At 47.8% G+C, this 70,698-nt stretch overlaps 3 protein-coding genes and 1 long non-coding RNA gene across 5 annotated transcripts; 1 reads left to right on the top strand and 3 right to left on the bottom strand.

The window, feature by feature from the left end:
- Nucleotides 1–24,613: 24,613 nt before the first annotated feature.
- On the bottom strand, nt 24,614–30,528 carry LOC311526826 (thymosin beta-15A homolog). The gene is made up of 3 exons (XM_084640276.1): nt 30,401–30,528; nt 26,518–26,622; nt 24,614–25,133 (listed from the first exon to the last, which is right to left on the bottom strand). Exons 2-3 carry the CDS (start codon nt 26,615–26,617, stop codon nt 25,096–25,098), a joined length of 138 nt encoding a protein of 45 aa, XP_084496402.1. The 5' UTR covers nt 26,618–26,622; nt 30,401–30,528; the 3' UTR covers nt 24,614–25,095.
- Nucleotides 30,529–30,620: 92 nt separating this feature from the next.
- LOC311526827 lies at nt 30,621–47,390 on the top strand. Its single transcript, XR_014713167.1, has 4 exons — nt 30,621–32,131; nt 44,885–44,978; nt 45,660–46,250; nt 46,812–47,390. It is a non-coding gene; the product is annotated as an uncharacterized lncRNA (long non-coding RNA).
- SLC25A53 (solute carrier family 25 member 53) lies at nt 37,166–43,978 on the bottom strand. Its single transcript, XM_084640275.1, has 2 exons — nt 43,508–43,978; nt 37,166–39,486 (listed from the first exon to the last, which is right to left on the bottom strand). The coding sequence occupies exon 2, from the start codon at nt 39,464–39,466 to the stop codon at nt 38,555–38,557; it is 912 nt and encodes a 303-aa protein (XP_084496401.1). The 5' UTR covers nt 39,467–39,486; nt 43,508–43,978; the 3' UTR covers nt 37,166–38,554.
- A 4,122-nt stretch (nt 47,391–51,512) lies between the features above and the next one.
- On the bottom strand, nt 51,513–69,175 carry PRPS1 (phosphoribosyl pyrophosphate synthetase 1). 2 transcript variants are annotated; one of them, XM_084638516.1, is made up of 8 exons: nt 69,029–69,175; nt 68,558–68,769; nt 63,057–63,240; nt 62,524–62,622; nt 60,707–60,831; nt 56,244–56,417; nt 55,322–55,481; nt 51,513–53,446 (listed from the first exon to the last, which is right to left on the bottom strand). In XM_084638516.1, the coding sequence occupies exons 2-8, from the start codon at nt 68,677–68,679 to the stop codon at nt 53,354–53,356; spliced, it is 957 nt and encodes a 318-aa protein (XP_084494642.1). In that variant the 5' UTR covers nt 68,680–68,769; nt 69,029–69,175; the 3' UTR covers nt 51,513–53,353. The 2 variants fall into 2 exon arrangements, with proteins under 2 accessions (XP_084494642.1, XP_084494641.1); XM_084638515.1 differs by lacking the exon at nt 69,029–69,175 and having other exon boundaries at nt 68,558–68,846.
- Nucleotides 69,176–70,698: the final 1,523 nt, after the last annotated feature.

The raw sequence follows: 70,698 nt of genomic DNA, 5'->3' as shown, positions 1-70,698 counted from the left end.
TTCAGAATGCAACTCTCCATTGCAGAAAAGAGCAGTTATTACTCAGTTTAGATACACCAGCAGCTGCTGAATGGGCCCAGTCTCTGCCACAGAATGGCAAACATTCTAGCATTCCCCAGAGGAATGAAACGGACATGCCCCCGACATTCTGGGAGGGGTATGAAACAGGCTGGAGGAAGCCTAGGCCTAAATAAGCATGAAGGTTGAATTCTCCTCTCACTGCAAGAAACCGTGATCCTTCTAGGACACTTAGGGCCCACAGCTGGAGGAATTTACCATGCTGGAGGGGAAAGGCACCTAAAGGTCCAATTCAGCCTTGCACAAGTAGAAGCAACTCTTCTGAAGTTACTGGAATTACACCTAGTACTTAACATCTTTCTTATCTGTATCTGTCCATCTAGGCTTTTATATTGCATTCGTTACTGGGTTACGTTTTGCCCAGAGTTTCTATTAACATCTTAAGGATCTTCTTACCATCCATGGACATTCAGTAACACACATTTAAGGGCAGGATACCTTTTAATCTCTGTCCACCCCTAAAATCTAGGGGAGCCTTCTGCATTCAGGAGTAGAAAATAGAGACCAGCACCCCATTGCAATCCAGAGGAACCTCCTGCTTCCAAGAATGGAGATTCCCCTCCAGGTTCTGGCATCCCTCTGATTCTGGGAGGAGATATCTCACAATGAAGGGGCTAGCAGAGACTGGAGGGGGAGGTGAGCTCCCACTGCAGTTTCTGCAGCTGGAGAAGGGGGAAAATTCAAGAGCCATTACTGCCTGTGTCAGCCTTAAAGAGACAGAAGCAAGGCAGAGGCTGCATGTTTCCTGCAGCCAAGCATCCTGTTGTCGTTCATACCCTGAGGTTGCTTTAACACTCCTGCTGCCTCCGCTCCATGTTAGAATCCATATTCCCTAGAACGGCCTCCTTCTCTGGGACCATATACACAGGGGCTTGAGCTCAGGAAAGGAAGAGATTTCATTTTCTAAATGGATCAAATAAATGTCCCCATCTTGTGTGGCTTCCTCAGTGAGATCTATTCAGTAGCAGCATAAAGGGATGGGAGTGGTGAGGTCTGAAAGGGACAAAGCATACACAGCTGTCTCCACTCTCCATGACGCTTTCCCAAGATCTAGGAAACAAACCCAAACAACAATGGAAACTAAAAGAAGTCACAGAAAATAACAGCCTGGAAGATTTGGGCAATTTTTCTGCAGAGGCAATACCAGCCCGGTATGGGAGCGGCAGCCACAGTATCCATGCTCGTGCATGATTCAGACCTTGTTTAAAGATCCTTCAGATCCAAAGATCTTCCTTGTTTTAGGATCTAAAGATCCTTCAGTGTGTGTGGGGGGAGAAGAGATGAAATTTTACACTCGTGCAATTCATTTTGATTCCATTACAAGAACAGCACCATGGGAAAAGTCCTATTGTATTCATCCTAACCACCTCTAAAGGACAGCGAAGTCACCAGCTCCCTTGGCAGCTTATTGTTATTAACTAACCTCCCTGGACAATGATCACCCTTTACCTGATATTCAGTTTACTATTTGCTCCCCCTCCTTCAGAGCCTCGCTTATTCCCCAGGAATCCACTGTTTTAGCCAGCTCCTTAAGAACTGCAGTGTGAATTGCATCAGGCCAATCTGTCTGAATTGATCTAAATCCTCTTTTAATCCCGCCAACCCCTTATTGATTATCCCTCATGCTGCCATCGACCAAGCCACAGTCAGATCTGTTGTGCTCAGCTTCCCAGCTCTGCTTCTGTCATCCTTTAGGCTGAACACTGAAGCAAGGTAGTGGGCAGTGATCAGTATTTCCACCTGTTTCATTCCCCTCTGTTATTTCCTTGATAAGTCCTCTTGTGTCCCTCTTACAACACAGCCGCAACACCTTTTCTCTTTGCAGTTACAGCTTTTGCTAACTCCGCTTTGTTTTGCTTTCTTGACCTCACCTCGCTGTGGCTTCATGTCTGTGTCATGTGATTTTTTCCTTTGGTCTTTATCAGATCTCTTAAAGCACCTGCTGTAAATAAAGAAAAACCCCACACACAGCAAACACCTACTGTTCTTTTTAACTGTTTGCCTGAAACAACCCGCCCTGTTAGCAGGGGTGGATTTTGCTGGGAAAGGGAAAAGAGGGGTCTGCTGACTCAGTGAAGCAAGTACCACATTACCCCACCTGGAAATGAGGGAGGGCAGAGGGGCTGCCAGGAAAGAGAGGACCTAGGGGGCAGGTTGAGCAGTCTGGAGGAAGGAACTGTAGGAGCATGTTTGAACTTGATAAACCATGTGGACTGTGCCTGGAGAGCAGGTTGGGAAGACACTTGCACACAGGCTTTTATTCACCTCATTTTTCCAGACCAGGATGTGGAGATGTTTTGGGCTCTACCTTGGTTCTCAGTTCTTCCAGAAACTCCCCGCTCTCCTGTAATCCCTCATTTCGTCTCAGCCCATGAGAGCGTGACCTTTCTTTGGGCTGGCCATGGAAGGTAACCGCAGTGCAAGTGAGCACAGGCGGAGTGAGGTCTCCGTTTTTAGAAAGGAGAAGGTGGACAGAAGCAGCCTGGGGGAGTTGTTAAGGACCAATCCTGTGAGGTGCTGAGCGTCTCCTGCAAGGTGCTAACTGCTCTCGATGCGCTGTGACTTCCCAGGAAGCTGCAGGCACCAATTGCTCAGCACCTTGCAGGATCAAGCTCTACAGACTCCCCCATTCTGCCACTGCTCTCCTTCTGCTTTCTAAAAACTGAGAGCTCTATCAGCTTGTGGTCCCTTGCACTGAGGTTATCCGCAGCTTCCAGGCTCTCCCTCATTTCCTGCCTGCTGTTCGGTTTCCAGACAAAGACACATTTGTTCAACTAGAGCAATGGTTGAGAATAAATATCCATTAACTCAAATATTGCTTTGCTGGAGTAAAACAATTGGACAGCGGGAATTTCTAGTTACGATTCTACAAATTACCTTAACTCTGCCCCATATCCTCTGTGACCAACCCCTCCCTAGAAATACACCTCAACTGCAGCTGTTACAACTCGAGATGTATTTTAGACCACTGACTGCAACGAAAAGGAGAATGCATTCTCCAGACAGATGAACGCTCTTATCTCCACTATGAGGAAGTAGTTGTCCCCCAGGCTGGTGTGATGAAAGGGGGACTGAGAGTTCTGCAATCTGTGTGTGTTGAGGGGATCAGGCAAAGATGGGCTTATGGTCTGTACATGCAGGATGGGGCATGAATTTGGAAGTTATAGCATGATTCTAGCCCCTGTGGGGAGCCTGGATGGGTTCTCTGGCTTGCATAGAACACATATGGAAAACCAGATACAACGCACCATACTAAGAAGCTCTCACAACACCCCGAGAGATGTCCACCACCATTTCACAGGTGAAACTCCCGTACCACCTAACTGAGCCACAAGAGGGCTGCCAAGGGTGTAGGGTGGCAGAGAACCACCTAAAAACTGCATCAGACCCATTGCAAAGCCAGTCTGCAAGTTGGGTGAGAGCGTGCCCACAGCACAAGTCCTGGGAAACAGCTTCATACATCACCAAGGATGTGCATGGTGGGAGAGAGAGAAGCAGTGAAGCCCTGGTAAAGTAGGATCCTAGGTTTGCTGAGAGCAACCTGGCTACAGAGAACGTGTGTGGGCCAGGGAGGAAGGTGGTGCAGATTTTGTGGCCTCAGGGACACATCAGCTGCACAGGAGGTTTATCTGCAGGAGATGTTACAATCTGCAATTTATACAAACCTACAAGTCCCCCCTCCGTGAGCACAAACCCTGGGGAACCACATTCCTCCTCCCGCTCTCCCTCTGGTTTCACCACAGCAGCTTCAGTCCCAACATGCCTTGAGGAATTTGAAGGAGTGCTATTCTGGTCATGTTGCTTTTCAGTCCACTCCAAAGTGCCCGCTTTCCACTAACGGGAGCTGGACTATGCACTCCAGGACTGGTAACTGACCGTAACTGCTTAGTAGCATGACTGGTTTGTGTCCACACACAACATGGCTAATGTTGAGTTAATAGCTGTACAGTTAGTTGTGTGTCAGCCTGCCATCAGCCTACGCTGGCATTTGATTGGCATTTTGCAGCCAAGACAGCACACTGGTTTTTCCCCCCTACTCCATGTATCACTGGTGAGCCAATCCATCTAGTCCCAGCTCTCGGTGGGGCAGGGCATCCTAGACTGCACTACACCACATTCTGCTAGCACCTCTGTGTACACACATCTTATCTCCCACTATGGGATAGCCACCCAGCTTTTCCCAGCATGCACTGAGAGACAGTATGGTAGGTACCGGTTCACAAACATGAATCAGCCACAGCTGTGAGGCAGAGAACTACGCTTTTTTGTAACCAATGTCACAAACTGGTAATTAAAGAACAATGGTATTTGTGTTGTGGACAACACCCATGCCTCTTAGGAGCGTGTGCAATGGCCATGGGCAGAGTGGGTGGAAGCACAGCTCAGCCTGCTCGAGTGGGACAATGAGGGGCAGTATTCTAAATATCCCTGCCCAGCACAGCAGAAAGCTGGAGTTGGATGTGTCTGCTGCAATCACAGATGGGAAAGTCTGCAAGTCTTAGACAGCAAGGGGAATCACAGGGCCTTTTTGATATCCCGGAATAATGAGGAGGGCTTCCCTCGGTCAGCGGCTTAGTGAGCAGCGCCAGGGAGAAGACCATGATCTGATCTCTGTGCCCACCTGTACAGGGTCCAAGAAGGGGGAGACCAATCCAAAGCTAACAGACATGTCCCTTCTACAAAGGGCCTCCAAGCCAGCCCCACCCAGCAGAACCCCTAGCTCACTTACTGCTCTACGGGAGGCAGGCCGATATCAGGTCAAAGAAGGAGCCACTTAACACAGCGCATAAGGTGCTTGAGCCAGACCTTACAATCAGAAAAACAGGCTCTGAGGCCCAAGTCAGGCTAGTGTCTTAGGGCCTGTATCAGCCAGCATAGCTCCCAACCAGCAGGGCTAAGTCCCTACTGAATTTCCTGTTCCTAGTTATATAGCCCAGCCCCAGGGCAGGGCAAGATTCCTTGATAGCCCCCAGGCTGGTTTGCCTGTAAGCACCAGACTGTCCCTTAAAGGGGTAGTACAGACCTTCACACCACCCATCCTGGGCTTTCGGACACAGCCTTTCTTTGCTTCTCTCCACACACACTCAGACACACTCTGTGGCCAGGAGGCCTGCCAGGAATCAGGGGTGAGGTCAAGCTGGGGTCCAAAGTCAAGCTGTAGTAGGATGAGAGTTGAAGCCTAGGGAAGGGTGCTGCGGACTGTTGGCTGGTGGGGATGTAGCTGCTCACCTGCAACACATACAGCCCTTGGGAGGCTGCAGCCCAGAACTGAAGTTCTGAGCCCAGCCTGGGTGGACTCTAGACTCAGTCCCTGAGGAAAAATTACCAAAGTGCCTGGGCTTGCAGATACGAACAGCTCCTCTCTCCAGGATGACAATATCAGTTTCCACCCCACTTAGCCTCCTACCCCTCCTATTGCTCACAGGCTGGGCCTTGCCTGTCTTCCGACAAAGGGAGTGCCCTGGAGACTTATGCCATACAGGGAATCAGGCGCAGCTCCCATTATCCTTCCCCGCAGTCCTTGAGCCTCCCCCCAGGCTGTATCATCCCCCCACTGCCAGAGAACAACACTGGGAAATATAGACACAAGCTTGTCCCTTTGACAATGCCTTATGCCACAGAGACCCATTGGTGCCAATGGGCAAAGGGTTCGCTGTTCTTTACAAGCAACACCTGTCTCAGCCCTGACACACTCAGTATACCTAACACACCACTTTCATTTAGCCATGAAGGGTAGCATGTGAGGGTTGTGCTGAAAGCTTGTAACTTATCAATACTCAATCACTGCGAGATGTGTGTACAGCTGATATTTAAGGAATAATGTAACTATATGGAAAACTATATGGGATTGAAGTTAAAGTAAGTCACCAGGGAATTGTATGTCTCGGTGACGGCCAATTCAAGTGGGAGGGAGTTGTCACCCCTTCCTGGTCGGCGGATGATGTAAGGTTAGTTGTTGTTCAATTGTCCAGCCTTTCCCAAGCCCAGAACAGTCAATGCAAACCATCAAAGAACACAGCAAACAATTGAAGCCACTTGGCTGTAAAAAGGACCAATCCAGCAGATCGCCCTGTCTATGAATAAAGACAAAAGACTGATTCAGTGTAGCACAGGGTGGAGAAGGCCTCTTGCACCCATTCACCGAGGAGACATCTGGCTGAGCGGAGGTGTTCCATGAAAGTTTGGATTCTTGTTCCTGGGAGGTCAGCCAGCTCTGCAACAGACTGAACTTTGGCAGGGTGTGAGGGAACCAACTTTATTAGCCAGGAAAGGGAACTGTTAATAGTGTGGGCCCTAGTTCGCGTTTTATGATTTTGTTTTGTATTGTGACTGTTTGTTTTCCATTATTCTCTCTCTTGTTTATAGAGGAACCGCTGTTCCTTCTTAAATAAACCTTCCTTAGCTCTATTATGAGTGCTCCTCGGCGTTTTGCATTATACAGGAGGGTGATTTAAGGCAAAACTGGTAAACTGGGGTACACTGCTCCCTTACGGGTAGAGGAGTTGGATTTCTGTGAGTAGCCAGTGTCAGGGCTGGTTATCACAGGGGAAATGCTTCAAAATGACTGGAGGACTGGAGTGCACCTGTTGTTAACCTGCAAGGGAAGATGGGGCTGGCATAGCCTGGAGGAGGCTGGCTAACAGGCTGGTGGTGTTGGAGAGCTGACTTTCCTGGCTAATAAAGTTGGTTTCCCCACACCCTGCCAAAGTTCAGTCTGTTGCAGAGCTGGCTGACCTCCCAGGAACAAGAATCCAAACTTTCATGGAACACCTCTGCCTCAGTGAATGGATGCAAGAGGCCTTCTCCACCCTGTGCTACACTGAATCAGTCTTTTGTCTTTATTCATAGACAGGGCGATCTGCTGGATTGGTCCTTTTTACAGCCAAGTGGCTTCAACTGTTTGCTGTTGTCTTTGATGGTTTGCATTGACTGTTCTGGGCTTGGGAAAGGCTGGACAATTGAACAACAACTAACCTTACATCATCCGCCGACCAGGAAGGGGTGACAACTCCCTCCCACTTGAATTGGCCGTCACCGAGACATATGGCTGGGAGGCCAACGGGCAAGTGTAAGTGGAGTCTCAAGGCCTGTCCCAGCTTGTTACAATGGGGGTTCTTAAGAACCATCACCCCCATTGTAACAAGCTGGGACAGGCTTTGAGACTCCACTTACACTTGCCCGTTGGCCTCCCAGCCATCTGTGCCTTTGTCCTTATTTAGCAAAAGAAAAGAAGCCAAGGGCCTTCTCTTCATCTGAATAGCAACAGGCAGAGACCCTGGGCTGGAGGGAGTCGAATCTGGGTTCAGTCAGTGTCAGGATTCCCCACATGCTGCTCCCGGCTCTTCAAGGTGGATCTCCCATCCTGCTGGGAGAAGAGAATCCTTCCCTTCCCCAAAGACCCGCCCTCCTGCACTGGGGGAACCACCTACTAGAGCAGAGTCAGGGCTGGCAGTTCCCATGGGGGCTGGGTTGATGCACTGAGCAGGATAGACAAGAGCTGGTTGGAAGTTCTGAATGAAGAGTCTTTGTTCAAAGCAGGAAAGGCTGGTTTCCCCGGGGATGCTTCAGGAGGATTTTCATTTTGAATCCACATTTTGACTTAAGAACATTTTGTGGCATTTGAAGTCGCATTAAAATGTCCCATGGGAAAACTGACCCTTTTTGTCACACTTGGCATTTTCAAGCTCCAAAATGTTGGTTTAGCTGGAGCTGCCTTTTTCCTTGGGGGACTTTCCAGCTGGAAAACCTCGACCAGCTCTAGCCTTGAGCAGGCCTGAGGATGCTATTTGAATGCAGACCCAGTGCCTAAACTAGAGTGGGCGGGATTCAACCTTGCTGACAAATTGCACTTCCCTGGTCTACTGTACTGATTGGGAGAGAGGAATTTTCCCACTGGGCAACCCAAGGTTCTTTCTACTGCCTGCCTTTGGTGGCTTTCTGTTCAACCACGGGCTCCCTGCTAGCTCCATTGACACAGGCTGCTCTGGAGATGTCCAGAAGAATAAGCAGCACCTCCCCCAGCTGCCCAAGCCATATGCTGTCCCCAGCCACCACTGCCCACTCCTGTGGCTGCTATGGTTGCTGCAGGTGTGTTCCTTCCACCCCACCCCACCCAAGTAAAAGATGCAGCTGCTTTCAACAGCTGCAACCTCCTCCACCCTAGCTGTCCCATGGTCACTAGGAGCCCGCCCCCAGAGTCTGCACCAGCAAAAGCTAGTGGCAGCTGTCTGCTGCTGGCTGCTTTCACTGTGACTGCAGGGGAGTTTTGCAGTGAGATCAGCGGGTCTGGACTCAAATAGCAGTTTCCTCGTAAAAATGGGGCAGGTTTTCAAACTGCACTTCTCCATTCAGTTTGGCTCATGAATTTGCGGTGATTTTCTTTCCTCCTGAGTGCACAGAGGCAGCTCCCAGCATGTCTGGCCTGTAGGTATGTTCCTTCCATGGGCAGCTTCCACCCTGTCTGCACCTCAGAAATTTCAGGCAATGGAATGCTCATGCTTGCACCTGCTTCCCCTTCCTTTCCTCCTGTTTTTATTCTATCTTGGTTCCTCCATCCTTCCCACTCAGCGCAGGACAAATACGCGTCTTCTTCCCTTATTCAGCTCTGGTGCTGCCAAATCGCCTTTCCTCGAAACATGCCCTGAGAAGAAGAAGTGTGCGCATTGCCTAGAGCCTAGGACTGGAGGTCAGGGCTCCTCCTGGGTTCTGCTTCTGGCACCAGCTTGCTGTGTCATGGTGAAAAGGTCATTACCCGCTCTGTGCCTCAGTTTCCCCATCTGTAAAATGGGTCTACCCACTTCTGGGGGGGATGAGTTTCCCTAAAACATCCACAGTGAAGGGTGCTAATTAAGATTATTATTATTATCCGCCATTGTATACAGAAATATAGTGGACAATGGTCACTGCCGGTGTGATTCCCCTAAAGTCAAGTTCATTACACTGGAAGGGACAAGCTGCATTTGAACAGCTGCAAGGCTTTCTGAATTCCCTTCCCCGTTGCTGTTTATCTCAGATATTTGCACATATATAGACACTCTCTTTCTGCCTATGACTCAGCCTCCTCCTTCCCTCTGTCCTTCAGACACCTTATAGTCCAGCCAGAGTTCACCGCATTGGAGCTTCACTGGATGAATCGGCCAGAAAGTAACCTCTGGCAATTTCAGGGGGCTTTGGTCTCCTGTATAACCAGTTGCTGCCTCATGGAGAAGGGAACAATATAAACAAGCCACCATTCCAGATCGAATGTGTAGTGTGTAAGAATCCTCTCTATATACACCTACCTGTGTGACATGGGCTAGGTCCAGTTCTATTGGTCAGGGATCACCATCCCAAAACCTCCTGTCCCAGTGCCCCATGCTGCCATTCTCAGTGGAGGAGCCAAAGCTTGAAAACCGAAGCACACGCTCAGGCAAGAGGAGGCCCCCTGGGTCAGGGTGAAGCACAGGGTGGAGTGGGAGCATTGTACCCAGTCTTCACTGGGCTATCAATCCAGCACCTGGCACTGGCACTGAATTCACTCCCGAAATATTGTAAAATAAAATGAGTAGGACGGCTGCACAGGGAGCCCTGCTAAGGTGGCCTCCCCCTTCTCATCCTTTTCCCCCTCTCTGGCTCAGCTCAGCTCCCCTGTTTGCAGGAGATGCGCATCCTCACCAGGACACAGTCTTGAAGCAGCTTCCTGTGAGACCGTCTTTACTGCTCCTTCTCCACCATGTCCCCTCTGGAGATCTAGCAGCTTCTCCTTCCTTTGGGGCCAGGCATCACTCCCTCCTGAGAAGCACTGGAAGGAGATAAACTTCCTGCAGCAATGCTGATGATCCTGGCTGAACCTGTGCCCTGGGATAATTACCCCGGGATGGGCTTAGGCTGAGCCCCCCAGTTCGGCATGCCGAGCCCCCCCGCAAAGCAGGCAGCCTCCTTTGGGAAAGGCAGGTGCTTCTCCAAAATGGAGGCAGTTGGCTGGAGGGTTAATGTGAGGAAAGTGGGGCTCGGTGAACTTCAGGTATCTGGAAACACGTGTGCTTCCCCAGGCTTTCATTCATTACAATCCAAGGACCTGCAAGTCGCTGGGGATGCTAGTGGAGAGCCTCCGTCTGGTCTAGGCGTCTGGGCTGCGCTCCGGCCTACTGTACAACACAGACACAGCTTCCCATTCTGTACCGCGGGGTCCAGGTGCCATTCTCTGCACTCCCCACCGGCTTATGACCACAGGAGAGTCATCCGCCTTCGCCCTCTTGCCAGAGTGAAAAGGGGAAGAAGGGCCAAGGCAGGGAGAATGCATTGAAATAAATGGCTTTTTTATAATGACTTTCCCCCCAATTGGTCAATAAACCCTCTTCCGGAGCTAGGGACGTTTCAGGGGCTGCATTGCAACATTGGTCTTTCTCTTTGTGCTCTGTTTCTCCGACACTCCTTTCTCTGCTTTTCTCACGCCTACTGCTTGCAGTCACTCTCCCTCTGCTCAGTAAAAATCACAGCCAGTGCCTCAAGAAAGGGATTAGAATGCCATTCACTCCCTAAACAGGCTTAATAAACCTCTCAGGCAGACCTCTCTCCACAATCAGCCATACGATGCAAAGACCATGTGGCCCTACTCCCAAAAGTGCCTAATCCCATCCAGGGGGGTTGGATCAATAGTTGGGTCCAGGTGAAGGAGGGATGAAGGAGGGGAGCAGGGATCCAGGGTGAAGGAGGGGAGCAGATGGGTTTATCACTAACCCTGGGTGTTTCTATGACACGCAGGCCCTTTGGTGGCTCACTCCTTTTTGTCAGCAGCTCTTGTCAGGCCTGACACACTCACTAAACCTAACACACTGTTGGCATAATCAGTATCTAAAAGGTGTCATGTAAGGTATCATACACAAACTGGTAACACGTTGGTCCCCAAAATCAGTGTGTGGTGTACATCCAGGGTGTGTGCTAAGAGTTATAAATTTGAGCTAGAATTATCTTCTGAACGTAACTTGGCAAGAGGTGCCCAAGCCATGGCTGTCACAGACAAAGAACAGGGTTCCACTTGCTTGAATGTGTCTTCGATGTAATGAGGCAAGGGGGATGACCAAAGACAAAGCAAAGCACATTTATATGCAAGGTAAACAAAGCCACCAGGAGAGCCAGACTTAACACGCTCTAGGGAGGGAATGGAGACAGCACCTCCAGGGACACTTCCTGTCTCTTGGAGTAGGGTCAATGAATTTGGGAAGACAGCCTGGCGCCTACCTCTCTCCCCCAGCAGCTTGGGTCTGTACTTACTCTTCAAAAAATACATTGCAAAGATTCACTGGGCCTGCACCTCAAATGATAAGCTACTGAATCAACTGATCGTATACCACATCACTGTGTTATAAAAGAGCATTCATACAGTACAGTGTTTTATAAAAGTTGGTGACACCCCGGTGATTAATGTCCCTGTGAAATGGCTGCATTAACACTATTTGAGGAACTATGGATACTGCCTGATATTATGCTGCAAAGCCTGTGATCAAACACAGGGAGAAAGAGGGTTTTTCCCAGCCAGGAGGAAAAGTTGTTATCTACCTGTCTCCAATGTAAATTAAGCACTATGGAATCGAAACAATGGAAGCCCTATTTACATAGGAATCAGCAGGGGGATGGGAAGTCAACAGAAAGGGAAGAAGAGAGGGAAACCTTCCTGCCGCTTGTAACAGGGTCAATGAATGTTGGGAGATATAAGCAGAAACAGAAAACCATTTTGGTCTCCAACAGTGGGCAGATACGAGAGGCCAGAGCTCTTGCATATCTGAGAAAAGCAGATCCTTCAGCCCAGGGGGTTGAAGTCTCTGGGAACTGAATATTGGTGAGCAACCTGCCTCGGCAAGGAACGTGCTGAAGTTACGTTTTAGCTGCAGAAGCGTATTTTTACTTGTGTGTGTTTGTCCCCCGTCTCCCTTTACTCCTTGCGCTTGGTATCACTTAAACCTCTGACGTTTTGTTTAATAAACTTGTTTTACATTCAATATAAACCACTGTGCTGTGATTACGTTAGTGTGTTTGGTCACCCCAGTTAGCTTAATAAACAGCTGTTACTGGGTCTTTAAAGGAGCAGCAAATGTAGTAACGTCCATGAGCGTTCCAGGAGAGAGCTGGATGCTGCAGGGAGGCACCTCTGGGGAAATTTGGGATTGGGAGGGTGTTGGTGGAAGGGCTGTGAGCCACGGCAGCCCAGTATTTAAGGCACCCCGAACTGCAGGATAGGCAGAGACACACTCCCTTACTTGGGTGACCAGATGTCCCGATTTTATAGGGACAGTCCTGATATTTGGTGCTTTGTCTTATATAGGTGCCAATTACCCCCCATCTCCTGTCCCAATTTTTCACCCTTGCTATCTGATCACACTAGCCCTTACTGCTCTGGATTGAACCCCAGAGTGTCACTGTTCCCCAACCCATGAATTAGCTATGGGGATTTGAGTGACAGGGCCCAAAGTCATAATGTATTGTGGGAAGAGCGCTCCTCAAACTATCTCTTAAGTGGGGGCTCCTACTTTTCTTAAATTCCCAGCTGCAGACGGGGCAGTGGGGGTTGCTGCTCTTCTTCATATCTCCCAAGATCCATATCCTGACCCAGAGCTCTCTTCTCAGATCTCTGAGCAATAGGCAAGACTGGAATAGCAGGGCTGCACTCAGGACTAGATTAAATTTCCCCTCCCTGGTGCAGCTCTATCAGTGCTAGTGCTGATGGGACAGGCTTAGAAAGTCGAGCATAGGAGAGTCTCTAGGAATACATACCTCTTCCATGTAAGCCACGGAGACCACCCCCGTTACCCAGAGCTCAGACTTGAGTTTTGGGAGAACTGGGGCTGCTCCTCACTGCTCCCAGGAACTGCATCCAATGGACACCAAAGCCCAAATTTGCAGACACGTGTGAGCCCCTCCTCTGGAATGTGCAATGCCTATGCATACCTTGGCATCTAATGACCCATGGTCAGAGGTTAGGCAGCCTGAGGAAAACATGCCCCTTTGTCTGTGTAATTCTGCCTGCTGCAGGTAACTAGCTGGGCTCTCAAGAGAGCGAGGACAGCTCTAAGTTCGGGGAGATCGGGCTAGAAGCAGAGTGCTCTGCTGTATGTTCGATTCTGAGGAGTGTCTTTTTCTGGCCAGTTGGCTTCACCCGGCCGTGACCTTCGTCTCTGAGGACTGGGCCAGGCCAGGCAATGCAGCTGCTGCGTGTTTCCATACACAGTCCCTGCTGCTGGAGAGATCTTCTAAAAAAAATGCTTTGAAGAGGAGAATAATTGTAGCAGTCTGTTTCTATTTTGGGTTCCTGGTGGGGAGGGCTCATTCATGGGCCCCAGCCGGGGACATCAGTGCGGGTCACTAGCGGATGAGGCAAAATACTCTGGGCAGTCAGAGGCGAGGATGTGCCCAGCTGGTCTGAGAGGGGCACATCTCCACTGTAGAGAGAACCCAGCTTCCCCAGGACTGGCCAAGGCACACATGGAATTATGACTCCCTGGTTACTGGCCAGAGGGGTCTGCAAACTGGCAGCTGAACCCAGGTTCCTTGGATACTGTCCAGGGAGCTGGTTGACTCAAGATCCCCTATGTTTGCTGTCCGTGCTCTTTAGCAGATAGGCATCTGTCAAGGTTCCTTCCCCACTCTGAACTCTAGGGTACAGATGTGTGGACCTGCATGAAAACCTCCTAAGCTTATTTTTACGAGCTTAGGTTAAAACTTCCCCAAGGTACAAACTATTTTACCTTTTGCCCTTGGACTTATCGCTGCCACCGCCAAATGTCTAACTGGTATTATTAAGAAAGAGTCCGTTTGGAAACGTCTTTCCCCTCAAAATCCTCCCAAACTTTACACCCCCCTTTCCTGGGGAAGGCTTGATAAAAATTCTCACCAATTTGCATAGGTGACCACAGACCCAAAACCTGGGATCTTAAGAACAATGAAAAAGCATTCAGTTTCTTAAAAGAAGAATTTTAATGGAAGAAAAAGTAAAAAGAATCACCCCTGTAAAATCAGGATGGTAAATACCTTACAGGGTAATTAGATTCAAAACATAGAGAATCCCTCTAGGCAAAACCTTAAGTTACAAAAAGACACAAAAACAGGAATATCCATTCCATTCAGCACAGCTTATTTCCTCAGCCATTTAAAGAAATCAGAATCTAACGCATATCTAGCTAGATTACTTACTAAGTTCTAAGACTCCATTCCTGTTCTGTCCCCGGCAAAAGCATCACACAGACAGAGAGAGAGGCTTTGTTTCTCCCTCCCCCCAGCTTTTGAAAGTATCTTGTCTCCTCATTTGTCATTGTGGTCAGGTGCCAGCGAGGTTATCCTAGCTTCTTAACCTTTTACAGGTGAAAGGGTTTTTCCTCTGGCCAGGAGGGATTTTAAAGGTGTTTACCCTTTCCTTTATATTTATGACAGCATCCAGCCAAAACACCCTTTTTGCGATGATCCGGGGCTCTGGCCAGTGACCCAAGGGCCCTGAGTTGTTGTGGGGAGTGTTCTGTCACATGGGGATTGATCTGAGGCCTAGTTGGGACAGATTAAACCTTGGATATTGTCAAGGGAGCTCTACCGCCTGGGCCTGGAACCTGGGTCCCCTGGCTACTGTCTGGGGGCTTTAGCAACCCCTGTCTTGATGAAGGCAGAAGGACTCTGGATAGCAGCTGTAGGTGTCTGCGTTCTTTTTGCTTTTCTTCTCCCGCCTTCCGGTGCAATTCTGTTTACTGTCAATGCAGCTCCATGGTGCTGGGCAGTGCAGCCTGACTCTACGGTCTGTATGAAAGCTTGCACAGTCACGCCCAGCACAGCAGCCACGTTCCCGCCCAGGTTACATGAGGGGTCCGGAAAAGAGCCTACAAACACCTTTATAGCTGCAGGGGGTGGGGTGACTAATTATTATGTGTTAAAGAGGCCAACAGGGGGGTTGTCCAAAAAGGGCTGGGCTTGGCGGAGGGGCAGGGCTGCTTTGTTTTTCCACTGGAAATTCATGTCTTCTCTACCTCGGAAGACCGTAGGGTAGCTAGAGAATTAGTGAATGATGGTCTCAAGAGAGTGAAAGCTGAGCAGCTCAGAGGGAAAGAAATGTGGATTTGATAGCTTCTGTTTAACTCCCACACTCAGCGACCGCCTGGTCAGACGGGCCTCTCGTTTCAAAAGTAGTGCCCCCTGCAGCCAAGTGTGTGAAAACTGACTGTGTACAGCTGAGAAGAAGACTGCCAAGAAAAGCAGAGGAGTCCAGAAATGACGCTCCTGATACTTCCACAGTAAAAAACATGCAGCAGAAAAAAACAGCTTAAAAGAAAAAACAAATCAATCCTTGTTCATGCATCACAGAGAAGGAGGAGATGCCCTAGCCTCCATTTTAAAGAACCCTCCTTTTCTTGTCACCTCGAACATGGCCGAGATGTGTGGGAAGGAATTGGATTGAAGTGGGAAGCATTTGGTGGCAGGCAGGACTCAGCTTTATATGTATTAAATGGACAGCAAGAAAAGGGGAGGGGACTAGTGAGGACTGTGAAACATTACATCCCCCTACAGCCATTCCAAAAGCACATCCCAGGAAGGAAAGCAAAAGCGCTCTCCTTCCTGCTAGAAGCCAGTGTCTAAGCCCCTCAAGAGGTTAGGAAACTCTCTGTAGAGACTGGCAGTGTGAGGCTGCACTAGTACACCGGAGTGTGTGGATCTCACTGGATGCAGTGGCTGGCAGTGTGGCTCCTGGCACTAGCATAATGATGGAGCATGTGGATCTCACTGGATGCAGTGGCTGGCAGTGTGGAGCCTGGCACTAGCGTAATATTGGAGTGTGTGGATCTCACTGGATGCAGTGGCTGGCAGTGTGGAGCCTGGCACTAGCGTAATATTGGAGTGTGTGGATCTCACTGGATGCAGTGGCTGGCAGTGTGGAGCCTGGCACTAGTGTAATATTGGAGTGTGTGGGTTTCACTGGAAGCAGTGGCTGGCAATGTGAATCCTGGCACCAGCATAATGATGGAGGATGTGGATCTCACTGGATGCGGTGGTTGGCAGTGTGGATTCTAGCACCAGTGTAATGATGGCGCGTGTAGGGCACACTGGACACAGTGTGGAGCTTCGCAGTAACGTGAGGGTTCTCCTGCACTCAGAAGTTGGCAGCATGAAACCTGGCATAAGTTCCTGATGTATGTGTGGGTTTGCCCTCACAGGCTGGGCGTGGAGATCCTGGCTCTAGCAGCTGGGTGTGTGGATTTGTCACTAGGGACTGGGCTGATGAGGTGCCATTCCTCTACCAAAGAGGAAATTTTCCCATGTGGAGCTGTCACAGGAACTTGCTGGTGGTGGATGCAACTGTGCCTGTCTGCCCCTTGCCCTTCCTCCTTGGGGCTGTTGACAGGGTGAATGAAGCACTTGCCCAGCCGATTACGGAATGACATCACCTTGCTTTATTGTTGCAGACAGATGGGGCCCTCCCCCTTGGCGGGGTTGGGAGCTGCCTCTCAGCCCTAGAAACATGGCTATGGCCAGGAATCGAGAGGGCCCGGCTGCCTGTGATCTCCACCTGGCCTGCTCCCTGGAGAAGCTGCCAACAGTGCCCACGCTGGTGGGCAGCACCCCGCCACCTGCCTCTCTGTTCAGGCATGCCTCCCAGCTGCATTTACCTCCCCAGCACTAGCTCTGCAATCCCTCCTGCCTCAGCACCACCTGGAGCTGCCCCACACCCCTGGCCCTGTCTGAGCCCACCAGGATGGCTGATCAGCCCTCTGACCCTGTGGTGCAGCCGGCATGTCCCAGTCACCCTGAACGGCAATGAGACACAAAGAGCTCTGGGGGAGCAGACTCTCCAAGGCCCTTCTATTCCCATCCCCCACTCTCTGCGCCCACACCTGTGCTGGGAGGGGCATCGCCCTGGTTCCCAGCACTGCTTGGCAGTGGCATATGGTGCTGCAGGTATGCACTGCAGGCGAGGCTGTGAGGCCGATTCTGCCATGTCACAGGGCTGGCTGTGGGGGAGGGGCTGCACAAAATTCATCACTCTGGGCCTGTGTCACAGCACAGGGGGCTGGCTGCGAGGGTCAGGAAAGGTTCTGTCCCTGTATCAGAGCCAGGAGGCCAGCTCTGCAGGCAGGGTCTTCACGCCTGGGCGGTCAAGTTCATCGTTCTTCCCCTGTGCTTCAGGGCTGGTTTCTCTCCCTGTGACCCAGCTCTGGAGCTGGCTCTGGGTGTGATCAAGCTCTGCAGAGCCTGGCTGGAAGGCTGATTATTCTCTGTGCTGCAGGGCTCTGTGTGGGAGCCTAACCTAGGCACACCTAGGTCATGCAAGTAGAGATGGGTTTAGACATGCCTGCATTCACTCAGCCTTCTGGGAGGTTGCACAGTGAACTTTGGAAAAGAGAGGCCAGAGGGGAGAGAGGAAAGGCAGGGCCAGGTGTGGTGTGTAAGAAGTCAGCCCCATCAGCTGTTGCTCTGGAGTCAGATCCTATTCACGCCTATAAGGATGTCAGATCGGCCTGGAACGCAGCATGGAGCAGGCTTCGGTAGCATTTCAAAGTGATGGGCTCACACATCTATTGTATTGGTTGTGCAGTCGGTGAGGTGAGCAGGGGATGCTAATGCTGGGAAGTGAGCTGGCTCTCAGCACCCAGCTGCTCCCACACAGAACAGCACGCTCTCCTGAGAACCTGGGAACTCAGCTCTGTAGAAAAGCTAGCCCCAATGGGGATGCCGAGCCCCTGAAATCTGGACTGTCCTCTGTGTCTAACGGCCCAGTGCAGATAGAGCGTTCTTTCCCCACACTGCAGGTGTAGCACGGGCAGTGCAAGAGCCCTCCTAACACACCTCAACATGGCCTATACGTCATCTATAGGGGTAGGGGGCGCCCAGTCACCAGCCAGCCAGGGGCGTCTCTGCTTAGCCTGTGAGATCCATTAGTGCCTGTTGTGGGGGTGGGGTTTGCCGACACCCGCTTCGGAGGTGTGGGACTGAGACCACCTGCTCATTTCACCACAGAGCTCCAGGCAGGAAGGAGTCACTGAGTGACTGTCAGCCACTAACAGAGCTGAACATGTGACCTCAAAGGCAAAGGCTTCCTGTCCCATCACGCACCCTCTGCCTCAGCCTATCACCTGGTGAACGAGTTTATCATTAATGAGTGTAGGCTGAATGGAGCTCTGCGCCATAACCTGAGACACATGGCTGTTTCAGGCCCCATCGGCACTGCAATTCTAACTGAGGCAGGGGACTTGCTTACCACACAGTTGTCCCCCGACCCAGCTGAAGCACAGCTACAGATGTTGCTAGTTGAATCCCAGTGATCAGGACAACCCAAGGTTATGGAGACGCAGTTAGTAATCCGTGTTATCACTGGGTCCTCTGACTTGGTAACAAAAGCAGCATAGACGGGGCCTTCATCATAAACGCAGCCCCCTCGTCCTATGGCTGAGGCTGTCTCTGATGCAAGATAAGTGCAGATGTGTGATGTGAGGTAAGATATGGTGCCTCCAGCCCGATCCCAATTCCCCTAACAGAGCTTCGTCACCAGGACTGGAGGCCCTGGGATAACCCCCGTGCTTAGGAACCAATGACCATGGCCTGACTTTGATATGGAATGGACAACCTGCTTCGTTGCTGTGCCTTCAAGAGGATGTGGGTCTCTATGTAAGAGCGGAGAATCAACCTGGAAAATATGCCCCTTGCCCAGCCACGTGGGTGTCCTCCCCTTCTCCCAAGTTGCATTTCACTTTGAGTTGATAGAAAAGAACCAGCAATCTGGCCTCCCCAGAAAGGTAAAGCACAACTCTGACTCACTTGTGCAATGAAGGGTGAGGGGGAAGTTTTATTAAGAGCAGTGGTTACTGGGTCTCATGCTTCACCTTGCTCACTTCCTCTTTTGCGAGGTCTTCCAAGCATGTGCAAAACCTTCGGTGCCTCCAGAGCCGGGTCAGCAGAGGAGGTTTGCACACTAGCAACAGCAAATCCAGAGAGGGTGCGAGTTCCTCTCCTGCATTATATTGGAGCCATTCCACATAGGGGAATTGCTGCGGGAGGAAAGATGGCCTCGTGGTTAGGAAGGTCAGGAGCTCTGCCAGCCTCCCTGTGACCTTGAGCAAGCTCCTTGAAGTTCTCTGCCTATCTCCCCAGCCTTAGAATGGGGATGACACTATTTACAGATCTCACAAAGGTCAGGCTAAAGTCATGGGCCCAGACCCTTGTCTGATATAAACTGGAGTAGCTCCATTGACTTCAACAGGGCTATGCTGATTGAACGCAGCTGAGGATCTGACTCTAGCATGTAAAGGGCTTTGTAATCCTGGGCAGTAAAAAAACACAGTATCATTGCTCTGTTGAGGCATCCACAGGAAGAAGGGTTATATGCACTCCCCTGTGCACTCAGAGATCTGCCTCCCCCTGCCTGGGGGCAGTACTGGGGGTCAAAGTGAAACAATATGGAAGCTCCTGGTGACTCACAGAGACTTAGGGTCAAATTCAGACCATGGTCAAACAGGTGCAGCTTTACTGGAGGCTGCGATCTCTTAACTCAGGTCTGAATTTGGTCCTTACCATTCGAGTACCCCAATGTGGCACGACTAACAGCATCTACTCAGGAGTCGTTCAGTCAGGCTTAAGGGGCATCTCCAGAGCTGTATGTGGAGGCCAGGGCACAAATAAAAAGGGGGGCTGCAGGTCAGGATTGAGGGGCACTGGCGAGCGGTCTGGAGACTGGTAACAAAGTCTTGCTTTCTCTTTAGAATTAGGGAACGTGTTTTTGATAAATATGTATTAACGAGTCAGACAGATGGGGTAGGGGTGCTTTCTGCAAAGCCTCCGTTTGTAGATTTAAGTTCTGAACCAGTAACAACGTTTCTGACCTTTAAGACATAAGAACGGCCAAACTGGATCAGACCAATGGTCTATCTGGCCCAGTATCCTGTCTCCAACAGTGGCCAGTACTAGAGTTTAGTGGAGTTAAAGCTGGGTCTATGATTCTCTTTTCTGATCAGGCTGCACAGCATAGTTCTGTCTGCTTAATGCTTCCTATTTTTGCCAAATCACAGAGCATCTAAATGTGCAGGAGAAAAGCTACACCGTAGAAATGAAGTGAATTGATGCTAATGTGGTAGCTGACAACAATGGAGGTTTACTCTATTTTAAAGCTACGTCTGCAAAAAGGCAAGGGAGTCTGATTTTAAAGCAAGTGTATCTCTTCCTACAGGATCTGCTAACACAGATATGTGACAACCACCCCTGGTTAGTAGCGATCAAAGTCACAGAGAGATCCAGCATCACCAAAAGGAACCCAAACTAACGCCAACGGGAGAGTATTCATGACCCCAACCAGAATGGTCACAGCTACAAAGGAAGATTCCAGCCCAGGTTCAGGCCTTTCTTTGGTGGTCTTCTACTGCAGACGCACCTGGACATCAATGAGGAGCAGAAAAGCCACCACCTTCCTGCTCACCTTCCTAGAAAGGGAAGGTTAAAGTGAATGGTGATTAGCATGCACTTTGGCGTCAGAAGGGGACGACTGGCTTTAAGCAGCCAGGCCACATAGGTTCAGAAACCTAGGACCCCCCCTACTGCCCCAAAAGCACACAGAATTAATACAAGAGAGGCAGTCTGTGGCATCAACAGCAGCTCATAGCTCTCTGCAGTCTCCATGGCCAGGACTGTGTAAAGCTGAGTCTCAATGTACCTGATTTCTACATGGCTGCAATGTGGAGTCGCCACACACTGCGCTGTCCGTGGCTTTGCAAACTGTGCAGGAGTAGACTCAACTCCCAGCCAGCACTGGGCTTCTCTTTGCCCATGGTATCCAAGTGAAATCAAAATGAAGATCATGACCAGCCAAACCTTGCCTGATTGGTGTCTCAGTGTTCAAAAGCAGCCAATCACAGTACTTGATATCACCTATATCACCTACTCTGACTAAAATAACGAGGAGTCCTTGTGGCACCTTAGAGACTAACAAATTTATTTGGGCATAAGCTTTCGTGGGTTAGAATCCACTTCATCAGATGCATGGAGTGAAAACACAGGAGCAGGTATAAATACATGAAAGGATGGGGGATTGCTTTACTAAGTGTGACTACACGCTGTCCTTGATGATACATAGGCAACACCTCCCCCCACTAAGCACATCCTGTCAATGAAATAGCAAATCAAACCTGCAATGGCTATGCATCACACCCCTAATTGTGACTAATGGCCCAGGAGATGCACATTCAATGCATCCCTGACATTGCAATCTTTAACCCTCACTTATTTTAATTCTCTGAAATGTGAAAGTAAAGATTCCAGCAGGGGAGCAAGAACAGATGCAAACATGCAGTTTTTGTGTATATAAGGATTCCTCCCTTCTAAATAAAGTTGCTAAGGAACTACATTGTAGCGGCCTAAGGAAGGGATGGGAAATCCCATTGAGTATTTACCTATTTGTGTTTCCATTGCTGTGTTTCCAGAGATGTTTTTTCAACCCTATCCCCCTGAAATGCTGGCTAACAGAGTTTTTGAGGTTTGTGCATCCTGGCTGGAGCATTTGGGGCATTGCCATTAGGCACATCCCAAGACCTGTTTTACACATCCATCTTGGCAGTGTTTCCAGGACTCGATTTTGTGGTTATTTCTGGTTGGAGTGACTCTAGGGTCACCAAGATCTTTCTGCTATGGAAGCTCCAGTGTCTGTTCGCTGTGCCTGGGATATACACCTGCACTTTTCAGAGGTACAAGCACTTGTGTGAAATGGACATAAGTGGTCTGATTAGCAAGACTAAGTTTCCTGCTAATTAACACCCTTTTGTTGATTTAGAAGCTCGCAGCACCACCAGTTTCTGAACCAGGGCTTATTTCCTGAGCTTGAAAGTTATTTGCCTCTGAGGCCATAGTGGATCATGGACTGTGGGAGTTACTGAGACTGGGGGTAGATCAGGCAAATGATACACTGAAAGGTGCTTGAAGAGGAACCATGCCAGCTCAAGAATCTCTGTGAACCCCTTCCACTCACTCACCTTCAGGTCTTTCAACACTGCTTCTACAGGGTAAGTTTAAAAGCAGCTATGCTGCATCTTTCCTATTTAGAAACATGCTTCATTAGAGTGGGAGTCAGCAACAGGCCAGCGTAGGTAGCAAGTTACTGAACTAGATGGACAAATTGTCCAAGAGCAGCATGGTAACTGCTTTCCCATACAGCTGACTAGGCTTTCTTACAGCCTTAGCCATGATCTGCGGTTGGCAATTAAAAGCATCCTAGAATCTTCTGGTCAGAAGATTCCTACATGGTGAATGGAGGTGCCTCTTTTCACCCACGCCTTGTGTGCACTAGCTTTTCTTTTTCTCCTTAAGTTCACCCATGGGTGGTAGCAACCAGCGGCACAGCTGGGAGCATGGACAGGAACACCAGCATACGCTTGTAGGGTGACCAATAGCGACTGAGTTGTCTTTAAGCACCATAAGAAACCTCAGAATATGGTAGACCTGCTCTGTACTCTCCACCAGGCAACAGTGTACTTGTAGACCTGCTCTGAACTTTCCACCAGGGGACAGCGGCAAAACACCAACCTCCACTCTATGTTATAGCCACAATTGCTGCTGCTGGTTGAGCTGCACCCATGGGAGGTTTGTAAATGCCAGTAGATGCACATCAATTAAACAGTCCTACACATGGGCTGGGAAGAGTCAAACCACCAGCTGACAGGCGATGTCAGAGCCCTGCTAGGGCTTGAGCTTCCCCACCGTCTGGGGACTTAAAACACAAATGTTTTATAAGGGCCTCAGAGTAGCTGCTGGAAGTCTCAGCAAGCGGCTCCCCCTTTCCCCCAGGCAAGCATTAGGGAAGACATTCTAAGACTAAAAGAACAGGAGGACTTGTGGCACCTTAGAGACTAACCCATTTATTTGAGCATAAGCGTTTGTGAGCTACAGCTCACACGATTGGCGCTTATGCTCAAATAAATGGGTTAGTCTCTAAGGTGCCACAAGTCCTCCTTTTCTTTTTGCGAATACAGACTAACACGGCTGCTACTCTGAAACCATTCTAAGACTATTGAATCAGACAGCAAAAGCAGATCAGAAGTTGTCCAGTGCTTATGTCTTACATTGGATGGAAGTGTTCTCTTTTGAGGGAGGCAGTACATTGTTTCTTAGACCCTTATTCCATCAGTTTATAGGTATTAAGATAGGGCAGAGAAAGCTCTTACTGAAAGAGTGCCCTACAGCCCTTTCCCCTCTTCCAGCTCACAGGAAAAGGAGAAGGGCAATTTGCTACACATTCACCCACACCCCCACCTGTGGGCAGCTACTGTCTCGTCTAGTTCTAGTCCAGTGTCAGCATGAATGAGGGGTATTTTACTAGTGTTTTAACCCTGCATCTACACTAGGACACCCAGACTTGGCAGAGCCAGTACTGCTGTGTAAAGGCTCACAAGTGCAGGCCACCGGAGATGGGCCCAAATCTTCCTATTGATTAGCGGTTTCATACAGAAAACAGCTGTAAGGTCACATACTAGGGAACAATTCTAAATCGGATCCACTGTACTGGTGCAGCTCTGAAGAGCCAGTTATGAAAGTCTTTAGAGTACAGATATCAGATACCCAGTCTGTGAGCACCAACCAACTCACTTCAGCAGCTTGGCCTACCTCTAGCTTTGTTAAACACCTATGCTTTTAACTCAAGAGCTTCCAGGCCTGCTACCCACCCCATCAAACAGGGGGAGAAGGAAGCCAATGCAACACTGATTCCCCTATTTGCTGACCCTGAAATACTAACAGCAAAATGTCCCCTGCTCCTTTTGCTGCCAGGGGCGTTTAATCCCTGAGGGCAGATGGTAACATCAGTATTTCATTGTGGCTCACAGGGTTAAGTGAGGGACACAAAGGAAACTGGGAGCTGCTGCAGACAGGAGGGAAAAAAGTAATGACCTAGTGCCATTTCCCTCCTACCTCTGCATCATTTGGTTTGCAGGGTGATCAGTAAGAGCATCCTATTTACATTAAGGCCTTGTACAACTGCATCCACCCCACAGGAGGGGGAGCAAGGATGAGGGCTGGATAGCTACACCAACTCTAGTATTGCATTCCTATGCAAGAGGAGCAGCATGGCAAGGACTTTTATTCTAGTGAAACTACATCCACATTAAGTGATGTGCTGCTATAAGTGGTGGTTAAAGTAATCTGACTCCTAAACAAGTTAGTTAGGCCATTCCACACACTGTTTAGGCCTGTTCTACAAGACTAGTTACTAGATAAAGGTCACATTCTCTTTGAACCTTGTGGAAGCTTCCTATTAACATCAGCAGAATATCCTTATGTTCATCTTAGCCCATGAAAAGGGAGCTCAGCCCTAGCCGGAGGGTGACCAATAGTGACAGTTGTCTTTAAGCACCATAAGAAACCCTCAGAATATGGTTGTAGGCTAGCTTTACAAGTCAAGATCAAGACCAGGGATGGGAACACCAGCATGGAAGTAGAGAGCAGACTTCTTTACTACATCTCCTGTCCAAGCTAGGTTGCAGCACCAACACCTCCTGACAGGTCAACAGCAAAACAAGCTGAAGGGCCAGGAAAGAAGCCTGGAGTTCTTAAGTAGGTCATTATATTTTTTTATTTTTATAATAAACTTTTCACTTTATTTCAAGGAAGACAAAAAAATTGCGAGTGAGGCTGCAGAAACACCATTTGTGAACAAATATGCCAGACAGACCCAGGTCAGTAGGCCAAATCAGAAGAATTTCACACACCATACCCTACCCATAGCAGAAGGGGGTCTGTACCCAGGAGCTCCCATAGCCCTCTGCTCCTCCCTCATTACATTAGAGCAAGATCAGTGCTGTAAACAGGAGGTGGCCAAGCAGAAAAGGTGGGGTTGGGTCAGGCTACTGATGGATTCTGAAAGGACCATGTTTCATCCCTCCACCTGCCAAAGCAGCTGGCTCAGTGGGACAGAGTTAGAAGTTGCAGCATTTCTCTATACAGGTACATGTAATTTAAAAAACAAAACAAAACACAGATGATTTAATTCAAAGCAAAAAAATTAAGTGGTGGCTCTTCCTGCCAGGCCATCTCCCTCTATGATGACTTCACGGATTCCTTCTCCTGCTCGATAGCTGAAAGAGAAGAGAGTTCCATTAGCCTCTCTGCCTTAATGTAGCCCCTTCCTCAAGGGTTGGGGCAATACAGCATAGCTGCTCTGCCTGCAGAGACCGCCCATATTTGGATACCATCTCTACAGTTGCCAAGCCTGGACAGTGGGGTCACTACACTAGCACCTTACAGGTCAGGCTGAGGAGCATCCAAACCCTGGGCAAGCTTTGAGAGGTGTTGCATCAGTTGGTATGTACTAGGTTATATTTTCCCTAGTTTTAGAGATTTGAGTGTCTTTCCCCGATACCTATTTCCCTTCTCTCAACCCCCCCCCCTGCAAAGTCTGTGCTACAACAGAACATGTTTGCAAGAGAACATGAAGGGGACTATTCCTACTGAGAAAACTTTAAGACCCAGTTTTCATGGAGCGTCCATGACAAAGGACTGTTGCTACTGCCCAGGTCAAGTTGGAAAGGAGTCAGTCCTGAGAACTCACTGCTTTTCAGCTAATTCTCAACATAGTGAGATGGACTAGTGCCTGTCTGCAGAATGGAATGGAAGGGGAAGGGGAAGTGACTTGTCTAGACCATTCAGCCACTTCGACTTAGAGCACCAGCTCTTTGCACATAACAGTTAGGCAGCTCCCTACCTCACTATTGTATTTGTCATTTCAAAAGACCCCCATACAGCACAGTATAGTTACCTCAGCAAACATGCCTGAAAGACCTGAAAAGGTAAGCTTAAACAGCAGAGGGCAGTAAGAGCTAAAAACCCTCTTACTACTTAGTACTAAAAATGCATTTTAAAAAGGTACTGACAACTTCCCCCCAGCCAGAGGCATTTGTATCATTCTAGCTCTTGCTGAGGCTCAGATCCTATCTGCAGTATAAAACAAAAAACAGTATTTTTGACTGGAAGAAAAACCAGACCAAAATGCCTCAGTCTGCCAGATTCCTCAGTGATGAGATCAGTACAGGCACATTCGCTCCCACTTGACACTCCTACACAGCCAGAATTGGAAGTCTGTGTCACAACAAAATGCTATTAGGAGAACCATGTTTTGGAGTGCCAGACCAGGCTTTGGGCAGTCCTGCCAGTCCCCTTGCTTTAGAATAATTTCCTCTTCCCTTCTATCTGGATACCAGACCATTTAGACAGAGGCTCACATCACAAAAACTGAACTTCAATTCTGCTTCTTCTGTGAGCCAGAAGTATGGCCTGGCAAGTATAAGACCTTCATGAAGCACTGCCCTAGGCCCCAAGACTTAAAGCCTTCAGGAGAGGACCTGGAATTCATCACATGTTGCTGTAAGGAGTGGCATGGTCATCCATGCATACAAAGATTTAGGAACCACTTAACTGCTCAGCTAGCCCTGCCCCTACAGAAAGAGGGAACTGGATACTTACTCTCCTTTGAAGGGAGTGTGTTCTTCTCCTCCGTGTTGGTCTTTTTCAGCTTCTTCTTGTCAAATTTCTCAACTTCAGAGAGGTCTGGTTTGTCACACATTTTAGCTAAGTGAGTAAAATAAGCAAGTTACAACCCACCCCTGCAAGGGAAATCCCAGGCAGCATGTGCAAGTTACATGGCCAGAACCCTTTGGGGAGAGTGACCAGATGTAAGAGGATGACCTGCCTGGCTGATTGCTAACATACAAGAAACAACAGCTGTGTTAGTCTGTATTTGCAAAAAGAAAAAAGTACTTGTGGCACCTTTGAGACTAACAAATTTGAGCATAAGCTTTTGTGAGCTACAGCTCACTTCATCCACTGGATGCATCTGATGACACAGGGAAGAAAGAGCATCAGAATACGGACCCTGGACTTCAGAAAAGCAGACTGACTCCCTCAGGGAACTGATGGGCAGGATCCCCTGGGAGAACAACATGAGGGGGAAAGGAGTCCAGGAGAGCTGGCTGTATTCTAAAGAATCCTTATTGAAGTTACAGGGACAAACCATCCCGATGTGTAGAAAGAATAGTAAACATGACAGGTGACCAGCTTGGCTTAACACAAAAAAGAAGCTTACAAGAAGTGGGAGATTGGACAAGTGACCAGGGAAGAGTACAAAAATATTGCTCGGGGATGCAGGAATGAAATCAGGAAGGCCAAATCACACCTGGAGTTGCAGCTAGCAAGAGATGTTAAGAGTAACACGAAGAAGGGTTTCTTCAGGTATGTTAGCAACAAGAAGAAACTCAAGGAAAGTGTGGGCCCCTTATTGAATGAGGGAGGCAACCTAGTGACAGAGGATGTGGAAAAAGCCAATGTACTCAATGCTTTTTTTGCCTCTGTCTTCACGAACAAGGTCAGCTCCCAGACTGCTGCACTGGGCAGCACAGCATGGGGAGAAGGTGACCAGCCCTTTGTGGAGAAAGAAGTGGTTCGGGACTATTTAGAAAATCTGGATGAGCACGAGTCCATGGGGCCAGATGCGCTGTATCTGAGAGTGCTAAAGGAGTTGGCAGATGTGATTGCAGAGCCATTGGCCATTATCTTTGAAAACTCATGGCGATCGGGGGAAGTCCCGGACAACTGGAGAAAGGCTAATGTAGTGCCTATCTTTTAAAAAAGGGAAGGAGGATCCTGGGAACTATAGGCCAGTCAGCCTCACCTCAGTCCCCGGAGAAAAATCATGGAGCAGGTCCTCAAGGAATCGATTCTGAAGCACTCAGAGGAGAGGAAAGTGATCAGGAGCAGTCAGCATGGATCCACCAAGGGCAAGTCATGCCTGACTAATCTAATTGCCTTGTATGAAGAGATAACTGGCTCTGTGGAGGAGGGGAAAGCGGTGGACGTGTTGTTCCTTGACTTTAGCAAAGCTTTTGACACAGTCTCTCACAGTATTCTTGCCAGCAAGTTAAAGAAGTATGGGCTGGATGAATGGACTATAAGGTGGATAGAAAGTTGGCTAGATTGTCGGGCTCAACGGGTAGCGATCAATGGCTCCATGTCTAGTTGGCAGCCGGTATCAAGTGGAGTGCCCCAAGGGTCGGTCCTCGGGCCGGTTTTGTTCAATATCTTCATAAATGATCTGGAGGATGGTGTGGATTGCACCTTCAGCAAGTTTGCTGATGACACTAAACTGGGAGGAGAGGTAGATATGCTGGAGGGTAGGGATAGGATACAGAGGGACCTAGACAAATTGGAGGATTGGGCCAAAAGAAATCTGATGAGGTTCAACAAGGACAAGTGCAGTGTCCTGCACTTAGGATGGAAGAATCCCATGCACCGCTACAGACTAGGGACCAAATGGCTAGGCAGCAGTTCTGCAGAAAAGGACCTAGGGGTGACAGTGGATGAGAAGCTGGATACGAGTCAGCAGTGTGCCCTTGTTGCCAAGAAGGCCAGTGGCATTTTGGGATGTATAAGTAGGGGCACTGCCAGCAGATCAAGGGACATGATCGTTCCCTCTATTTGACATTGGTGAGGCCTCATCTGGAGTACTGTGTCCAGTTTTGGGCCCCACACTACAAGGATGTGGAAAAATTGGAAAACGTTCAGCGGAGGGCAACAAAAATGATTGGGGACTGGAACACATGACTTGTGAGGAAAGACTGAGGGAACTGGGATTGTTTAGTCTGCGGAAGAGAAGAATGAAGGAGGATTTGATAGCTGCTTTCAACTACCCAAAAGGGGGTTCCAAAGAGGATGGATCTAGACTGTTCTCAGTGGTAGCAGATGACAGAACAAGGAGTAATGGTCTCAAGTTGTAGTGGGGGAGGTTTATGTTGGATATTAGGAAAAACTTTTTCACTAGGAGGGTGGTGAAACAGTGGAATGCATTACCTAGGGAGATAGTGGAATCTCCTTCCTTTGAGGTTTTTAAGGTCAGGCTTGACAAAGCCCTGGCTGGGATGATTTAGTTGGGGACTGGTCCTGGTTTGAGCAGGGGGTTGGACTAGATGACCTCCTGAGGTCCCTTCCAACCCTGATATTCTATGATTTTAAGTGAGTGAGCTGTTTGCTCATCTCTAAGGTGCCACAAGTACTCCTTTTCTTTGTAAGGAAATAAAGCACTCAGAATTCAGCTCAGATGTCAAGCAGTGATAACGGATGGGCCTTTGAGGCAGCACAGCTAGCAAGGCCATGTGCGTTAGAACAGGGGTGGAGGAAAAGCCCACTAGGGAGTTTTATTTTAAAAAAGCCTGATCAGTATGAGAGACACACCCCAATTGATTTGGGTTGGGCACCAGAGCCCTGTCTCCTAGCTTGAAGTGATAGGCTCCTAAATACAAAGGAGATCTCCTAATAGTGAAGAACTACATTGTTCTGAGAAAGGAGCAGAGCCAGACCAGCATTATCCTTCCATCCATCAACACCTGCCTCTTCCCCAGCCCACATGGTAAAGAAGTAGATCCTTCCATCACCCACTACTCCCTCCAGTTTACACAGGGAGAGAAAGCCAGCCAGGTGTCCCGTGCTCTCCATGTGCCTGAGCAATGCCGGCTCGGTCCCCCAGCCCAGTTTAGCGTCCCTCTGCCGAGCCCAGACCGGCCAACACCCAACATGCACACCCATTGTAAGGAGTAATGTGTCTCCATCAACGAACAAAAACCCCACTGCCCAGCTTCCCTCTCATTAGCCACGGCTGCAGCCGCCCAGCGAGGGACCCCAGAGACTCCGCGGTGCTCCACCGGGGACAGTGGGGCGGAGCGCACCGCCCCCAGCGCAGGGAGCAGCGCTGTGGGGAGAGGGGCTTTAAACCCCCCCGATCCCCGGCGCGGGGCGTGCGGTAAAGCCCCTCCCCAGACTGCAGAGCCGGAGGACAATGGGGAGAGCAGGGCAGCGCGCTGGGAGGAGCCGAGACCCGCACAGGACGGAGGCTGGAGCTTCACCCCGTCCCGAGACCCTGCACGCGGCACCCCCGGGCGGGCGACCCCCACCCCGTTCACGGGACAGACGGTCCCGCAGCCCGCGCACCTGGGCTGCGGCCGCTCCCAGCCCTGGGCGCTTTGCCCACGGCAGGGTTGGGCGGTTCTCCGCCCAGTCACATGGAGACAGCTCCGCTGGGCTTCCCGCAGGGAACAGCGTCCCTCTTCCCCCCACCCCCAAGAGCCGGCTACACCCAGCAGCGCAACTGCCCCCATCTCCCAAAAACGGGGCGGCTCCACCAGAACCCCCGTCCATGCAACGGGAGCAACCCCAGCAGCGGGGCATCTTCGCCAGGGTCCCCAGCGCACGCAACAGGCAGAAACAGCAGCTGCCGCCAACGCCCCACGCAAGGGGGCACCTCCAGCAGCACCCCGGGTGCATACAATGGGGGCTGCGCGCGGGCTGGCACGCCCCGTACCTGCTGTGCCGGCTGTAGCGCTCCCCTAGAATCTGCTGTAATCGCACAGGTGTCTGCAGCTCTCCCGCGTGGGGTGGCTCCTTATATACTCCGGCTGCCGCCCGCTCCTGCCTCCCATTGGCTGGCCGCCCTTCCCGCCGCTCGGCATGCTGGGAAGTGTAGTTGGGTCTCGAGGCCCTCCCTTAGCCGCGCCGCGCCAGAGAACTACACCTCGCACGGCGCACCGCGGCGGGGGTAAAGCGCCCCTTCCTCCACTGTAGCTGAAGGCGTGGGGTGGCGGGCGCTGCGGAGAGAGAGCGGGGAGGGGGGCCAGGGCTGGCGCTGCAGCATGCATCTGAGGGTCTCCCTCCATCGGCTACACAATGGCTGGCTCTCCCCACGTGTGAGCGGGCCAGGGGGAGCCCCGAAAAGCAGCTCCATAGGGATGTCTGCTCTCGCCGCAGAGAGAGAATCGGAGACAGAGAGGCGGGCGCACCACTAGAGGCAGATGGACTTTCGGACCGACTCGCGGAGAGGCTCACAGGCAGGGAGACAGACACGGAGGCACGCAGATACACATCGCCCTCGAGAGACAGATTCGGGCAAACGCAGACTGCAGCTCCCCTAGGATATTTTTGCTCCCATCGGCAGAGCTGAAATAGGGAGAAACGGTAGCAAAAATATGCTGGTGGGGCCATATGTCCATGCAGACAGGCGCTCAGATGCGCAAAGGCATGCAGACAGGCCGGGCTACAGGCGACACATGGGCAGACAGACTGTCCTATGCACGTACACAGACACACGCAAAGCAGCACTTCTGTACATAGGGCCTCTTTCCCAACCCTCCGAAATGCGAGTCCTTTCTCAGCCTGAGACAAAGCATGAGAAAATCCAGCCCTAAAGAAAATGCATGGAAGAGACTGAGGCTAGTGCTCTTGAATGGAATTGGCTGTGGGAGCCCTGCAGCGCCGCCCTCTCCAACAGAACAAATATACTGTACCTATCTTAGCTCAGACATGGTCCACTTTAGACTCTGCCCCAGCCTGTTTGTGGCCTGGATTTGAAGCCCTCCTGTGTGAGGACGCTAGGCCACAGCTAAGTGTAGGATGAGCTCATGGCCTTTTGCAGTGCCATGAAAGAGGCTCTCCAACCAGAGCTAAATTACACCATCTCCATCTCCTCACCAGTAAACCTTGGAAGCACAGCCCCTGCAGCAAAGGCGTTAGATAAGCAGGCAGCAGAGCTGGGCTTTTCTGGTGAAAGGTGCCCAATTTGGGAGAAAAAGAGCTCTGTGTTACATTAGGATTCAGTCATTCACTATGCTGGAGTGTGGGTAACAAGCACGTTTTTGCAAGACAGCGGGAGTTTTGAGCATGGGAGCAAGAACACCTCTGAGGAGGACCAAGAAAAGGGTGTGTCTCGCTGCAAGAGGACAAAGACTGTTCTTATTCTTTTCCCAGCAGCACCATCTAGTGACTGAAGCTCACGTGTAATGACACAAAGAAATGGGGCTAAATTCAGTATAAATGGACACAAATCAGATGTCAACAATTATAACATTCATAAACCAGTCGGAGAACACTTCAATTTCTCTGGTCACGCGATTACAGACATGAAAGTTGCGATATTACAACAGAAAAACTTCAAAACCAGACTCCAGCCAGAGACTGTTGAATTGGAATTCATTTGCAAATTGGATACAATTAACTTAGGCTTGAATAGAGACTGGGAGTGGCTAAGTCATTATGCAAGGTAACCTATTTCCCCTTGTTTTTTCCTACCCCCCCCCCAAGACCTTCTTGTTAAACCCTAGATTTATGCTGGAAATGGCCCACCTTGATTATCATACACATTGTAAGGAGAGGTTTCAGAGTAACAGCCGTGTTAGTCTGTATTCACAAAAAGAAAAGGAGTACTTGTGGCACCTTAGAGACTAACCAATTTATTTGAGCATGAGCTTTCGTGAGCTACAGCTCACTTCATCGGATGAAGTGAGCTGTAGCTCACGAAAGCTCATGCTCAAATAAATTGGTTAGTCTCTAAGGTGCCACAAGTACTCCTTTTCTTATTGTAAGGAGAGTGATCACTTTAGGTAAGCTATTCCCAGCAGGAGAGTGGGGTGGGGGGAGAGAAAACCTTTTGTAGTGGTAAACACCCATTTTTTCATGGTTTCTGTGTATAAGAACATCTTCTGTATTTTCCACAGTATGCATCCGATGAAGTGAGCTGTAGCTCACGAAAGCTTATGCTCAAATAAATTGGTTAGTCTCTAAGGTGCCACAAGTCCTCCTTTTCTTTTTGCGAATACAGACTAACACGGCTGTTACTCTGAAACCTGTCATTCAGCCCTAGGGTAACCCAAATGAAATCAGTTGAGTTGCACCAGGGAGGAATTTGGTCCATGCTTGGAAGGGGAACTGCAAAAGACATCTCTGTTTTTTAAGGGACTATCAACAACCATTATCCACGAAGGTTGTTTGCACAGAATGTCTGTCTAGGTCTGATTTCATCTCTGCCATTTGTTTTTGGTGAAAAAGAGGATGGCCGATATATTTCAGAGGCTGTGCTTGATCTAGAAGTAGATCTTGCTGCTTTTTCACCACGCTATAGTTCTAAGGTGCCTCAACTCCCTGAGTGGATATGAATCACTTACTTTGTGGGTGTCTGTTTCACTGCCTTGTTATTCCTATAGCCAGACCTAGCCATTTCCTTCCTTAGCTTCAGGCTCTTACTCCTCGTCCAACTGTCTTCTGACAACATGAATGATCCACTCCTATTGTGTATAGAGTAGTTACAGAGAAAGTATTTATAGACTGCGCTCATCGCTCTCCTGAGAATTCCCTTTTCTAGACTCTATAAACATTCTTCCTTTCTCAGCTTTCAATCCGTGTACTGTAATTATTGTCCTTCCTTTTATATTTTGATAGGTACTGTATAAACTGGGGGGGTCCACACTTGCATGCTGTAAATTAAGGCAATTAAGGATGGGACCACTGCCTCCCTAACTCTGTCCAGCATGGGCAGCTTAATCATTGCATTGGCTCTTCTGAGATGCTGCTTAGGAGCATCATTTGGAAGGTTAGGCTTTTGAGCTGGAGATGTGGCCTGGGCAGTCAGCCAAGTCCCTTATGCACACTCTTCTGAATTCTGGGAAGAGATCTGAATAATTAAGAAACCATTTTGCATGGAATCGTCATGCTTCTTAGACATACAGCAACTATAATTTTCACACACTGACCTAAAGACCCTTTAAATCAGGGTGGACAGACTACGGCCCCTGGGCCAGATCCAGCCCGTGAGCCGTTTTAAGCTGGCCCGCGAGCTCCTGCTGGGAAGTGGGGTCCAGGGCTGCACCACATGGCTCGGCCCCACTCTGGTGCTCTGGCCGGGACGCTGGGTTGCGGGCTGCACCACGCAGCTCCCACAAGCTGCAACTCTGGCTCCTACGTGCTCCAAAGGCCTGCTCCAGTGCTCCAATGGGAGCTGCAAGGGGGTGCCTGCGGATGGGGCAACATGCAGAGCCGCCTGGCCACACCTTCACATAGGAGCTGGAAAAGGGATATGCCACTGCTTCCGGGAGCTGCTTGATGTAAGCGCTGCTCGGACCCTGCACCCCTGAGCCTCTCCCCACACCCCAACCCCCTGCCCCAGCCCTGATCCCCCTCTCACGCTCCAAACCCCTCAGTCCCAGCCTGGAGCACCCTAAACCTCTCATCCCCAGACCCACCCCAAAGCCTGCAACCCCAGCCGGAACCTGCCCCCCTTCCCCAGCCCTGATTCCCCTCCTGCCCCCCGAACCCCTCAGTCTCAGCACCCTGCTACACCCCAAACTAATCCCCAGCCCCACTCCAGAGTCCACCCCCACAACCAGAGCTCTGACCCCCTCTGCCCCCCGCCCCCAACCCCAATTTTGTGAGCATTCATGGCCTGCCATACAATTTCAATTCATCAGTGTGGCCCTTGGGCCATAAAGTTTGCCCACCCCTGCTTTAAATAGTGTGTGTAACAATGGCAGACAATTGCCCAGCATCTTGCCACAGGGATGTTCAGAGTAACAACAAATCAGACCACTGAAGTCCTTGTGTGCTTAACTCACTTCATTCTTCCAAGGTAAATTAAATTCCATGCTCTTTACCTGATCTTCAGGATGAGGGGATCTTCAGGATGAGATTTTAAGAAGAGAGAGAGTCTGCTGTGGATTGGCACTAAAGAACAGGACTGCCCTGGACCAAAATTTCCCTCCTCCCAGCTGCTGTGTCATATGTGGTATGCTGACTGTCATGCTCCACCTCAGAAAGGGCTGCATTTAATTAGTGCTATACGCACAGTTTGTGAACCATGTTGGGATCCTCAGGGTGGGAAGGCCCTTTAAAAATGACAGTCTTCTTCTTTTTCTAATTGAATAGCTCATCTCTTTATTCTGCAATCCATTAAATCTTGATCTGGAAGCATCAAAAAGGCACTTCCCCAACTGACACCAAAAAGAAATCCCTCCCAGCATTTTATTATGCTGTCACAAAAAAATGGCAGAGGAGAGAAGCTGGGCAGTGAGTGACACCAACACCTGATGCTTCTCGGGGACTCTGCTGTTACCTAGATTTGTTTCCTGGCACATTACCAATTTAAAGCGAGGCTGTTTGAGGAAAAAAAGGCCTATGTGAAAAACTAGTACCAGATTTGTGCATCAGTGGGAGGGTATCAGGTGTTGTGAGAGATGCTTCACCCTCCTGCCTGGCTGTGGATAGATTTGATTTTACAGGAGTGTTACTGCCACTGCTTTTCTGGGATTGGTTTGGTCCTAAAAAGAAAAACTCCCTCTGAAAGAGCAGGTAAATAGAGAGGGCTGATTACAATGCTCTGGCTTAAGCTGAAGAGAGAGAAGGATACAAGATTTTCAGGTGGACAATATAACAAAACTGTGAAAAGAGAGCTACCACATATTGTCCTGAGCACATGGGCCATATAAGAACCCTTAGGGGAAAGCATGCAAGGCAGGTTGTCAAATTCATATGGAAGTGAACTCTGGATTCCACATGTAAATGGGGCCATGGTATAAATTCAGGACATCACGTTGCCCTCAATCTACAGGGGATTGTCCTCTGATGTCACCAGGAGATCTGCACAGAGATCAAGAGGAGGGTCTGGCCTGTATGTAGTCATTAAACGGTTCGATATTGTTTATCCAGTTCCTTGCTGCATTCAGTATCACTTAGTGAGAGATTCTGTGCTCAGGTAGGCCACTATTACTTCTTCCCTTTGTTTCTCTTCCCCTTTCCCTCTCCTGTCTGTTCTTCCCTCTGCATTCCCTTCCTTGCAGAAGCTGCCACTCCCACCCCTTTTTCCAATGCCATCCCCTAAAACAACCAGCAATGGAAAGTTATGGTTAATGCTGAAGTGGTGATGACAGGCTGGAGAGCTGACTCCTCAACGAGGATGAGAGGGAGCAGAGAAGTGCATTCCTCTGAGGCATTGTTTTAGGCTGTCTTCAGACTCAGGCAGATAACTGGCCACTGCTTTACCCTCAAGTCACATTTGGAAAGTTCTCTCTGTAGCCCGGAGAACTACTAACTTACTTTATTTTTTGCAATGAACCCTTAGAATCTCCACAACCTGAGTATGCCATGCAGGCCACATAAATATAGCATGGGGAACACAAAGGGCTGGCTGCAGGACTAAACTCCCTAGTTCATTAGATTATAAACCCTCTCGTCCCAAACAATAGGCAACCATAGCTATAAATCAGTAGTCCTCCGCTGTAGGGTACTAGCACTTGTCTGGAGACAAGAATCACAACCCCGCTTTTCATTTGGTGTTCCTTTGCCAAAGTCAGTTTGTTCAGTCACTTGTGATGGCTCCTCCTGCAATAACCCAGAATGCTCCAGAAAGGAGGGCATTAGGAATTTTGTTAGAAGTCTTGTTTAGAAGAACCAAGTGCAATAATACAGAAGCAGTGTTATGTCATTTCAGGTGAAGAATGAAACATCCACTAAACCCATGAAGCACAGGGACTAGGGAACAGTGTCATCTTGTGGACTATACAGGAATCTAAACAGAAAATTGGCTAGAGATAGACAGAGGTTACAGCCTGAGTCAGTTACTGAATTGTGTCTCATCATCAGTGTGTTGATGTAATTGCTGAGTAAAAGTATCTCACCAACACCTGAGACTCTGGTGCAGATGTAAGTAGGTACCTACCTCTCACTGGGAATTGGGTGCTTAAATACCTTTGAGGATCTGGGCCACCCTGCTTTCTGTAGAAGAACAAAGATCATAATGATAGGCCAATTAGATATATTTGCCACTGACTTCATTAGAATTGCAGCTACTTGCATCTGAGCAGAATCTGATCTAAAGGATCTTGTTTTTAATCAGGCAAATAAAAAAAAATTTTGACATTGAATTACATCTCTGAGCAGAACAAGTTCTCATGCATCATCTGTCACATCTTCAGGGCATGCTCTGCCCTCCTGCGGGGTCATCTCCCCATTCGAGTGCTGCAGCAGGGCACAGCCTCATGCCGTCTCCCAGCCAACATGCACACAAGTTAAACAGAAGTTATGTCAGGATGGACACTGGCATGTAAGAAACCTCAGAGAGACAGAAAAAAGAACAAGGAGTCCTTGGGGCACCTTAGAGGCCAACACATTTATTTGGGCATAAGCTTTCGTGGGCTAAAACCCACTTCATTAGATGCATGGAGTGGAAAATCATCAAATGCATGGAGTGTATTTTCCACTCCATGCATCTAATGAAGTGGGTTTTAGCCCACGAAAGCTTATACCCAAATAAAATGTGTTAGTCTCTAAGGTGCCCCAAGTACTTCTTGTTCTTTTTGCTCATACTGACTAACATGGCTACCACTCTGAAAAGAGGCGGAGAAATAACTCAGTGACACCCATCTGGAATCTCTGAGAGAGGAAGGAGTGGAACTGCGACAGGCCCACCACACCCACTCAGCAAGGGAGTCACCAATGTTGACTGATCAGTACTAGCAAAGGCTGTGACAGATCTAACAGCACCATGAGCACACATTGGCAGCTAGCAGAGGCAGATCACCCTCCACATATAGCAGTAGTGGTTCTGTCCCAAACCCAGTTTTGAACTCTGGAAGGATGCTTGCAGGATCATGAAAGCTTGCAGAACCCAGCTGTGACCATAACCTTCACCCCAACCTTCTCTGTAACTACATGAACTGAGAATGAAGACACACATGGCCTGAAATCCTGACCCCCAAATTCTCAATCTCATGGACTACAGTGGAACCAGGAATTCACCCAGGAGTCTAAATTGCCACTTCACAGAGATAAGCCAGAGAGTCCCAATTTTCTGCTTTGTGCTTCAGGTCAATCCAGTTGAAGTAGCCTGCCTTCTAGCAGCTCCACCAGCTTCTTCCTTTTATGAATAGCCAAACCTAAACTGCATGGCCTAGCTTCACCACCTCAGCCCACATTCCCCTGTTCTCTGTATCCTCAGTGTTGAACTAACCTGAGGCACAAGTGCAAATGCAAGGACAGAATTTGGCTTCTTTTAGCTCAGTTGGGTGCTTAATGAGTCATGAACATGCAGTAGTAGAGGGAAATTCTCTTATAGGAGGGACAGTGCATGTTTAATCCACAGATTGCAATAATATGGGAACACATTGCAATTCTGTAGCACTTTCCACCCACGCTCTCAAAGCGCTTTTAACAGGAAAATACTATGATCCCCATTTTTCAAGATGAGGCACAAGATATTAGATGTCTTTACGAGGTCACAGTGGCACAGCTCGGAACAGAACCCTGCTCACCTGACTCTCCATCCTGTGCTTAGACTACGAGAACACGGGCACCACCATAAATGTATCAGATCAGCCTTTTGCAGGCAGGGTTTGGCTCACTCCATGTAGCCACAGAAGCCAACACTCCAGATTCTTACAAGGCTGTTTAAGAAACCAACCAAGCAACTTTCTGATTGGTTAAGTCCCCTCCCTCCCAAAGTTGCTTCTTTGTCTTGAAAGTATGGCCTCCGAGCACCACTTTTGACCTGTAGGTTGGAGGTTTAGCTTGTTGTTAAAGTTTTATTGACTGTGAGCTTCAGGGTCTCTTTGTAAACAAGCGAAATCCCACTTAAAGTCCTCAGGGCTCTAAAGACATGACACTAGAAATGTCAGGGCCAGTGGTTCTCTGACCTCTCCCCTCACTCCACCCGGGACTTCTGCCCTGTGTTCTCTTTTAGGAAGTCATGAATGGCAGTGGTCAGACCCCAAGTCAGGCAGGACCTGAGGACAAGGAGGGAGCCGCCCCGGTAAAGAAGAGTCAGCTTCCTCCCGTGCGACTCCCAGACAGACCAAACAGACTGCCGGAGGCTGAGGAGATCCCTCCCCACAACCTGTGACTGCATGTTGGCAATGAGGACACTCAGAGGGTACAATGCCAGGCAAGTCACCGTTCCATTAATACTGCCAGACACCAGGGCAGGGAGCCAGCTAGGCAAGCCCCTTGCGGCCAGGCTATCACGGAGGGGATCCTTAAAAGAGAAGTACAGTGCGCTGCCCAGGCTGTTCCGCAGCAGGACGGGGCTGAGGCCACGGTAGTAGCCTACAACCAGCCTTTGCTTCAGATTATACGAGTTGAATTCCTGCAGGATGCTGCGGGTGTTTGGGAACCTGACATCTTTCCGTCCATCTTGCAGGACATTCTGGACCCGCTCAAAGGGGTTCAGGACTAAGGCCTCCACTGAGCCAGACAGGAATCCTGCTATCCACCGCTCCCCCAGTGTGCAAGGCTTAGAAGGGTTGCTGGTAAGGAGAAGGAGCAAGCTGTCATGGGTGCCAAACAACAGGGTTCCCTGGAGCGTCTTGGACAAGAGTGGTGGGAAGAGGCCCCGGTAGAAGCGGCGCATTCCCTCCTGGTGCAGTTGCTGTATGGCCTCCTGTATGGAAAAGGCATGGATCTGTTGGCGGAAGATGGTCTTGTAGATGGGGAAGGTCACAAGGGTGGAGAGGAAGCTGGAGACTGCTCCTACATTGTAACTCCTGGAGCTCCACCTTCTGTCTTCCTCCTCCCTCCTCTCAGAGTGTCCATGCTGCATCCTGGCCTTGTCCCCCATTCTGAGACCTCCTTTAGCCACTAGGATCAGGTAGAAAAAACCCATAAGAGTTTGTAAGAAGGTTATGGGGCAAGTGAGTCTGAGTCATTCGCCAGCTGGAAAGGTGCATTATTGTCTGGCTGACTAGTTTGTTCCTACCTATAACTAACTCACAAGAAATGACCCCGCCTTCAAACACTGACCCCAGGCCGCTTTGGAAGACTGACTGCCCTGTCCCTTGGTCAGTGGGAGGATTGATTTTTCTGTCTTTCCTCCACCATCCACCCTGTCTTACCCCAGCTCTCTGCTAACATGAGAGCTGCATTTTATCCCTCCTCTCCTATGGGATGAGCTCTAACGTTTCCTTATATACTTGTTTCGCCATGTTGGGGGCAAAGCTTTTGTATGTTTTTCCAGCAGAGCTGCCTCATGGCAGCAGCCTGCAGTCTCATAATGTACCTTTTGTTGCTTTCCCTTGTGTTTTTATGAGCAGCTGGAGCCAATCATCCCCAAGAGAGACACATCAATCCAGTGGTCCTTTCTGTGGAGGTCTGGTATCTTCTGTAGCTTGATAAGATTTTGCAGTGTGTCTATCCCAGATTACCACTGCTCCTGTACCAACTACATGTGGCTGCCTAGAATCACCTCCATCAAAACAGAGAGATTGAGCCTGGCAGTTTGTCCTGACAGAGCACCTGGTCTGGCTGAAGTCTATGCCAGTGCAGGAAACGAGAGACCTGAGTCTCCATGGAGCCGGGTACTTTACAGTCACTTCCCAGGGCACAATCTCTGTGCCAGGGAAGCTAAACATTCCTTCCCACTGAAGCTAATCCAGGCATCTAGGGCCTCATCCAAAGCCCACTGAAGCCTTTGGGGAACTTTTCCTTGGACTTCAATAGGATTTGGATCAGGCCTATAATTCCCAGCCTTTAGGATAGTGTTGCTCATTAGTTTGTGGGGAACATTGAGCAAATCCAGCACAGTGGCTGTGGAGGGCCACATGGCAGAACCACTGTGGTTCCATGGTGCAGGATAGGGGAATAGGCATTGGGTGTAGGGGCTCCTTCCACAGCAGCACTGGGTGACCTCCTCCTGAGCAGTCAAGTGGCAGGGCACAGGCATGGGCAGGGCAAACACCGCCCAACCCTTCAGCATAGGGGCAACGCTGCATTGCTGCCTCTCACATGGTAAGTGGAATGGGGTTTTACCCCATGCTGCCCACTGCAGTCCCACTGTTTCCTTGGGTGGAGAAAGACAGGTAGGGAATACAATGTCTCATCTTATACTTGGATTGGAAGCTCTTCGGGGCAGGGACTGTTTGTCCACTGCCTAGTACAATGAGGTCCTGGTTCATGCCTTAGGGTCCCAGGCGCTACTGCAATACAAATAATATGAAGAAAGTGGGATCTTATTTAAAGGCATTAAAAAAATACAAAACCACATCATGCAGCAGCTGCCACAGATTTCCGATCTAAGATGACATGTAAATACAATGAGCTCAGCATCATGGGCCCAACTCATCCCTACTGCAGCTCTATAGACGTCAATGGAGATTACCCCAGGATAGAATGTGGCTCAACGCAAACTTTCCTTCTGGCTGTGATGAAGCCCTGAGCAGCCTAAGAAAAAGGTTTTGGTGGTAATCACTTCCTCTAATCTTCTGAGAGCTTACCTAGAAGCTTCCTGCAGTGATGGGGTGAGTCTTATTCCACAGGGTACCTGTGTGCACTGAGCTGGGAAGCTGTTCCCAGCAGCCTTTTAGATCAGTCGTACTGAAACAGAGCTCCCCTCCTGCACAAATAACTCTTCAAACCGTGACTCCCCCAACCCCATCTCTTTTTATTTCCTTTCCACCTTGCCCAAGTTTTCAGAGATGACAACCCATCTCCAAGGTATCTCTGCTTTGAAGAGTCCCTGCCAAAATGTCAACTTCTGACTCAACAGCTCTGCTTCGTAGGAGTGGTCTGAGCCCCTTCTGCTCCCATTAGTGATAAAAACAAAACCTGACTGGTTGCCACTCTAGCAGTATGTAACTACATGAGTTCAACACCATGGGTCAAACTCTGCTGAAGTCAATGTAGGTCACCCCAGGGAGGAAGTTGGCTGAGTGCAAGCTCTCCAGCAAGGGCAGGGGGGAGATGCATTCCACACCTCTCCAGGATTATTCACCCATCCTGTTTTGGGGACCCAATTGTGCCATGACCCGTGTGGTACTCAGATACCACAGTGACACACTTAGGCCCTGTTCCTGCAAAGACAGCTGCACAACTTCACACACATGCAAACAGGCTCACTGAAGTTGGGTGAAGTCTTTGCCGGATGGGAGCACTTGGCAGAATCCCAGGGTGACAATGGGAGCAAACAGCTGTCACAGAGGGTACGCTTCCAATTGTACATTCAGGGCAGGGACTGTTGCTCTTCCCATCCACTCTCACTTATCAGCCTGCATCTCAGTTATCTCCTGGATGAAAACATAGTACAACCAAAGCCAAACTCCTGATCTTCCCTCTCAATCCATCTCCACTGCCTCTCCTCTGTTACTGATATCACTGCCACCATCCTCCCTGAGCCTGGATCCTCCTCCATTTCCCTACACAAGTTGGTCAAACCCAAATCCTGCTGCTTTCTCCTCCTCAGCATCTGTCTCACCTACCATATTACTTTTACACACAGACATGTGTGCACGCGCCTCCCTTCAGTTCATACAAAATGCAGCTGAACTCCTTTGATTATCTCTCCTCCAAATCCCTCCACTGGACCGTCCCCCATCTGCTTTTGCATCAAAGTTATACAAGCTGGAGGAGCTGACAAGAAGTTTAACTCTGCTCCCCCCTACTTATATGACTATGTCAGACTTCATGTTGCCCCCACGCCTTGCTCACCTGTTTGTCAGTTTCTTGCACATGAAGCCAATGTCATCGCAGGCTGGGGAGCGGCTGTACTTTCTTTCCTCTAGGAATTTTAGTGGGTATTCTAGCCCTACTGCTTCTTTAGGCTCCTAAATCCCTTTGAGTCTGGGCTTCTGGGCCTTCTCCGTCAAGGGCACCTAGGCATGGGGCAACCAAGTTTCCTGTCCATAAGGCCCATACCCTGTCCTTATTGAAGTCCCTCTTCAAAATCCCACTTCTGCAGTACAGCCTATGGGGAATCTTGGTAACCTATATATGAAGTCCATCTTTTTGTTCTCCCTCCTCTGTTGGTCTCACTCTGTCTTTAGACCAGGAGTTCCTTAGGCCAGGGATAGCCCCTTCTTCAGCGTCTAGAAAACACTAGCACATCACAGGCTGTATCACAAACAAATAGCGAATAAAAATGTGTGTTGACACTGCCCCAAATAATATCAGCTGAGGGTGCAGTCTTTAATCACCTGTGATGATGCAAAGAGCAAGTAGATTTTGTGACTGGGGTAGTAAGTTGATGCAGATCCCAGACTCAGTTGGTTGGACTACCAAATTAGGGGAAAAGAACCACACTATTTATAAACTGAGCAAATTTGATCCAGACTCAATGCCACACAATGAATACAGACCCCACACAATGCCATCCTAACCCCAGCCTTTTCAGAGGGTCACAGAACCAGTGTGGGGAGAAATTGGGGGAAGAGAAGGGGAAGTCAGATCCAGCAATCTTGGTGATCCCTTACAGTCTGATACCACTTTCAGAAGTGCCTTGATAAGAAACAGTTAATCTACATTGGACAAAAAAAAAAAAAATATATTCACATGAAGTAAATATCATCAAAGGCTGGGGATTCCTTCCTTTTCTCTAGGAATTTCAGATTGGGTATTCTAGTCCGACAGCTCTGCAAAAGGTTTGATTGGGGGCAGGAAAGCATAAACACCCTTATAATTGTATGCACTAAATTGCTAAGAGAAGAATGTGTTGATCAAAAAAACAAGGACTGATGAGGTTCACTTAGAACCATCCCTAGGAGGTTTGTTTAAAAAGGGTCAGAGGGGACTTCAGTTCTTTAAGCAATTAAAAAGGAAAACAATAGTACATCACTAAGCCAAGGGGAGGAGGCAGAAACCCCCTTTTAGAAATACTGTACCAATATTTTACCTTGTGTTTATCCTCCAGCTGCTCCTGTTTTCCACATACACACATTCTCTCTCCCTCTTGGCTTGCTCTCAATTCATTCTCCTTTGCAGATGGTGAATAAGCTTTATTTTACGTTATGTCATTTGCAGCCCCTGAGAAATAGAGGACTAGGTTACCATATCCTCTTTCCACACAGAGACACCGCCCTGCCACAATCTCATTGGCTGCCCTCACTGCTATCTTCAGCATTAGCCAGGGACAGGCATGTTACAGCTCATCTACTTGGGTGCTTTAGGGACTGAGGCATCAGCAAGAATAGCCGCAAGATGTCAGTGAGTTAAGGATACTGGAGCACAGATGGCCAGTGGCTGCTCAGCAGTGCGGTCAGGGAGCAGCATGGAAACCATTATCTTACCTTGATTGTAGTGCATTAGTTCAGTCTCAGGGTTGCACAGATCTAGCACCATACTCTTCTTGTGTCAATTGTAGGCTGTGTTAGAGCTTGTGAGCCCCCCTTTCCAACAAAGCAAGAGTTTTGACAGTAATAAATGTGGTTGCAACTTGTTGGTTCTGTGGAGCATTAGCTGCTGAGGTCTGACCATCCAAAATCAGCCACTAATATAGAAAACTTTAAAACTAGCCCTTGAATTTGTTTTACTGGCCAAGCTTTTTCTGGGGGTGGGGTTTTATCAATTTCACAAGCCACTATTTTTGTGTCTGGACAGATGCAGGGTAATTTTGCTTTAAATGACAGCATTTCCGATTTCTTTAGCAGGAAGAACCACCTATGCTCTCATCTTCATGGTTCATTTCTGATGTTAATTTATAGCAATGGAAGCAAGATACCGACAGACAAGAAAAAATGGAAGCAATCTACATCTGAAATGAGAGCAAAGAACGACTGCGAATCATGTTAATAAATTAGATTCAAGTCTCAAGGGTTTCTCAGGGCTCAGACACATCGCACTAATGGGCAATTTCTAGGACCATCCAGTGAACAGAATTTCTTCCATGTGATCAGACATGGAATTGTGCTCTCCAGCCCTCTGCACATAGACCAGCAACTTTTTTAAATGAAAGGAGGGATTAACTATGGGGAGCACAAACCAATCACTTCAAATATTTCACTTTCTCCACATGCTGGGCACTGGAGAACTTATGTCAAACTTGCAACTTGATGTAAGAGTAGAGCGCAAAAGTATGGAGGGAAAATCTTCCATCAGTAGGGACTGAACTGATCACCCCTGAGAGGCGGCTTTTACAGCAGGTCAAACTTTCACATGTATTACAGCTTGGCATGAGCTCAATTTTCATTTACTTTGTTTGACTTGCTCCATGTGCTAGCTGAAAACGGTTAGGCTTTTGTTGATCCTGCACAATATTTTCCCTTTGCTGTAGGCTGAAGTCATCCTGTTAAATTTCAATAAACCACACTGGAGTCCAGAAAAATCAGCTGGTGTTCAAACAGATCTGCTCTCCTACCAAAAAGGAAGTAAGTAAGTAGCAAATTACATTGCTCTTGTGTAGACAGCTTTAGGTTTGCCTCATTCTGCAAAAATCAAACAGCAGGGATGCAAGAGTTTGGCCATTAGTGAGGTCACATTCTGGTTCAGACAGGGTTGTGAGAATAGGTATGTTTTCAGAGATGTGTTTTGTGTTGACTGTGCCTTTCACTCAGTTGTGCAGTTCATCTTTAGCACTTCCTAATTATAAAAATCTCTTAACTGCAGCTGAGTGCATCATTACTCATGGGTACAGGTAGTAATAGGCAGTGAAGAATTACAAGTTTCTGGCATTGCATGCTTAGCCCTGGTCTACACTAGGAGCTGAGGTCAAATTTAGCAGCATTAAATTTATTTAACCCTGCACCCGTCCACATGACGAAGCCCCCCCCCCCCTTTTTTTTTTTTTTTTTTTTGACTTAAAGGCCTCTTAAAATCAATTTCCTTACTCCACCCCCGACAAGGAGATTAGCGCTTAAATCGGCCTTGCCGGGTCAAATTTGAGGTACTGTGGACACAATTAGATGGTATTGGCCTCCAGGAGCTATCCCAGAGTGCTCTATTGTGAGCACTCTGGACAGCACTCTCAACTCAGATGCACTGGCCAGGTAGACAGGAAGAGGCCCGTGAACTTTTGAATTTCAATTTCCTGTTTGCATGGTCACATGCAGCTTGCCACGCTGGCCAGAGGTCATCAGCAGAGGTGACCATGATGGAGTCCCAGAATCGCAAAAGAGCTCCAGCATGGACCGAACGGGAGGTATGGGATCTGATCGCTGTATGGGGAGAGGAATCCGTGCTATCAGAACTCCATTCCAGTTTTCGAAATGCCAAAACATTTGTCAAACTCTCCCACGGGATAAAGGACAGAGGCCACAACAGAGACCGGAAGCAATGCCACGTGAAACTTAAGGAGCTGAGGCAAGCCTACCAGAAAACCAGAGAGGCAAACAGTGGCTCCGGGTCAGAGCCCCAAACATGCCGCTTCTATGACGAGCTGCATGCCATTTTAGGGGGTTCAGCCACCACTACCCCAGCTGTGTTGTTTGACTCCTTCAATAGAGATGGAGGCAACACAGAAGCAGGTTTTGGGGACGAGGAAGAGGATGATGATGAAGTTGTAGGTAGCTCACAGCAAGCAAGCAGAGAAACCGGTTTTCCCAACAGCCAGGAACTGTTTCTCACCCTGGACCTGGAGCCAGTACCCCCCGAACCCACCCAAGGCTGCCTCCTGGACCCGCCAGGCGGAGAAGGGACCTCTGGTGAGTGTACCTTTTAAAATACTATACATGGTTTAAAAGCAAGCATGTTTAATGATTAATTTGCCCTGGCATTTGCGGCTCTCCTGGATGTACTCCCAAAGCCTTTGCAAAAGGTTTCTGGGAAGGGCAGCCTTATTCCGTCCACCATGGTAGGACACTTTACCACTCCAGGCCAGTAGCACGTATTCAGGAATCATTGTAGAAGCATTGCGGTGTATGTTTGCTGGCATTCAAACAACATCCGTTCTTTATCTCTCTGTATTATCCTCAGGAGAGAGATATCATTCATGGTCACCTGGTTGAAATAGGGTGCTTTTCTTAAGGGGACACTCAGAGGTGCCCGTTCCTGCTGGGCTGTTTGCCTGTGGCTGAACAGAAATGTTCCCCGCTGTTAGCCACGGTGAGGGGTGAGGGGCTAGCCACGTGGTGGGGGGAGGTAAAATGCGACCTTGGAATGAAAGCACATGTGCTGTGTATGTAATGTTAACACAGTGAAAGAGTGTAGCCATTGTTCTAGAAAATGTGTCTTTTTAAATACTGTTTTTTTTTTCTCTCCACCAGCTGCATGTGTTTCAAGGATCACAGAATCTTCTCCTTCCCAGAGGCTAGTGAAGATTAGAAGGTGAAAAAAACGCACTCGCAATGAAATGGTCTCTGAGCTCATGCTGTCCTCCCACACTGACAGAGCACAGACGAATGCATAGAGGCAGACAATGTCAGAGTGCAGGAAAGCACAAAATGACCAGGAGGAGAGGTGGCGGGCTGAAGACAGGGCTGAAGCTGAAAGGTGGCTGCAGTGTGATGAGAGGAGGCAGGATTCAATGCTGAGGCTGCTGGAGGATCAAACCAATACGCTCCAGCGTATGGTTGAGCTGCAGGAAAGGCAGCAGGAGCACAGACTGCCGCTACAGCCCCTGTGTAACCAACCGCCCTCCTCCAAGTTCCATAGCCTCCTCACCCAGACGCCCAAGAAAGTGGTGGTGGGGGCCTCCAGCCACTCCACCCCAGAGGATTGCCCAAGCAACAGACGGCTGGCATTCAATAAGTTTTAAAGTGCTGTGTGGCCTTGTCCTTCCCTCCTCCACCACCCTTCCCGGTGCTTCTCTCCTCCACCACCCCTCCTGGGCTACCTTGGCAGTTATCCCCCTATTTGTGTGATGAATGAATAAAGAATGCATGAATGTGAAGCAACAATGACTTTATTGCCTCTGCAAGTGGTGATCGAAGGGAGGAGGGGAGGGTGGTTAGCTTACAGGGAAGTAGAGTGAACCAAGGGGCAGGGGGCTTCATCAAGGAGAAACAAACAGAACTTTCACACCGTAGCCTGGCCAGTCATGAAACTGGTCTTCAAAGCTTCTCTGATGCGCACTGCGCCCTCCTGTGCTCTTCTAACTGCCCTGGTGTCTGGCTGCGCGTAACCAGCAGCTAGGCGATTTGCCTCAACCTCGCACCCCGCCATAAATGTCTCCCCCTTACTCTCACAGATATTGTGGAGCACACAGCAAGCAGTAATAACAGTGGGAATACTGGTTTCGCTGAGGTCTAAGTGAGTCAGTAAACTACGCCAGCGCGCTTTTAAATGTCCAAATGCACATTCTACCACCATTCTGCACTTGCCTGTAGTTGAACAGCTCCTGACTACTGTCCAGGCTGCCTGTGTATGGCTTCATGAGCCATGGCATTAAGGGGTAGGCTGGGTCCCCAAGGATAACTATAGGCATTTCAACATCCCCAACGGTTATTTTCTGGTCTGGGAATAAAGTCCCTTCCTGCAGCTTTTGAAGCAGACCACAGTTCCTGAAGATGCGAGCGTCATGTACCTTTCCCGGCCATCCCACATTGATGTTAGTGAAACGTCCCTTGTGATCCACCAGTGCTTGCAGCACTATTGAAAAGTACCCCTTGGGTTTATGTACTCGCCGGCTTGGTGCTCTGGTGCCAAGATAGGGTTATGGGTTCCGTCTATGGCCCCACCACAGTTCAGGAATCCCATTGCAGCAAAGCCATCCACTAGGACCTGCACATTTCCCAGGGTCACTACCCTTGATATCAGCAGATCTTTGATTGCGTTGGCTACTTGCATCACAGCAGCCCCCACAGTAGATTTGTCCACTCCAAATTGATATCCGACTGACCGGTAGCTGTCTGACATTGCAAGCTTCCACAGGGCTATTGTCACTTGCTTCTCAACTGTGAGGGCTGCTCTCATCTTGGTATTCTTGTGCCTCAGGGTAGGGGAAAGCAAGTCACAAAGTTCCATGAAAATGCCCTTACGCATGCGAAAGTTTCGCAACCACTGGGAATCGTCCCAGACCTGCAACACTATACGGTTCCACCAGTCTGTGCTTGTTTCCTGAGCCCAGAATCGGCGTTCCACCGCATGAACCTGCCCTATTAGCACCATAATGCCCACATTGCCAGGGCCCCTGCTTTGAGAGAAGTCTGTGTCCATGTCCTCATCACTCATGTCACTGCGCTGACATCGCCTACTCACCCGGTATCGCTTTGCCAGGTTCTGGTGCTACATATACTGCTGGATAATGCGTGTGGTGTTTAACGTGCTCCTAATTGCCAAAGTGATCTGAGCGGGCTCCATGCTTGCTGTGGTATGGCGTCTGCACAGAAAAAAGACGCGGAATGATTGTCTGCCATTGCCCTGATGGAGGGAGGGGTGACTGACGACATGGCTTACGGGTTGGCTTACAGGGAATTAAAATCAACAAAGGGGGTGGCTTTGCGAGAAACTGAATGGCCCCCTCAAGGATAGAACTCAAAACTGGGTTTAGCAGGCCATTGATTTCACAGAGGGAGGGAGGGAGGAGAAAAAGAATACAAAACAAATCTGGTCTATTTCTTGTTTTGAGCCATTTCATCTATCTTTATAGATCTTGCTGGCAGCAGACCGTGCAGCATGACCGCTAGCCATCATCAACACCTGGGTGCTCGGCAGAAGACGGTGCAGTATGATGACTACCCATCATCTTCTGCTAGCTGCAGGTTAAAAGACAGTGCATTGCTGGTAGGACTCAATTGCCATGAGACGAAACAAGGGAAATGACCTGGCTGAGTCACTCCCATGTTTGCCCAGGCGCCCGGTTAAAAGAGCACCCAGGACCACGTCGATGACTGCTACCAGTCATACTGCACTGTCTACTGCCAAAAGGCAATAAACTGCTGCCAGCACCAATGCAGTACCACGTCTGCCAGCACCCAGGAGACATACAGTGACAGTTAGTTGAGCGGGCTCCATGCTTGCCGTGGTATGGCGTCTGCACAGGTAACTCAAGAAAAAAGGCGCAAAACGATTGTCTGCCCTTGCTTTCACGGAGGGAGGGAGGGAGGGAACAGGGGCCTGACGATATGTACCCAGAACCACCCACAAAAATGTTTTAGCCCCATCAGGCACTGGGATTTCTACCCAGAATTCAAATGGGCGACAGAGACTGCAGGAACTGTGGGATATCCACCCACAGTGCAACGCTCTAGAAGTTGACGGTTGCCTCGGTACTGTGGACACACTCCGCCGACTACATACACTTCGAGCATTTGTGTGGGGACACACACAATCAACTGTATAAAAACACTTTCTACAAAACCGACTTCTATAAATTTGACCTAATTTCGTAGTGTAAGCATACCCTTATACTACAGGCTCCCCTTCTGTATATCACCACCTTCCAAAAGGCATCATTCTGCAACAAGATGTTCCCAGGAACCATATGGTAAAGACATGGAAGGCTGATGATGTTCAGTAAAGAACAGCATGTATGCACGTGGCATGTAGTTCACTTAGAGAACTGTCTGCTAAATTTGAAATATGCACCTTTCACATTCATTTAAGGGCTCAGACCACTATAGAGCCAATTAGGAACCAAGTGCAGGAAAAAGGGATTTAGTTTAGGCACAGAGCTCAATGTGCATTGAGCAGCGCTACTGCACTCAAACTAATGCAAGAGGGATTGGGAGAAGAGGTATTTAATTTCACTATAAGAATCATGGACATGCAAATCTATAGAGAGACATCTACACCTCTTAAATGCATCATCTGATTTTAGTCACCCAGAAGCAGCTGTTTCCCTTAAAGGTGTGACAACGAGAATGTCCTTCTAGAATAGGAATATATTATCTTTTGCATTTGAACAGGGAAACCCCAGGAAGCAATTGGGAATCTTGTCAATTATATCTAATTGCTCTCACTATAGGTCTCTGATGTATGGGAATCTTTTATCCAGTGGAGGCACACACCCATCCAAGCAATATCACCCACTATAGTTTTAACTAGGGCTGTCGATTAATCAGTTAACACCTGTGATTAACTGAAAACAAAATCAATTTTTTAACATAGAATACCCCTGGGCGGGGAGGGAGGCAGGAGCCCCATGTCCAGAGAGGGGCTGAAGCCCAGAGCCTCCAGTCTATATTTGAAAATATAGAAAACATCCAAAAGTATTTAAATAAATGGTATTCTATTATTGCTTAACAGTGAAACAGTTTAAAACTGATTAATTGCAATTAATATTTTTAATCGCTTGACAGCCCTATTTTTAATCAATATCTCCCTGTCAAATGGTGCTTTTCAGAGATGCTAAATCACTAAGTTCTACTATGCACAGTGAGACTGTCCAAAGCAGAATTGGTGTGCCTGTTAGCAATGGAGGGGGCAGGCAGTACATTTCAAGTAGCTTTTGGATTCTCCCAACTCCCCCCATAACATTTTTCATGTGAATCAGTGCCTTGTGCACTAAAGAAAGGTTCTTAATGTCACTACTATGACAGTCATGCAACTTACCTGTACCCTCATCTCTTTCCAAAGAAACCTGTGAAGCACACCATCTTAAAAAGGGGCTAGTGAACCATTTCAAATTCACTGTTATTTTAATCCAATTAATGTCATCACATAGCTGAGCGGTATTTAGACAGAACAAGTACTCAAGATACCATGATGGTATCATACTGCATGAATAGAACAGAAACTGCATTTAGCACCCAGAACTCAACTAGCTGAGCTACCATGTTTACTGAATTGCCTAAGATCAGATGTATCCGATATGAAACTAATGCATCCTCTAGCAAAGGTACCTGGCCTCTAAAGTTTCTTCCACACGAGTGGTATATTGCTAGTACAAAGGAACTGAAAGTTCTTCTGTCCTCCACCAACCTGTAGATGCTCAAGCTCTCAGTAACAGCACATACAGAGGCTCAATAGAACCATACTTGCTTTAAAAGCATTTACAAATTACAAAAAAAAAGTCTATGTAATTTATTTTTTTTTTAAACAAAAGTTTAATTCCTTCATTGAGGTTTTAGTTTAACACAAATGCTGCTGAAAATCCTCACACTGCTTTGATGTCCTTGCTCTTGACTTTTGATCACAATGTATTGGCAGTGAACCAGCAGGAGCTTCGAAGTAGGAGGCAGAAGTCCTGGATAGACCCTCAGTCGAGCTCAATGCAGGATGCAAAGCAAAGAAGCAAACATACACACTTTCCAGACAAACACAAACTTCTTATACAAAAAAAACAAAACAAAACAACCACTTCTTACACTGTAGGGTTTTAAGTTGCTGCAAGACAAAAATTCTAGGGAGGAGAGAGGGAAGTCTTACTTAAAAAAGGCACAATACCTAACTACTAAAAGAACCACTCCAAATCTAGACAGCCAGCTTTTTCCAGGTAGCTACACTTATCCCCCATCCATTAAATCCCTCACCTGACACTGGCTGTAGATACAAGTGACTCCAAATAACTTCCTTCCCTATCTCCAAAGTTAGACAAGACTGTTTATAAAAGCAAAATGCATACAAGAACCAGCTTGGTCTGCTACCCCGTAAGAGTCCAGGAAAGACCGGTTTAACCGCTTGTTGTGGGATGGTGCAACTACCATGCATTCAAGTTTTGGATGATGCCTATTCTACAGGCAGGAGCACTGGAGACAGCTCTAGGCTTGATTGTTTCTTCTCTTTCTACTTTAGGAAAGAGACTGCCTGGGGTTAAGTGTGACACTGAGAAAATGTCAATAAAACCTGCAGAGGGAACAAGTCTCACCTGACCTACTATCATTGAGCACCTTATATGAAGAACAGCTGGCTGACTCAGCCATTCATAGCACTTCCTAAGGCCTCCAAAGTCCTGCAGCCTACCTCTTCCTCCATTAACATTCCCAAGATTCCTTGAGTGGGGGGAAGAGGATTTTGCAGAGATGGCCGATTCCGGTATCAGCCATGGCAAAGAGTAAAGGTGGGGTGCAAACGCTGCAACCAGAACAAAATACATCAGAAACTTCATGAGAAAAGGGGCTAAAATGTATGGAAATAAAACATCTAATAGGAAGTAACATATCAGCCCATGTTAATCTACTCCGCAGATACATGTCCAAGGAACATCCAGGCCAGTAAAGGGTCAGGAAGGCTAGACTCACTAATGAACTGGCAAAGGAGGGGAAAATTAGAGGGCAACAAGTTTCTTCAGTAGAACAATCTGAATTCAGGGTTTTAACACGCTGCACTCCAGGCTACAGGTCACAGATCCTTGATCTCCTTCCGGAAGAGGAAACTGCTATCCCACCCCGTAGCGCCTCACTTCTTGTCAGAAACCTCGTCAACATACAAGATTTCCTTATACCATCTCATTAAGGGCTTCTGTCAGGTACAGAATAAGTGATGTGGGTCAGCAATCCCTTGAACTCTTGCTGTAGTTCCAGGCCAGCATGTCCTTGGGAGTTCCACTTCCCATACAAAAAAATCCAGGTGTGCATGCAAAGTAGTCTAGCCTCCCCATAGACAAAATTTCCCCTCCAAAAATAGGTTGTGGTAATTGGCCATGTCAGTTCTGCTTTCCAGAGATCTGCAGTGCTGACTCAATACTACTGGAAGCTTAAACTATTGAGGAGACCACAGTGGGATGCTACTGGCAGGAGCCTGAGCATTACAGATGTGTGCCCCCCGCCCCACCCAGAACTGGGTTCAGACTCAGTGAGCCTGATGTGTACAGAGGAGGAGCTATGGGGAGCTGCACTGGAACAAGCAGAGTCTTCTAATAAACTTTATAATTAGCTGAACAACTTTTGGTTTTAAAAAAAGCCACACAAGCAGCAGCCAGCATCTGTTATAAAGGGACATGGCTGAATAGGTAGGAGACAGATTCCCCATTATGAGTCCTCCTGATGGCCTCTGCAAGGATCATTGAGATGTCAATCACCTGTAGGGGGGAAAAAGTATCAGTCACCTAGTGGAAGACTATGCAAGGACTTAGAGTGGCTGGGAAGCCATAAGGAATCTTCAAGGCACAAGCCCCATCATTACAAGATAACCATAAGCAGATCTGTAGCAGACTGTCAGATACAGGGAAAACAACAAAATCGCTAAACAAGCAGGCATGACAGGACACCACATTTCATATCACTCTGAAAGTCCTGGTGCAAACTGCTCCATTCTGCCTTTTCTAAGAGTGGGACAGGAATTGCTAGATAGAATCAGACTTGAGGTCCATTTAGACTAGCATCCTATCTGACAGTGGCAGTGCCAGATGCTTCGGAGTAAGCTCTAAGAACCCTGCCGTAGGAAGATGTGGGGTAATCTGCCCTCTCACTAGGTCTCATCCTACTGTACAACGGTTAAAGAGATGGACTTAAACCCTGGAGCATGAGGCTTAAAAATGTTAGAATTTATTATGACAACTCTGGATACTCTTGAATTTTATGTTCTTGACCTCAACTTCATGTGACAATGAATTCCACAGTTTAGGGCTAGTTTACACTTGGAAATTTATCAAAATAGTTACTCCAGAATAACTACATGTGGATGCTCTTATTCCAGATTAAGTGTCTACATGGGGGTTTATACTGAAACAACTATCCTGGCATAACTATTCTGGACAGCTATTTTGGTAAATGTTCAACCGCAGGCACACCTAGAAGATGTTGAGTTAAGCAACTGAAAGTTCAAACTGTCCCACTGACAGGGATTTGCAAATGAGACAGGAGCTAAATAGATTTTAAAAATTCTAAGGAGCTTTTGAAAATGCCTTAAACTTTCTTGTCAATATAATCACAGTGCAATGGTGTTTGCTAGTGTTCACAGCAGGGCAAAGAGTTAGAAGTACTGACCTCTGCCACCAACTTGTCATATAAGCTTGGGGCAAACAAATAATGCCTCAATTCCTCGTCAATGAAAAGGGGTTAATACCAATCACACAGGGGCACTGGATTAATTGGTTGGTGTCTGTAAATTGCTTTGAGATCATCACATGGAAATTATAAAGATGGACAAACTATTGTAAACACCTGCATTCTCCAGAACCTTTTACTATTTGTGTAATACACAAAGCACTTCAGCTTTGCTTCATGGGCCTGTTGTGGGTCACCATGACTAATCCTAGTGGCTAACAGTAAGACATGCTGCAGGGTACACAATACAATACATTTGCCAGCATTCTATTCCATCTGTTTTAATTAATGTTTGTAAAATGCTTTGAACATTAAATTCTGTAAATGCTAAGAAACAATAAAAGGGACCCAAGAGGAGAAAAAAAATGGGGGTGTGCCCTTCTCCATCTGAAAGGCTTTTCAAGACTTTTTCCCTTTTCAAGTATCAGAAACAGAAAGTCCCAACCTCCCTGTTTTGCCAGGGTCTCCTTTGGAGGATGCACACGAGTGGATCAGGGATTCTGTGCTTAAAGGAAGGGCCAAAGCTGGGTGTTAGAATCTTTAAGATCCTCTCTTCCAACTGGTTGATGGCCTACCAAAAAATTAGATTCCCCTCAATCCGGTTTCACTTGCTTTGTATCGCATGCCACAAACCTAGTAACTTCTCTGTTTTCAGGAGAAACAGGTTAGGCAAGACCTGTTTCTAAAACAGAATGCAGAAAAGCTTTTAAAATGACTTTTCAGGCTTTTTCATGCTCTAGAGAAGGGAAAAAATGAGTTTGGCCCTTTGACTTTGCAGGTCACTTTTAAGAGGACTGAAGATATGCACCAACCCCAATACCCCTTCCCAAAAAGGAAAGCAAGCGGAAAACCTAAGCTACCATCCACTCCCCAACCCCCTCAAGCTCAAAAGTGAAGTAGCTCTTCACCTGGATTTTGGAGCAGTGCTTCATCTTGTCCTCCTGCGGTATTGTGTTTGTGACTACAACTGCCTCGAAACAGGCATTGTTGATCCGGGAAATGGCTGGCCCGGAAAAGATCCCATGAGTTAGGATGGCATAAACTTTGGTGGCTCCAGCTGATACAAGCCTAGAAGGGAACAAATATGACAGGGTCAAAAGGCAAGTTTTGCAAGGTAAGGGGTGGAAGAAGAGTGGGGGTTGGGTCCCCACAATGGGAAGGACCTACACTTGATGTTTCCCATTATGTTAACGGCTTGGTTGGAAGGTGCAGTCTCAGATCAAGGGAGATGCCAAGCCGTGGCATTAGGTGACCCACATAGGTTGAAGCAGTTTTACGAATCTAGTATATCCCAGGGTGCTCTTATGTAAGCAACCTGTGTATCTGAAGAACTTGGTCTTCAGCCTTGGGCTTTAAGACCAGATCTCCAGCCTTGGTAAGAAGTACTTCTACATGCAGTATTTAGACTGCCAGTGGCAAACACAAAGCTATCTGTGCAAAACATGAGGCTCTTGTACAGATCTGCTTCCTTTACAACCTATAAAATTAATTTGGAAGGTTTAAGATTTTTGCCAAGTCTTTTACATCAGAAATTCAGGGTCTAGAGTGACTGCAGAACTAGTGAAATGACAGAAGACAAAAGCCTTTTTTACACACATTTGTGCCATTAAAGGTGCATTTTTAAACCAGTACAAATCTGTATGTGGCCCTGAAAAATGGGCTGAGGAGTTGTACTCACTGTTTACTAACACTTATTTGACTCACAGTCCAAGACCCCGAACACATCATCGTTAGACATAACTCCATTACAAGTTAGTTATTTGCAATGTAGCAATTTAGGCTAGAACAAGTTTATATCATGCGCAGTTTACACCCAACCTCCTCACTCACTTGTCTGCAGCATGGCAGATGGTGCCACATGTGTCTGCCATGTCATCTACCAGAATGGCCACTCTGTCCTTCACGTCACCCACCAGCACCATCCGATCCACCTCATTAGCCTTCTTTCGCTCCTTGTGAATGAGGGCAAAGTCCACATTCAGCCGATCTGCAATGGATGTCACTCTGTGGAGAGAGCGTGTGAGGTTTCCAGATTGTGCTTACACTCCTCATGGAGGAAACTTTGGCAGGAGAAGGGAAAAACTGCTCCAAGACTACATAAATTGAGACTGAATGGACAGCAAATGGTCACAGCTTCCATTATATTGCTGTCCTTGACAAATTCAGAGAAGATGTGCTCTCTGCCTATTTTGAATATACCCTTGCCTTCAAAGCTGTGTGAAAGTGGGGCTACTTTCAAGATCAATTACCCTGAAGCCTCTGATCTGCTGTCCCCCAGCTGCAGGAGCTATATTAAGATGATGGAGCCTTCACGAATGCATTTTTTTGGGTCTGTCAAGAGCTTTAAATAGCGTGTTTTGCTGATAAGCCTCTAAAGTTTCAGCACCCAAGGGGAAATCACTTTAAATAACTGAAAGAAAGTGAACCTATTTAATGACCATACTGGCCCTGTCCCAGCATGTTTTTTTTTTTCTAATTTTTTTTTTTCTAAAAATTTCCAGTTGCTAACAGGCATAATTTCACTAATCGTAGCAAAAGTGGGAAATTAAAAGGAAAAAGATAGCATAGAGATACCCAGAATGTAGCTAATTTGCTGCCCTGTAGAGAATAAACAAAACCAAGACCAACTGAGGAGGGTATAACAGAGAAGACATGCAATCTCTCCTCAATACTTGGTACTTATTAACAAGGATTTCAATGTCATCTCACTGCAATTCCCCCTCCGACTGTTTGCATATCACACATTTGTGAAGTGGTTAATTCTGCATAAGGTTACCTGGAGTTCTGCACAGGTACATGGACGAAGCACATAGTTACTAGGACATATATTCTTGAAGTCACAGACCTGAAATGTCACTATTTCTCTCCGAATACCAAGAGCTACCACTCCAGGTTATGAATCCACAAATAAAAAGCAGGCCAAAGTCTAATTAATGAGAAACCATGCTAGCAGCTACAACATCCCTCCACACACTAAACTTGTAATTGCTCCAGTCTATTGGGGGAGGAGCTTAAAAAAAAAGACAACTGGAAAGACAGAAAAGAAGAATGAAAGGAGAACACCAGGTAACTTTAGGTCAGAAAGTTACAGCTGATTGTTTGATTGCCTTTCCAAGACAGTTGTACATTTCTAAATGTAATTCAGGCTTTTTCTTCATTGTAAAAGGATTTACAACAAAACACAATATTTATCTTGCTGTAGAATCCTATGGGAAAACAAGGCAGTTATAGTGTTTAACATGAGATAGCCAACCAAGATCAGCACTATACACTACTCCCCGACCATGCCTGTGACTGACCTCGCTTGGTTTACCTGGCAGTAAAACTGAACTGCCTTGTTTCCACTATGTTTTTATAACCAGATAGCTGACCTCTATCCCACTGTAAAAACACCCCTTGTCGGTGAAGACAGTCTGAGTGTTAGTTTTATGTTAAATATAGGCAGTTCTCTCTGGACACTGCCATTGGACGCCAGCCATTACTCAGTGTTATGTAACACTAGTGCACTTAAGGCAGATTAATGAAATTAACTCTGATTAGGCCCAAGGTAACTCAATTATGTAATTTAGTTCTAGCCATCAAGGCATTTCTAATGTGCCTATCACTATGCTATCTAGGCATCTCAATGTAAAAGCTTTACACTTTAAGTAAACCAATTTCTAACTCAAGCAAATGTTTACAGAAGTAGCTATGGGACACCTGGAGCCCAGGACTTCTACATCTGCCCAATTAATCAGTTTCACTCCCCTTTCCTCCAGAAGGTCAAGTTGCAGACCCCCTAGTCCCCCAAGCCCAGGTTCCCTGCTGAGAACTTCAGTTACCCAAACTATCCTCTGGTTACTACTGATCCTGCAGCATGAAACATTGTGACTAGGTTCTAACAGGGACTTATAGCTCAGATAAATGTGCCTGGGATACATAAGGATTGGTGCTAAATGTTTCTGCACTTGAAAAATTCCTAGAGAACCGGAGGCTGCTCATTATATGGGGAGTTATGACCACTCTCCCTTTATGGCTAGATAGGAGGGAGACCAAAAGCTTTGTAACATGGGATCATAGTATGGAAAAGATTGAGACCCACTGATTTACATTCTAGAAGAATGACCGGTGCCACAGCTAGTGTGTAACTAAACAGAATTATATTTATCTTGTACATAGATTAGGTGTCTGAAATCTGTTATGGCCAATTGGCCTTTAGTGTCAATTAGTCAGATCAAACTGGTGTGTCACACCCATCATGGACACAGCAGGGCTTTAAACAGTTTAAATTAATTTTCTAATTTAAGTTTAGGGCTTCCGTCTTCTTCAGACTGGAGTCTGGTTTGCAACCATTTCTGTATCTGCTGAAGATCAACCCCTCACATCGATATACTAGGCAGATCTTGCCTGCATGTGGAGTTGCATTAGTTTAACTAAAGGCATGATCTTAAACTGATTTAGTTAAATCTGTGCAACTCCGACTCTTAGGTCATGTCTACACTAGCAAGCTTACAGTGGCACAGCTGCACTGATCTAAGATAGCTTGCATGTCTGCTCTATGCTGATGGGAGACAGCTCTCCGGTCAACATAATAAAACCACCTAAAGGAGTGCTGGTAGCTATGTTGGTGAGAGAGCATCTCCCACTGACATAACGCTGTGCACGTGAGCACTTATGCCAGCAAAATGTATGTCGCTGGGTGTTGGAGGTGTCCTTTTCACACCCCTGAGCAACCTAAGTTTTGCCGACAAAAGTGGAAGCATACACATGGCCTTAGTTTAAGAGGCTTGTATGTCAGTTACACTTAAATAGAATCCTAATGGACTTCGATCAGTGTTTGTCAATCAGGAGATCACAGCATGTGTTTGGGGAGGGGGGAAGGTGGCAAGTGCAGGGCTGGCATGAAGATGTGGCAAGCAGAACAATTGCATGGGGCACCGTGAAGCTAAATTACATGCATGGGCATACTTGCTGAAGCATGTAACTTAGGAATTGCCCTGCTTGCCAGCCCATAATGCCCAGCACCAAGTATTATTTATAATTTATTTAATGGTATTTAAGGTAGGGGGAGTGTTGCATTTTTTAAGTCCAAAGGGGGCTGCCAGCACAAAAAGGTTGAGAAACACTGACTTAGATAAAATCAAAGTAAGCCTAGTTTAAACTGAGTCTGTGCCCACACAGTGGTTCTCATGGGTTTAACTAAATCCGTTAGCTAGATTTGTGCAAATTTTCATGTTTATATAAGGCGTCCAAGAGAAATTACCTTTGTCTATTCAGTTGGGGTATGGTGCTGATAGCTCATAACCTCCAGATTGTCAGACTCCGTGCAACCTCTGGCAAGCCACTTTACCTTTAGCCTGTGGGCGCATGCCACCCCATCTGCCAAATGGGGATACTTTCTTGCCTACTTCAAAGACATTGAAGAATGATCAGGGAAGAGGAAAACCTTGGCCACAAGACTTCAGAATGCAATGTGATTTATCTGGAAATCTTGTGCAAAGATTACAGCTAGTTGGTTTGGCATTCCAGATGCTGGCACTAACAAGCCACATCAGTAGTTTTACATGTAAGAGGTTAGTATATTTTGTGAATTCTAATGATAGCTAATGGTAAGATGAAGTGGATGTTCAAAACATCTGGCTGCACTGCAGCCATGCACTGCTGGGTTTGTAATTACTCTCTAACAAAGTGTTTGCGAAATGGGATGTTGGCAGTAAGCACTGAGGTTTGGGTATGATTTAGGGAAATATTCCAGAATTAGTTTAAGGACATATCCTTGTTCTATCATTTGTAGTTGCTGTGGAAAACATTACAAAGCAAAGAGATCACATTTTCAAAGAGTTGCACTAACGAGCACAGTGTCTCAATCTGCTACTACATTATAATGTAGCAGATGTTTTGAAGTTCCTGCCTGAAAACAAAGCTGCACTTACTTTTCCAATCCCTCCTTTCTAAACAATCATTCATGGGAAATTCCACTTTTACATGGAATATGCAACAACTTTACAGTTTGAGGAACAAGTATGGACTATGAAGTGTCTAAGCACTTATGTCTTAGACAAGTGTCTAATTCAGGAACCTATTTCAAGATTAGCCTTCTGTAAATTCTCTAGGAGAACATATCAGGCTACTTCAAGCCAACCGCCAAAAGGGGAATGTTGACTGTGGTTTTCGGGAAGCAGGTCTGAGTAGCAAACACTTCCAGATCTCAGAAGTTTTACACTGTTACCAAAAAACACAGATTACTAATTAAAATGGATGTGAAGATATACTACTGTCAACTAGTCTCAGTTCTGGTGCTTCTAATATCTCACCTCTTTGCTCCACCAGCATCTGGTGAAACAATAGTACAGTTCTTCCACTCTGCAATGTTCTCCTTGATCCACTTCAGTACAGCAGGCTCTGCATACAAGTTATCCACAGGGATATCAAAAAAACCCTGTGGTAAGACAAACAGGAGTAGATATACTCTGCATAACTGACAGTCAAATTCCAAAGATGGACCTGGCAGAGAGCAATAGAAGCCCTGAAAATAATCAGGCTTCCAGCCACTGCTTTTCATAGCACTGTTATTCAAACTCTCCTTTCCACTTACATTAATAGAAGGGCAGTAATTTTCAGGATACACAGAATACTAATGCAAGAGACCATTGTCCTCCTCTATGGAGAGTGAGAGAGTCTAGGGGGTTAATGCTCACAGAAAACATGACACCCTTTTCCTCTTAAATTCTGTTATGCACTTCTGCTGATCAACATGAAACCAATCCCATGCTGGCAAGGACTTGATGTGGACATTAACAGCATCTATTAGCATAGCAGCTAGTTGTTTGGTTATAATATGGGCTTTAACATCGTTACTTACAACTGAGCAAACAAGGAAACAGTGCAAGGATTTTTGCACTGTTTTTTGTTAGTTTGTTTTTTAAATTGAGGGCTGGCCTCATGCTGAGGATGCAGCCAACTTCATGCTATCTCAGCAGAAGCTTCCAGGGAAACTTAGCAGAAGCTTCCAGGGAAACTTAGCAGGTTGCCCAAATTCCAAAAGATAGTCAATCCTGGCCTATCAGTGGGTGATGACTACATAGATTAATACTCGGAAAAATAGGCATCTCCTACATGTAAGAAACACAAACCCTACCTGCTCACCCCCTTTTTGGGCTCATGTTAAGACTCAATACCTGCATAGAGCAAGCTGAAACAGGGAAATATGAGCCACCTGCCCAGGTCTTCAAAGGCAATAGCTGCAAGGCGGAATATATTAAACTAGTGGGTCACACGTCACAGCTTCTGGAAACTAAGCTCACTGCACATACTGGGGGGAGGACGCGCCTTGCATCTCTGTATTCTCCTCACGAGTTTCTGGTGTGCCACCTTTCCATCCCATTGTATTTCAGGGACTCCCTGCATGCCAGAAGCTCTGTGCACCACCTATTCCTGCTCTGCCGCTACCAAGGACTCTGTTTCTCCTGTACTCCTCCCCATGCCATTGCCCCCCACCCCACCTGTACCAGGTGGTCCATGTGCTTTTCCAATCACCCCATGTCAGGGGTTATGTGCACCTCCATCTCCACCTTCCCCCACCACTAACTCTTTTCTGTCTGGGAAAGCTGCCTTTAAGGGTATCAACATTTTAAACTCTACTGGGCAGAGCTTTAAGTAGGTATTGTTAGGACAGAACATGTAATGGCACCATCAAGCAGTTCTTTGATCAGACAACAGACCTGGTTGAAGCTGCTGGCTCTGCTAACTCAGATGCCAGGGGCTCTGTGTGTTCCCCATTTGCCCCCTCCGGTTTTCCAATTTTCACATAAATCAACAGAATTCTGCCCCATCAGTGCCTAAAACATTCCCTGAAATGTTTGCATTTATCAGATGTGGCATTCAAAAGTTATTACATTATAACCAACCAGACATAGAAATACCTTCAAGTTGAGCGTAGGGCCTTAATTTGCTTGGTTAATCAAGAACAGCAGCAATCTTATTTAGAAGTGATCATGTGTCCTGCAACATAAACACTGCCTGCCATTGTCCTACTGGCCTACACCATTCCACGGGTAAGATCTGTGAGGCAGAAGTATCATCTGCTTGTCTACATCTGAAAAGTGTCATCTTCCCAAGTTTCAGTTCATACCTGAATCTGAGAAGCATGTAGGTCCATGGTGATGATGTGATCTGCACCTGCCACAGACAGCATGTTTGCGACCAACTTGGCAGAAATTGGGGCTCGACTCTAGTACAAGAAAAAGCCACGTTAATTTGGATGACAACAAACTCACTTGTGGGTTTAAAAGAAATAATACATTTCAGCCTCCCTCCCTGAAAGTCTGAAAATATACTTCAATTTTTACTTAAAACTGCCAAATTCTCACAAACACCCACACTTCATCCAGGGAGGAAAATAGTTTGGTAAGTTTCCAAAAGGAACAGACATTTATACGAATCAAGACAGCATGTGCAATTCCACTGATTAGGATAAAGGTTGGCATATGTCAAGATCAAAAAGTGATAAGCTATGTTAAAATAATTTCCCCCTGCCCTTCTCTTACACACTGCAGGTCTGCACAAATAGGCGAACCGAAGAGTTGCACACCTTCCTCTGAAGCACAGGCAGATGGCTAGAAACTAGATGGGCATATTCCTTTATGGAACTCCTGTTTGCACTACCTTGTCCTTTTTGTCCTGGCGAGCATAAGGAAAGCATGGGATGACTGCAGTGACGCGGCTAGCTGATGCGATCTTGCAGGCATTTATCATGATGAGAAGCTCCATCAGGTTGTCATTGATTTCACCACAGCCACTCTGCACAATGTAGACATCCTCCCCACGCACGCTCTCACCTATTTCCACACTAGGTGCAGGTGGAGATAAAAAACAAGTGAAATTAAAAGCATAAACCAAATACAATTTGGTAACAGCAAGCAGCCTGCATCAGCAATTTCCATGCAACTTAGTACCCTATCAACAAGACCCAACAGAAAGGCAGTTGCTTATTTGCGGTACAGTACATTTTGTTCATAGCAACCCAGATATAGTGTTAATAACTTCCAGTTAATAGCAACATTTTGCTGGGAGCAAATCCCATCCCTTAATATTAATGGGATAATATTATAATCTGATAATAATCAGATACCGGCAACAGTATGCCACAAAGCTCCACCTGATGGCAGGTTTGCAAGGCTGCCGCCAGGGAGGGAAGTGCTGGGACGTACCTTCCCTAGCTGCAGAGCCCCACAAACCTGCACTTCTTTCTGGGGCTGCATCCCCACAAACCTGCACAGGAGGTAAGTGGCTTAGGGCTGGGAAGGGAGGCTGCAAGCAGGGCAGTAGTAGGGAGGGGAGCTGCATGGTACCTCTCCAAGAGCTCTCCAGGGTGTGACATACCAAAGGGCAGCACCCAGGGAAGGAAGTGCTGGGAGGTCCTGAGCCCCAACTCCTGGAGAGTCCAGGGAGAGGTACAGTGCAGCCCCATGGGCCTCCAGCTCCCCGTAGAAAGCCCCAGTATCCAGGCTGAATTTCCCCTCCCCACAGGCAGGTTTGCAGGGCTGCAACCAGAGAAAGCCATCCCAGCACTCCCTTCCTGGCTACAAACCTGCCTTCTGCTTATTAGCAACAGCTTGCCAGCAAAACATTGCCATTGTCCATCAAAGGTCTGCTAATAGGCAGAATCTACTGTATTTTACATTGCTCATTTTGATTAAATATGCCACTTCAGCTGGTAGAGCAAAAGCCATCCAGCCTCTATTTTAGATCTCTATATAATGTACTCACACCCCCCGAAGAGTGCTTAAGTTCCTCCAAGTCAAACAGGAGAACCATTGAACACAATTTCACTCATACAAGGCTTCTTTTAAAAAAGGAAAAAGTGATGGCACATCAGCAAAACAAGCCCTGAGCCAAATTTTTAGAAGAGCCCACAGGGCAGGAAAACAACATTATAAGTCTAACATTTAAGAGCAATTTACTGGCATGAACAGAGAACCCTTCAACATCCTGTTCTTAGACAGCATTCAGGGTTAATTTCTTCATGGATATAATTCACAGTAATCCCTGCTGAAGGGATTCTGAATATACGCCAGAGGTCCTAGTGCCAGCAGCAAATGGCCAGACAGCTTTAGAAACATGTACAGAGAGGCCTGCCCCTGAAACAGAGGGGGAGATGAGGCAGTGGATTCTATATCAAACCTGAAGTCTGAAGAAGTGCTGTGTAAGGCCTTATGTAGCAACAGATTGCTCCAAAATGTTTCAACTGAGAGGACAATCCAGCAACACTGGAACTAGCTAGAAAGCCCACAATCCATGGAGGAAGAAATGGGGCAGTTTCCCCCTCATCTGTACTACATACATCAACATTCTGGAGGCAGCTTCACTTTGGACTATAGCCAATGACATTGGTTGTTACTAACAAGCAAGTGGTTGCAAGAGATTATGCGACTCATGCTGAGGTCAGTTTCATTTTACATGCAGTCTTGTTGTATACCCAGATTTTCATAAAAGGAATTAACCCGCCCATTTTCTTCCCTCACACATTTCTCAACTTCTTGTCTCCTCTTATATTTGTTGCTGTGAGCTATAAAATCAGGATCAGCTTCTCTTTTGTTAAAGCCCAAGAAGAACAGATTAGGCAGCCAATGTCACCTCTCCAGGTAAACACCCTAGTGACTGATGGGGAGGAAACAGCATCTGCTATTCGTATGCAGTCAGCATTATTTGCTAACATTAAGAACTTGACCAACAAGCTGGAAGGATAAGAGCGCTTGTGAAGTCAGTGTAATGATATGAGCTGTAGTTCAGTAAACAAACCCCCTCCTTTGCCAAGTTTTATCTAAGCCTCCTACCTGTTGGGTTCTTACTTACAGCCCGTATTCATGCAATAAAAACATATGTGCTGTTTTTCCCAATGTGTCTGTGTACTCTATTCTCATATACAGTCTGGAAAATATTTACAAGTCTTCTACTGCTGAAGCCCTTACAACAGGATCCTTGCAGGTAACCCTTTACTCTGGTTCGAGTATGTAGTAGGTGAGCACATAGTTATTTTGTGTTCTGTGAATATACATGATCCATGTTCTGTGAAGACACATGCCCATTTTATATTGTTCAGAAGCAATGCACATTTATAACTGCATGTTAGATCCATGGCTCCCTGAACTTACATGTGCTGTTTTCGAAAGAGATTAAGAATGATAAAGAATACAGCATGAAGGGCAATAGTAGATTTTATAGATTTGTAAAAAGTTAGATTTATAGTGCTTAGGAATTCACAGACTATTTTAAGTATCGATCTACACAGAAACTAAACTCAAAAGTTCTTTAGAGAGACCAGGTGGGTGAGGTAATATCTTATCAGACCAACTTCTGTTGGTGAAAGAGACAAGCTTTTGAGTTTACAGTAACCCGAAGAAGAGCTCTGTTTAAGCTTGACAGCTTGTCTCTTTCAACAACATAAGTTGGTCCAAAAACAGCTATTACCTCACCCTCCTTGTCTTTCTAATATCCTAGAACAACATAGCAAACAAAAGTTCACTATCTTGTCTGCAATCAGGGAAGCAGTTCACAGTTTGCTTCCTGAACTCTCAAGGTCTGCAGAGAGACTAAAGCAATAGCACAAGGATGAAAGCCTCACGTTACCTTCACGGGCTGCTAAGTGATCATAATAAGGCTTTAAATATCAACATTGACTCTTTCAGTGGTAATTGTATCAAGCTTTCAAAAAGAAAAGGAGTACTTGTGGCACCTTAGAGACTAACCAATTTATCTGAGCATAAGCTTTCGTGAGCTACAGCTCACTTGCTCAAATAAATTGGTTAGTCTCTAAGGTACCACAAGTACTCCTTTTCTTTTTGCAAATACAGACTAAGAGGGCTGTTACTCTGAAAGCTTTCAAAAGATGCTCTTCAGTGTGACTGGATGTACCAGCCACACCCTAATGGTCCTTTCATTTGGAAAATCATTTTCTAGTCCAAGTTTCAAGTTTTGAATGTCAATAATCTAGTCTTTGATAAGAAGGATCTTTACTGTACTTAGAAGTAAAAGCAATATTTATTTAATGCTACTTAGCTAGTGTCTTGGGGTTCCTACGGTGCTGCTTACAGTTTTTCTAGAAGCTTGGCAGAGCAATAGTTATGAGGCAGGACACCATTAAAAAATAAAAACTACTGAATATCTAGTATTCAGATTAGTGCATGGCAAAACAACCTCCAGATACAGTATCAAGATGCCCTATGGGAGAGATAAGGTGGGTAAGGTAATATCTTTTATTGAACCAACTTCTGCTGGTGTGACTAGCTTTCAAGCTACATAGAGCTCTTCCACAGTTTAGCCAGGCCAAGTGGGTACCAGGTTTCAGGTGGGTTTGTACATGGCATAGCTAAGACAAACCATTGCTGCCACAACCCATGCTTCCGCAGCTACACACACTGCTATTCGTAGTCACACTAGCTCAAGTACGTGTACACAAGCAGGAGAATCACATAAGAATGGCCATACAGGGTCAGACCAAAGGTCCATCTAGGCCAGTATCCTGTCTTCCAACAGTGGCCAATGCGAGGTGCTCCAGAGGGAATGAACAGAACAGGTAATCATCAAGTGATCCATTCCCAGCTTCTGGCAAACAGAGGCTAGGAACACCATCCCTGCCCATCCTGGCTAACAGCCATTGATGGTCCTATCCTCCATGAACTTATCGAGTTCTTTTTTGTACCTTGTTATAGTCTTGGCCTTCACAACATCCTCTGACAAGGAGTTCTACAGGTTGACTGTGCACTGTGTGAAAAAATACTTCCTTTTGTTTTAAACCTGCTGCCTATTAATTTCATTTGGTGACCCCTAGTTCTTGTATAATGACAGGTTTCAGAGTAACAGCTGTGTTAGCTGTTCCATACACTAATCACCATTATTTACCTCTCTCCATTCTGAGCACTGACCATTTATTCCTACCCTTTTGTTCCTATCTTTTAACCAGCTACCAATCCAAGAAAGGACCTTCCCTCTTATCCCATGACAGCTTACTTTGCTTAAGAGCCTTTGGTGAGGGACCCGGTCAAAGGCTTTCTGAAAATCTAAATACACTCTCTCTATATAGCTAACACACCCCTCGCTGTAAAGCTAAGTGTAAGTGTATGTAGTCTATTATAAAATATGCTCCTCTAGTATAATATGGCACCAACCACTCTGGCTTTTCAGTGGAAGCCACAGGAGGGGCAAGAACAGCTGTGAATAGTGTGGGTCCATTGTTTAACACCTGCACCTCCATCCAAGAGCTCTCAAATTATACAAGGTGCTCCACTGTTGTCAAACTTTATCTTCCACAAATTTAGCCTATTCTTCTGTGGCTTCCTTAGTTAAGACTTAAGAGCATCCACCCACCAAAGTCCTTTGAAAGAGCAACTTGTCAGCATGTCCACTCTGCGTTCACTTCCCCCTGGGAACTGCTTAGTCCAGTGGTTCTCAAACTTTTGTACTGGGGACCCCTTTCACATAGCAAGCCCCCCCCCCAAATTAAAAACACGTTAAAACGTATTTAACACCATTATAACTGCTGGAGGGTTTGGGGTGGAGGCTGACAGCTTGTGACCCCCCTCACGTAATAACCGCGTGACCCCGTGAGGGATTACAGCCCCCAGTTTGAGAACCCCTGCTTTAGTCCCCAGTGCTTGCTCGGGGCTTCCCCGAGCAGCAGACCGTTGACCTGAGCTTTGCACTGCAGGAGCCGAGGCACTGCAGAGCTGTCTGCAGACTCGGGCAGAGTGAGCTACAACACTCCCCAAGAAAGCCAGACACTTTGTTTTGAAGCAGACCATGCAGATGGCCACGGCGGCGTCTCCTACTCTCAGCCAGCAGAGCAAACGTCCCAAGGCTACAGACCCCCCCCCACACACACACGTCACAAGGACGTCCCCTCCTCCCACAAGGCACTAGGACTCCCACCCAGCAACTTCCGAAGGTCGCTGGGCCCCCGCCCAGCCCTACTCCCAGCAGTAGGAGCAGGTCTTGGGGATAGAGCGCCCCGCCCCGCGCCAGGCCGGACTCCATTTGCCGAGGCCGCGAGTCCCCGCAACGCACTACAACTCCGAACGGACCCCGCGCAGCGACCGCCCGCGCAGCCCTCAGAAGCGGTGCGCAGCGTGGCATGCCGGGAGTCGTAGTCTTCCCCGGCCCCCTCTCACCATGTCTCCTGGTTGCTGAACTTCTTGGTCACCACCTTGCCGAGCTCCAGGCCCAGGCGGTCGGCGATTTTCTGGGACAGATCTTGGTGCGAGCTGCCACTGAAGATCTTGATGTTGGGCATCGCGGCGGCGGCGGCGGCGGCCTCCTCCCTCCGCCTCACCCCGGGGCCGGGTTGGGATCCGGGCTCCAGTCGCCGCTCCCCACGGGGGTGCTGACGGGGACAGCACAAGAGACTAACGTGTGTCTACTTCGCCATCTTCCTCTTCCCGCCAGCCGCGCCTCCCTTTATAACTTCCCCAGCGACCACCAGCCCCCCCACGCCCCCCCGGCTCTCATTGGTCGGCAGGCGCGAAGGGGCGTAGTTAAAACGACCTTCCAGCGGGCAAAATAACCAGAAAAAAGTAGGTGGGGCTAGAGCACGCGCCAGGGCCTGGCGGGTGCTGGTCTGCACGCGGCCTCCCGCCCCCTACCTTTCTGACGCTAAACCACAGCCGAGGCGATGCTGCCGGTTGATAACGGAGTGGCGGCGGGGCCGCGCGCTGTCTTCAAGCAGCGCGTGTCAGCTGAAGGGGAAGGGGCGGGGTTAGAGGCCAGCCAGCACCGGCGGCTGCGTAGCTTTGCGGCGTGTCAGCTCCCTGTGGATCGCGTGCGGAGGTGGATGGGGATTGGTTGTGGTAAAGCTTGCCTCACCTGCTATTGGGCAGTGAGGTGGCAGTGGGAGGAGCTTCTCCCCATAGTTCCAGGCCGCCGGGGTACGCGCTGGCTAACCAATTCCCCTATATGGGGTAGGTGGGTGGGCGAGCGTGCGGCCAGTCGGCCACGCTGCCCTCCTCGGCCAGTCCAGGGCGTGTGATAGCCTGCTCGCACCGACCCGCATTCGGGGGCCCGGAAAAGACTAGAGGCTTGCGTGATAGAGGGCGAGAGGCTGATAAATGCTCAGTAATACACATTGGAGAGCCTAACCCTGGCTGCACAGACACTGGTGGAGTCTGGGTTAGCTGTAGCCTGTCACCACTCAGGGATCTTGGCGCCATCCTGGCTAGTTCTCTGAAAATATCATCTCAATGTGCAGTGCCAGTCAAAAAAGCAAACAGAGCGTTAGGAACCATTAGGAAAGGGATAGATAATAAGACCAAAAATGTCATAATGTTGCTGTATAACTGGATGATGGTACAACCGCACCTTTATCTGGTGGCAGAGCTGGTCACCCCATCTCAAAAAAGATAGCTTAGAACTGAAAAAAGCCCAAAGACGGGCAACAAAAATGGTTAGGGTATGGAACAGCTTCCAAATGAGGAGAGATTAAAGTAAATGGGACTGTTGAGCTTGGAAAAGAGACAGTTAAGGGGGGTTATGAGAGCGATCTATAAAATGACTGGCGTGGAGAAAGTGAACAAGGAAGTGGTTATTTACCCCTTCATCTAACACATGAACCAGGGATCAGCTAATAAAATTAAGAGGCTGTAGGTTTAAACCAAACATAAGGAAGTATTTCTTCACCCAACATACAGTCAACCTGTGGCACTTGTTGCCAAGGGATGCTGTGAATGCCAAAAGTATAACTGGGTTAAAAAATGAATTAAATAAGTTCATGGAGGATAGGTCCATCAATAGCTATTAGCCAAGATGGTCAGGGACACAACCCCATGCTCTGGGTGTCCGTAGGCCTCTGACTGCCAGAAGTTGTGACAGGATGACAGTGGATGGATCACTTGATAATTGCTCTGTTCATTCCCTCTGGAGCACCTGGCATTGGCCACTGTCAGAAGGCAGGCTACTACATTAGATAGACCATTGGTCTGACTCAGTATGCTATCTTTATGTTCTTATGGGCTGATGAGCCAAGTGGGAGACAAGTAGGGGTAGAAGGCCCAGGCAATAGAGGGTGAAAGGCCTGGGACACTGGTCATGGCAGGCAGGAGGGCAGTGGGGTAGGAGGCCTGGACGACAGATGACAGGGACACTAGCTATGGCAGACGGGAGGACAGTAGGGTAGGAGGCCTGAACGATAGAGGGTGAGAGGGCTGGGATGATGGGCCATGGCAGGCGGGAGGGGCAGGGAGGAGGCCTGGGTGATGGTGACTGAGAGGGCAAGAGCCTTATGAAGTGACAGAGGTGAGTCCTCCAGCAGTCTCTCCAT

Source organism: Lepidochelys olivacea (genome assembly GCF_965140295.1).
Source record: "Lepidochelys olivacea isolate rLepOli2 genome assembly, chromosome: 9".
In the NCBI taxonomy this organism is placed as follows: domain Eukaryota; kingdom Metazoa; phylum Chordata; order Testudines; family Cheloniidae; genus Lepidochelys; species Lepidochelys olivacea.
The sequence above is the reverse complement of the archived record's forward strand: the minus strand, read 5'-3'. Positions and strand labels throughout refer to the sequence as shown.

Coding starts and splice junctions, on each gene's coding strand:
- LOC311526826 (XM_084640276.1), bottom strand. CDS start 26,617: ATGTGTGACAAACCAGACCTCTCTGAAGTTGAGAAATTTGACAAGAAG. Junction 25,134..26,517: donor CACACTCCCTTCAAAGGAGA/GTAAGTATCCAG, acceptor CTTCTCTTTCAG/CTATCGAGCAGGAGAAGGAA.
- SLC25A53 (XM_084640275.1), bottom strand. CDS start 39,466: ATGGGGGACAAGGCCAGGATGCAGCATGGACACTCTGAGAGGAGGGAG.
- PRPS1 (XM_084638516.1), bottom strand. CDS start 68,679: ATGCCCAACATCAAGATCTTCAGTGGCAGCTCGCACCAAGATCTGTCC. Junction 62,623..63,056: donor GCCAGGACAAAAAGGACAAG/GTAGTGCAAACA, acceptor TTCTTGTACTAG/AGTCGAGCCCCAATTTCTGC. Junction 56,418..60,706: donor GATGCTGGTGGAGCAAAGAG/GTGAGATATTAG, acceptor CTCTCTCCACAG/AGTGACATCCATTGCAGATC.